This window comes from Lactuca saligna, chromosome 7 (assembly GCF_052625555.1).
Source record: "Lactuca saligna cultivar CGN05327 chromosome 7, ASM5262555v1, whole genome shotgun sequence".
Classification (NCBI taxonomy): Eukaryota; Viridiplantae; Streptophyta; class Magnoliopsida; order Asterales; family Asteraceae; genus Lactuca; species Lactuca saligna.
In genome coordinates, this window is record NC_136423.1 from 131,763,664 (window position 1) to 131,835,752 (window position 72,089).

At 38.2% G+C, this 72,089-nt stretch overlaps 1 protein-coding gene and 1 long non-coding RNA gene across 2 annotated transcripts; both read left to right on the forward strand.

The window, feature by feature from the left end:
- The first annotated feature begins 17,662 nt into the window (after window positions 1-17,662).
- Window positions 17,663-21,687, forward strand: LOC145004661 (sulfate transporter 1.2-like). The gene is made up of 14 exons (XM_078963625.1): window positions 17,663-17,724; window positions 17,835-18,193; window positions 18,290-18,338; window positions 18,418-18,625; window positions 18,721-18,895; window positions 18,983-19,048; window positions 19,130-19,243; window positions 19,326-19,442; window positions 19,556-19,682; window positions 20,161-20,447; window positions 20,523-20,713; window positions 20,865-20,944; window positions 21,041-21,117; window positions 21,283-21,687. Exons 2-14 carry the CDS (start codon window positions 17,858-17,860, stop codon window positions 21,421-21,423), a joined length of 1,968 nt encoding a protein of 655 aa, XP_078819751.1. The 5' UTR covers window positions 17,663-17,724; window positions 17,835-17,857; the 3' UTR covers window positions 21,424-21,687.
- A 617-nt stretch (window positions 21,688-22,304) lies between these two features.
- LOC145004662 (uncharacterized) lies at window positions 22,305-35,718 on the forward strand. The gene is made up of 3 exons (XR_013662421.1): window positions 22,305-22,363; window positions 23,705-23,779; window positions 35,569-35,718. It is a non-coding gene; the product is annotated as an uncharacterized LOC145004662 (long non-coding RNA).
- Window positions 35,719-72,089: the final 36,371 nt, after the last annotated feature.

A 72,089-nucleotide genomic window follows, 5' to 3' on the forward strand; every position in this document is an offset into this window, starting at 1 on the left:
GGTATTTAGAAGATAATGCTCTTTTTGATAATTATCTTAGTCTGGTTATGTGTTGGTTATGAGGTTTATCTAGGTAGTATGTTATGTGTATGGTAGGGATTAGTTTCCCTGAAAGTTGTCCTTAGGACCCAAGGGTAGGTCAGTACCCAGATATGTCTGATTGTATGCTTATATATGTTGATTGTATGCTAGTAGTAGGGGGTGAAATAGTCCCCAGTTACCGGTTGAAAGATACCGATGTTGATTACCGGTTGAAAGATACCGATGATGGTTACCGGTTGAAAGATACCGATGAAGGTTACTGGTTGAAAGATACCGATGAAGGTTACTCGTTGACATATACCAATGAAGGTTACCGGTTGAAAGATAACGACGATATTGTATGGTATGTGGTATGATGGGGGAACTCACTAACCTTTGTGCTTACAGTTTTGGTTTTGGTTTCAGGTACCTCTTTGTCGAAGGGGAAAGAGTCGGCGGTGTAGCATCGCATCACACACACACACATGTTTCCGCAAGAAGTTTTTTTGGGACTGTACTCTAATTTTCAATACTTATGATGTTATGGTTTTAAGTACAACATTATGATTTTGTAATGGATGTTTTATTGGCAATGTTTTGGTAAAATGTTTGTTAAATGCGTTAATTCAAAAATGAAATTTTTGGCCTTGAAAATTGGGTAGTTACAGTCTTCCATCCCATCGATATATATGAGGATAATGGTGGATTCTCAACTTGTGAGTTTAATTAGAGATGGCTAGGTTGAGGGCATGAAACTAGAGAATTAGAAACTAGAGAGAATCAGGGGCAAGAACACCCAGTTTGTGCAGGATAGGCGGCGATTATTGACCCGATGTGGTCGTGTATGGGTTCCGATATCTGGTGGGGTCAGACAGACAATTATGGAGGAGGCTCACAAGTCTCACTTCTCTATTCACCCAAGGGCCACCAAGATGTACCAGGACTTGAGTTTGAGTTATTTGTGGCTGTGCATGAAGCGAGAAATCGGTTGGTACGTCGAGAAGTGCTTGACCTGTAGGATGGTCAAGGCTAAGCATTACAGGCTGCATGGCCAGCTACAGCCTCTAGATATTCACATGTGGAAATGGGAACATATTATGACGAACTTTATTACCAAGCTTCCGAGGACGGTGAAGGGGTTTGATGCTATATGGGTCATCGTGGATCGATTAGCCAAGAGTGTCCATTTCTTGGCCATATGGGAGAGTTCATCGGCCAAGAAGTTGGCCGACGTGTATGTCCACGAGATCTTCACCCGCCATGGAGTTTCGGTCTCTATTGTTTCCGACTGAGATGTAAGATTTACCTCCCAATACTGCTAGAAGTTACACGAGGAACTAGGCACACGACTGTATTTTAGCATAACATTTCATCTATAAACTAACGGTCAGAACGAGCAGACCATTTAGACCCTCGAAAAATTGTTGAGGCCGTGTGTTATTGACTTCGGTGGGAGCTAGGATTCCCACCTACCCCTTGCAGAGTTTGTCTACAACAACATCTATCATTCTAGCATTGGCGCCCCGCCTTTCGAGATGCTGTATAGACGGAGACGTTGCACCCCGGTTTGTTGGGGTGAGGTTGGACACAGGGTGATGGGATAGACGGAGGTAGTCTTGCAGACTACCAAGAAGATTCAGCAGATTAGACAGCAAATACAAACTGCTCAGAGTTGGCAGAAGAGTTATGCCGACAGACGCCGATCTGAGTTAGAGTTCCAAGTCGGTTACATGGTACTCCTGAAGGTCTCGCCATGGAAGGGTGTGATTCGCTTCAGGAAGAGGGGGAAATTGGATCCCTGATACATTGGGCCGTTTAATATCGTTTCCAGGGTTGGCAAGGTGGCATACAGGTTAGAGCTCCCAGAGGAGCTCAGTCGGATCCAGAACACTTTCCACATTTCGCAATTGCGAAAGTGCGTTATGGATCAAGAGGCAGTAGTATCGTTGGTTGATATTCAGGTCGATGAACGCTTGAATTACGTGGAGAGGCTCGTGACCATACTAGAGAGGAAGATGAAGGTTCTACGGAACAAGGAGATACCTTTGTTAAAGGTATAGTGGGAGCATCGGAGGGGATCTGAATGGATGTGGGAGCCCGAGTCCGAGATGCACGAACATTACCCGGATCTATTTACCGTAGCAGACCTCGAGGGCGAAGTCTAGGTCAAGTGGGGGAGAATTGTAACATCCTGAGATTTTTTCAGGTATTTCGAACCCGCCACTATCATTACCTTGTCATTTATAGTCCTTGGGGTTGAAAGTGAAGAGTCAAGATAAGTTTAAGGGCCAAAGTTACAACCTTGGGCGAAGAAGGAGTACTTTGTGAGTACATAAGAGTATGCTAATTGTACTAAGGTATGCCTTAGTATGATGGGCGTAAACTTTTGTATGATGGGCATACTAATGTCAGGATGAAACCTTAATATTTAGGGTTTTGGGGCTATATAAGCAACATTATGAGCAACTAACCTTCCCTTACCCCAGCCTCCACTGCTTAGAGTCGTTTTCCCCAAACCCTAGCCATTTCATTGAGTGTTTGAGCTTATTGAGTGATTCCTGAGGGTTTTAACAAGAACTTGTTGCATCAAGGAGTTGGAGAAGAAGATCAACCTTGTAGATCTGAAGTTGGGTGGTGCCCTAGAAGCTCCAGAAGGTAAAAAGCTTCAAACTTTATGCATATATGTATAGATCTTCCCATTTCTTGTCCCAAAAAGTCCCAAGGTGGTGCATGGTGTGATTTGGATGAAAAGAGTTGTCCTTCTAGACTCTTGAAGGGGATTTAAGTGATAAAAATGAGGTCCCAATAGCTGAATGTGTCCCATGCATGGAGTAAGAAGGTCTTAATGGATTAAGATAAAATATAAGAGTTTTGTGAATGTCCAAAGTGATAAATTTCGTAACTTTATGGGTCCTAGGCACGTTAGGTCACTGTATCTGAAGTATGGTCTTAAGTGCTTAAGCCATTAAGCACTTAATAAGATTTTGACAAAACACTGCGTACGCCCAGCGTAAATCCAATACGCCCAGTGTACTGGGTCAACCACCCCGATGGTGGTCAAACATCTGGACGAGTACGCCACGTGTACCAGAGGAGTACACCCCGCGTACGTCCTCTGTTGGACCTTTGACAATTGGGCTTCGGGTTTGGGCTGTTTATTGACTAATTGGATTTGGTCATTTGCTAGATTTTATGAATAATATATTTTGGGCCAAATTTTGATAATGGATCTTGGGATTAGCCTCAATTAGGGATTTGGGCCTAATTTGGTAAAATTGGGCAAATAATGGGCTTTACATAAGGACTTTCAAGATTTGGGATTTGGCATTGGGCCTTGGCCCAATAGAGAGAAAGGACATGATGGATTGTGTGGACTGTAGTCAAAACTGTTATTTTGTGTATTGACTTAGTATCTGTTGTGTTATAGTTCGGGATTTCCAGTGAGATAGCATTCAAATATTTTCAAAACTTCAACACTACTTGCGAGGGGAGTTATCCTTATTATACTCAAGGGTATAAGGCACCAAGGCCAACCCTTTGGATTTTTATCTGGATTTGTTATGCTAGTATGATCTGCTAGATCGGTATCCTGGTAGATAGGATGGTATTGTGTAGTATGATCCGTTAGATCGGCTTGTTTGTCTATATAATGTTATGTGATTATCTGGTATATGTGCACATGTTGTTTAGCGTTTGAGGCTTATCTACTTTGTGCGAAAGCCAATAGACCTGGGCATTCCAACCTGTTGGTTGTGGGTCATGAGTATTCCATCCCGAGGATGATTGGACTCATAGTATGTGGGCTTTCCAACCTATTGGTTGTGGGCCTGGGGCATTCCATCCCGAGGATGACTGGACCCATAGTATGTTATTTATGATTAAATGTGTATTGTTGTGTGTATGGGTATTTTGGGGGAGAACTCACTAAGGTCTTGGGCTTACAGTTTCAGTTTATTTTTTCAGGTACATCAAGGGACCACGGCAAGGCAAAGGCGTATACCACTCCTCACTTTTTATGACTTTGTTTCTCGGTGACTCTGATATAGACTATTATGAAAACAAATTTGTAATGACTATTGGCTTTTAAATGTTTTAAAATGTTTAAATTCGGCATGATTTTTATGGGCGTTACACCTTAGGTGGGGTGTAACTTACTTTCTACGCATGGCGTAGGAAAGGGTTTGATACGCGAGGGTTCTAAACACTATGTAGGGCGTACCAGACGTATGCAAGGCGTAAGGTCGTAGTGCTCAAACCCTAATTTTTGGGGTTTAGGCCATATTCAATGGACCTTAAGTTCTTGAGATCCTCCCTTGCTCAGCCTCCACCCCCATTCGAGAAGCAATGAAACCCTAGCCACCTTGTGAGGATCTTATGCCTTTTTAGTGTTCTTTTGTGTGTTTGTGAAAAAGGAGATCATTAGAGGAGCTCTTGGGATCCTACTACTTGTAGATCTAGACCTTTCTTTTTCATCTAGCTTCTCCAGGAGGTAAAAAGCACTCACCTTGGTTGTTTATTTTTATGATCTTGTTAGTTGGTGGGTTTTTATGTGTTTTTATCCCTTAACTTTGGTTCTTGTGAGTATGAGCTACTCCAAAAATCTCGAGCACCATTTCTAGCCATTTATAAACTTGTGAAGTCACAAAAATGGGAACTTGGACACTCACATTCTTCCATGCATGATATTTTAGATTTTAGAGAGTATTTTGGATCTAGGGCTTGATTTTATGCTCTATTAAGCAATGCAAAAGCTTAAAGTTGATGACTTTATCAGTTAAGAAATCCCTTAGATAAAGATGTATGAGTTGGACATCTAATACTTAGGTGTTAAGGACTTATTAAGGAAGTGGATGAAGCAGCGAGTTACGGAGGGTGTAAACCTAGCTACATAGCACGTAGCCTGGTCCGGCTCCGTTTTCTGTGGAAACACAATGCGCAAGGCGTAGTGAATGTGTATGCATGATGTAGTCCCAAAGGAGGAAATTTGTGACAATCCGAAAACTTTCCGTCACTGTAATCCGTTTCCGTTAATAAAACCTATTTGTAATTCAATTTTTCCGTTAACTTTTGGATTAAGTTAATTAAATTTAGACCTTTAGTACGACTTCATGAGTGTCCAAACACATTAGAAACACGCGAAAACACCCTTGATGTTCATTTGAAAGATTTTTAGTTATGACCATGTCGGGTTACGACAACCTTATCGGGTACGACCATAAGCCTCATTTAACGTCAGTGTCGGGTATATTTCCATCGGGCCTCAAACTCAAACCCTATATAAGGGTGAGTGGACTTCATTTGAAGCTTTTTCACTCTCTATCTCTCTACTCTCTCTCTCTCTCTCTCTCTCTCTACACGCTAAGTTTTGATCCAAAACCACCCATTTTAAGCTCCAAATTGGTAAGTAATCCATCCTAGCTTATAGATTAGCTTGTTTAACATACAAATCCGTGTTTAAATCATCCAATAGTGCCAAAAACTTGTGTTTACCGCCCAAGAACAGCCCCAAACCGTAAACACCCTAAAATGGGGTTTTGGAGCCCCAATACCCTCCCAAATCACTTCTAATGCTTAGCTATGACTTAGGGGCTTGCATGAATGGACTTAGGACACCAAAATCTTGATATTTGGGGAGTAAACATGAGTTTACGGCCCCAGATCATGCTTGGACCGCAAACCATCCTTCATGGATCGTAAACACCATTTAAGGTGTTCAAATGCCCCTTAAACACCTCCTATGGCTTGGAATAATGTATAGAACCAACTACCATTGCATTAGGGACCTTAAACTTGAAGGAAACCATGACTATAAGAGGATTACGGCCGTAAACTCCTTTAAAGTGGTCAAATGGTGCCCTAACTTCCTTCCATGGCTTGTACATTGGACTAGAATCACTTGTGCTTAACCTAGGACCATCAAAACACATAAGGAAAGGACATGTAAGAGTTTAAGGCTGTAAACTCCTTGTTTATAGCCATAAAATCCTTAAATTGGTCCATTTGATGATTCAATCACTTCCCATGCCCTAGAATTGAACCTAGCCTAGTTCCACAAGTGTTGTAAGACCATTAAGCATCCAAGAACACACCACCCATGAGTTTACGACCATAAACTCATGGGGATATGGTCATTGGGCCGAAAACTCCCTTAGGAGTTTACTCTTGAAGAGAAAACTCCATATCTAAGCCTTACACCTCCTTAGATGCAACCCGGATCACTCCTAACACTTGAAATAAAGTGTTTCCGCATCTCGGAGTGTATTATGTCACAAAATTAGTAGTTCAAAGTCTAATTAGATACAATTATGTATCTCAATATGTTACATAGGAACCTAGCGCGTGTTCAAGCCTTAAACTGGTACTTAGCATCCTAACCGGCACACTTCTCGTCTGGTGAGTTCATACCCCTACACCTTTTTCCGTGTTTTTCATGTTTTCATGGGGTAATACAAGCAAAAGTACAAGGAAATCTTGTACTTAAATTTATTATTTCATATGAAATGTTTCATGTTTAGCATACTTTTAACATTGAAAACCGTATTAACCAACCGTTTGACGTGCAGAGTTAGTTTTCAAACTAATTGCGAAACTCATTATAAAATGTTATATTTTATATTTCACAAATGATTTTCCACATTATTACTGTTAAAATCATTAATCTTAGAACTATTGATACGTCCTATGAAACACTCCACAGAGATACGCGAGTGGAGGACCGCCAATGTAACTAGAATTTAAAACATGATTTTCTGCATTGTTACTTGTAAATTCGTTATTCTTAAGATTTGAGACACGTCCTCTGTAACACTCCACAGAGATACACGAGTGGAGGACCACCCCTGTAACCAGAATCTCTTAGAACGAGAGAGTGACTTGAGTGTATAGATCTATACTGGGCTGACTACCACGCACCTTGCTGCTAGCTACAATGGGACCGACAAGTCTATGGGGGACAAAAGTCATAAAATGATATTGGCCTTCCTTTTGCCATATCTAGTTTATCGTATGGTTATAGAACTCACAACTTAGATAATGGAGATTTACCTTTAAGTAATAAAGAACTTAGTAAATTAATAAGCTTAGGAATTAGTTTACTACCTACTTAATAGTTTTATATACGTGTTAAAAATAACGCACTTTTCAAGGATAACCAGACTTTCAGAAAACTTCACCTAAACGCTACAAGTATGGTAGATACTTGTACACTGCATTCCGAATCGATAACCAACCACCAACTTTTAAGGAAAATAAGGGTTTTTCCTAAGATAACATAACTGTTCTTAACAAAACTGTGTAACAAATGGATAACTAAACTTTTCTTATAAGAAAATATGGGATTTTCTTGGATAACAACTTTTTCAGAAAACCAAAGAAACTTGTTCTTTTACAGAAACAAACCGCTTATGAACTCACCAGCTTTATGCTGATATTTTTAAAACTGCTTGTATTCTCAGGTTCTCGTTAGACAGGTATCCCGCAAACTTTTGGAGAAGACGGAACATAGAAGTCACGTCTTTACTTTTGTTTAAACTAATGTATCTATAAAACATGTATTACTTTGTTTTCAAACAAATGTAAATATTCCTATGTAATGTAATGTTTTGTGTTTACTATGCTTGCTATGTACATTGGTTGTGATACATTACATGACGTACTCCGCCCCAGAACGTTTCCGCCATCGGTTTTGGGGTGTGACAAAATTAGTCATTTCAGGGCTTTGCGCCATGTTTTGAAGGGACTAGCTTTGGAAGGGTAACGTGGTCTTTTACCCTAGAGAGAGAGAGAGAGAGAGAGAGAGAGAGAGAGAGTTAGAGATGCACACAAAAACCGATTTGGCCCATAGGATCCGATCCGATCCGAAAACCTGATTTGGTCAAAACCGGTTTTGACCGAACCGGTTCGGATTAAACCGGTGACCGGATTCAAACCGGATCTTCATTTCGGACGTGAAATCGGATTGGACCCCGGATCGGGAACCGGATTTGATTGAAACCAACTCCAAAACTGGTTTGAAACCGGATCTTTTTGTTACCGTTAAAAAACGGGAAAAATCGCATTTTTTTTTCTAGCCGTTAGAACCCAAAAAAAAAAACGGCTACTTTGAATTTTTGGCCCTTCTAAACACCTATATATACCTTTCATTTGCTACATTTCAATTTTACACAAAAATTCTACTACTTATTTTCATAATACTCCAAAAAACAAGCTCGAGAAATTCAACCGCGGGTCAAGATTCCGATGCAATAGTTGTTAAAATCATACCAACCACTCGGAGTAAAGAAGTGTGGGAACATTACGATTTGTGTTTGTTGTCGAACGGGAAGGAAAAAGCGAGATTCAAGAAGTGCGGAATGTTTTTGGGAAAAGATGGCAATAGCACGTTGAGGAGTCATATAACAAAAACTTGTTCGGCTGTAAAAGGTCAAAACGATCCAAATCAACCAAATATTACTCCCGACGGGTCGATCTTTATTTACAACAATGATTACCTTTGTGAAAGCTTTTGCAAGTTCGTGATTCAAGAGGTCTTGCCTTTCAACCACTTCGACAACCCACGAATAACAAGGATTTTGCGGGACAAAATGCAACCACAATACCAGCAAGTAAGTCGCACTTCTCTTAGACGTGATGCTTTAAAGTATTGGGATATAGCCAAAAAAATATGCAATTGGGATTTTTAAATATAAAAACCGGTGTTTCTTTAACCGATGATGTTTGGTTCTCCACTGGTAGTTGTCCCAAAAGCTATCTTTGTGTCATGGCACATTCGATAGATCCATCTACTTGGGTAATGAGCAAACGAGTTATTGCTTTTGAACTTTTTGCGTATCCTCACACGGGGGCAAGATTATTTTCAATTTTAGTAAGCGTTATAGAGACTTATAATTTACGCGGCAAAATATTCTCTATTTCGTTTGACAATTCAAGTAACAATACCGCCGCGACAAAAAGATTAATAAATATAAACCTATTTTGGATGGTTCGTTTTTTCATACTAGATGTGTTTGTCACATTATTAATTTTGCGGTACAAGATGGTTTAAAAATGATAGATTCGACGATTGAAAAATTCAAATCTGTGTTAACTAGATTTTTTGGAAAAAATAAAGCTACAATGAAAAAATATCGAAAGTTTGCCATTTCCATTAACGTAACTCCATATAGTCCACATTGAGATTTTGACACTAGATGGAGTTCAACATGCATGATGTTTGAAAGTTTAACACGTCAAAGAATCGTTTTGCAATTATTTTACGACACAATTTCAAAAGGAAAAAACTTGGTTTCGGATTATGATTGTCATTTGATGGAAGAGTTTGTGGAAATGTTAAAAGTTTTTAAACAATCAACCACTTTTCTATTGGACGTGTATTACCCTACAAGTCCGTTGTTAATAAATGAATTATGGTTGATGTCCGCAATTGGAACGTTTTGAACAAAGAAGTGAAATATTTGTTTTGGGTACGAGACCAATGAGAGAAAAACTAGTCAAATATTTCAAAGAAATGCCACCACTTTTTACTTGCGCCGCGGCATTAAACTCATGTATCAATGTTATAGGTGTAGAGGTTTTGATTACCAAAATTTCTATGTCTTTAAATTTGCACAAAGGTAACTCAGACTACATCCGTAACCAAATAAACATTTTTAAGGATACTTTTACTAATTCGTTTGACATTTACGCTACAAAATATGGCAATGTGTCAAACACTTTTGCAAGTGTACCCGACTCTACTAGAGGTGCATCGGGTAGTGGTGGGGGTCGAACGGATTTTCATATCGACCTCTATAACTACCTTTTAGAGGAGCAAAACAAAAGAGCACGCACATTAACGCCTAGTATCGAACTTGAAATTTATATGGGTTCAAACTTTTAAAATTCATAAGTGCACCACAACTTAAAAATTTGGATCTTTTGGCTAGGTGGAGAGAAAAGGAAGCACAATTTCCTATTCTCTCCGTCATGGCCCGTGATTTACTAACCGTCTAAGCTTCCACGGTAGCTTCGGAATCCGCCTTTTCTTTTAGTGGAAGAGTTTTATCAAAGTTGAGGACGAATCTTACCCCGGTTGCAGTAGAGGTTTGCATTTGTTTGAAAGATTACTTCGATTCTGTGGAACGTATACAACACTTGGCATCACTAGAAGACCCACTAGCACAAAATGTTGAACCGGAGATCATGGATGAAGAATATGCACAAGGCTTATCAACACCTCCGGAAGATGAAGACGATGACGATGAAGTCGAAGACGAAGACGGAGATGAAGAATATGGTATTGATGAGACCTCTAGTTACTTGCGTGGCGGTTGAAGAATAATTAAATGAAGGCGACACGAAGTGGAAGACCACAAAATCTATTTCCATTTGGCTAAATGTTATAACACCACTTTATTATTATTATTATTATTAGTTAACAAGTTTAAAAAATCTTTCTAATTCGACGTTTGATGTATGTTAACTATTTTAATGAACCCATGTTGCATTTTGTGTTATATATGAGGTCCAAAAATGTTTATTTAAAAAAAAAAAAGGGGGGGAGGGGGGGGGGGGGGAGAAGTCGGATCAGATTTCGGATCGGATTAAACCGAATCGGATGCGGGGCTCAGAAAACCAGTCAAATCCGGTTTGTAACCGGTTTAGATTAAGGGTGAAATCGGATTCGGTGTGACATCATCAAAACGGATCGGATCGGATCGAGTCTTTGTGCATCTCTAGAGAGAGTATGTAGTTGACCCTTGATTATTATTAATATCCTAATTATTAATTATGATTGGTTTGATATGTATAGCGTGCGAAGGTCCTCGTACCAACAGTTCGATGTGTGATTTATCTGTTATCAATTGAGGTGAGTCTCTTAACTGTACTAGCGGGTCGAAGTCAACAATGTTGGGCCATTGGATTATATTTGTAGGATGCTAGCTATCTTTGTGTCTCTTGCATATATTTGTTTGTATGTTGGGCAGGGTCCGTATGTATGTATGGTATGTAGTATTTTGAAGAAATCACTAAACTTTGTGCTTACGGTTTTATGTTTATGTTTCAGGTACTTCCGGTATGAAAGGGAAGAACTCAATGTGATTGCATTGCATCTTCCAGTGTTCCGTATTTATGTTATGATTTGTACTCTGATAATTATTATATATATTTTCACACTTTGATGAATTTTCAAATGAATTAATGATGATTTTGATAGACTTAAAGAAAAAAAAAATTATTTAGTAATTTTTGCGATGTTACACATATAGATTAACGTGGCATGATGCCTACATGATATACATCTTAACTTCCAAATTCAACTCCTACAATCTGGAATGTAAGTGGTAACATTGCCATTTAGGTTTTATTTTCAATAATAATGGTTTTTAGGCATAAAGAATGATTTAAAAAGGGATTTGGTTAAATTTAATATATTAAAAGATTAAAAATGACAACTATGATATTTCGAAATTAGGTAGGATAAATATAAAAATTTTAACATTTAAAAATGATATATGCGATATTTTTCCTTATTTTTTTCTTATAATTCAAATAAAAAGAAATACCATATAAAAATATAAAAGAAAATTAAAAAAGAAAAAAGAAAAAAAAGAAAGAAAGAAAAAATATCATTTTACCTAACAAGAATGAGGAATAAATCAAACCACAAGGACTAAACTAAATTAACATGTTTTTGGCAAACCATACGAACATAGTTTTTTCAATATAAAACTATAGGTCTTCTAGTATTTGGTATAGTATATAAAAATCATAAAAAATAATTTATTATTTGTATATAATAAATAAGTTTGTTGATGATCGTTTTACCAAAAAATTATTATATTTTTGATAAACTCAAAAGATGGTTAAAAAGATTGATTTAAACTAAGGTTTTAAAAAACCGGTAATAACTCCGATACTTGTATTCGACGTCAAACTTTAAAAAAATACCGCCCTATATCATATATGTATAAAAACTGAATAGTAGTAGAAAATAGAGACGAGTTTAAGTAGAATCTAGGTACGTCTTAGGACCTACATAATTTTTAAAACTTAGTTAAAATATTTATAGAAAGATTTTTAAGAACTACCTTAAAAAAAATATAGAAACTACCTTGTGTTGAACAAAATAAATGATTAGATAAGAAAATCTACAATCAAATAATAGAAAATCAGAAATTTTAAGATACCAATCGATTAGTCAACAAAAAGTATATAAGTAAACCTGAAAAGTATTTTAAAGAATAGCTAGTTTGCTCAAGAATCCAAAAACAATTGCTCATGAGAAAAAAACTCCGTCGGACACTTATAGAGAAGATATGAACACCGTCATTGGAAACATACCCTCTCCTCTTCACGTTTGTTGTTTGTTGAACTCATTCCGAAACTTTGAAAAGCAAATAGCAACCTTACTTGTCATCGGTGTGTTTCTTTCTCCTCTTTTCCATGCGTCGATCTTTAAGTTCTTTTTTTCTTCTCTTTTTATCTGTCTTTCTTTCTCTTAGTAAACAATAGAAATAAGTTAATTGGGTTTTGTAGAAAATTAAAAGGTTATAACTCTATTCTAGCCTATAATTTATTTAAATTTTATACCTAGTGCCTTTGACTACTAAAAGGTCGCAATGCAAATGCTAAAAATAATAATTATTATTATTATTAAATAGTAATTGATAAACTTTTATTTTTATAAACAGAACTTCCGAAAGTTATTAGGAGAATAAGAATGTTTTTATTTCATTTTCACACAATTATGTAGAAAAAAAATCGAACTCTAAAGAAAATATAAACACAAGACAAAATGAGCATTGTTTTACTTCTGCTAATGCATTATCTAATCTAACTTTTAATGTCATATATTTAAAAAGAAGTATTATTTTAGAAATATTATTATCAATATATTTATACAATATTTTAATGTATAAGTCTGTGTCGGATATATTAAATATAAATATTGCATATACATTTAAATATTTTAATAATTATTATTATTATTATTTAATAGTAATTGATAAACTTTTATTTTTATAAACAGAACTTCCGAAAGTTATTAGGAAAATAAGAATGTTTTTATTTCATTTTCACACAATTATGTAGGAAAAAAAATCGAACTCTAAAGAAAATATAAACACGAGACAAAATGAGCATTGTTTTACTTCTTCTTAATTTAACTTTTAATGTCATATATTTAAAAATAATTATTATTTTAGAAATTATTATTATCAATATATTTATACAATATTTTAATGTATAAGTCTGTGTCGTATATATTAAATATAAATATTGCATATACATTTAAATATTTCAAAACTATTGTTGACTCTTTTATTTTTAGGGGTTGCATTTAATTAAGAAACCAACTAGTTTTATATTTTAGAGTGGTCACTCTAGAATATATATATATATATATATATATATATATATATATATATATATATATATATATAATTAGTTATTTTGTACAAAATTAGTATCATAAATCACATCTTACAAACGATGTAGGTTGTCATGACTCGTAAAAACTTAAGGTTTAATATTGTTGCAAAGTTACGTCTAATTAACATCGTTTAGAACGTTTATTTAAACACAAAAAATGATTAAAAAGATTGATTTGGATATTTCTCGTCATGTTTATGATTATCAATGCAATATTATGGTTCAAATAATTAGCGAAGTTAACTTATAGCAATATGGTTGATGTTGGATATAGTTTCCAAATAACAAATTTTACACTTTAACTAACAAATAGCGAAAAACACACAAGGAGAAGAAGCTATATTTGGAAGAGCACAAGACCATTTCGTGATCCTTCTCTCCCTTCCGCTATTTTAGGTGGAGATTTCTCAACGCCCAATTTGTAAGTAAAAAATTTAACGAATCTGGACGCAATTTCGTTCTAAGGATTACACTCAAATTTCACAAAAATATTAACACAGATCATCTTTGCCACCCAAGCATATCGCTGTTTGCCCTTCCAGACCTATGAAAGGTAACGTTACACACCCCTAATTGCATTAATATAATCTTAATTGTTCTTTCAGCTACTCTGAGTTTCAATAGTTCTTTTATATGTTATCTTTCATCTCATTCCTGATTATTTAAATGCTTCGAACAGTGTGTGTGTTTGTTTAATTGTGCAATTGTGCGTATAAGCTATATGATTGATAGTGATTGAATTGGAGTTCTATGTTTTTTTATTTTAATAATGTAAACACATGACATGCTCAAATGGATAAAGGAAATAGGGTTGGCTTACTTAATTAATTCACAGACACATCGATCGACACCCAAAAGGTTTCTAAAAGTTTATGGTGGAGCCATGGAAAAGGATAACCTACGAACCTCTGACTTTTTCATTGGTCTATGTGTTTATTAATCTTTGTCATTCCATAATATGAAAGTGACACCACACTCACTTTTAGGGCTACCTCCACTAAATTACAATTTGGATCATTTTAACCTAAAATTACTACCTTCTGCTTAATGAATGATTGCATGAATCAAGTTCACAAGCTTAATTACATAATTTGTCATTATTAAAAACGCTTTTAACTAATGGATAGTTAGTTATCACACTTCTTCACTTACAAATTTTGGTATAAAACTATTGAAGAATATAAAAATAGGTCACTTGCCAATCATATTTTTTCCCAGATTACAAGTTTGAGAGCCTAATTATACCAAAAAAAAATGTCATCTATAGAAACAAAGTTGCCTAAGTTATGTTGGAATGTGAGATCCTAAAGAAGCTTTGTAACTTTGTTAGTGAGAGAGGGTCCCACCTATTTGTTTATTACCACTGGTTTTGATCAATCAAGCATTTGTAAAACCATGTAGATTTGATTTGAGTATCAAATTTTTGTTATTCCCTTTGTATGCTTCTCTCCCTTAAACATTGCAATGTTTCTTTTGGAAAATAGTTGAAGTGCAACATATGGCTATTTGTTATATATTTAAAATACACTAGAATAAAAGCAAATGCAGAAAGTACATGGATAGATTGTAACTTACAAAAAGGTAATTCTAGTTTGGAACTTTCATAAAACGAAATGTTGCAATTAAATGGGAACATGTGATGAACTTATGATGGATCATTATGGAAGAAACTAAGAAACTAAATTCATAAAAAAGATGGTAATTAGACTCATATCTTGAACATGGCAACGTGCAACTTCTGTTTACATCATGGTTTATAAAAAACAAGAAAGTCAACAACATACCCCTACAAAAAATAATTTATCTCCAACATGTATGTAGTTTAATATTCTTGTTCCTTTAATTGCTTAATAAACTTCATCAGTTACACCATTATGGGGCCTCTATGTTTCGGATATATATGATCCATATGTTATCTAGATTCATTTCTGTATAAAAGTTTCTAGTGGGGCCATGGAAAAGGATATATAACTTACGAACCTCTTGACTTTTTCATTGTTCTCTTTGTTTATTACTATTTACCATGTTTGAAAGTGACACCACACACCTTTTTGGGGATAATTCAGCTAAATTACAATATTTTTGGATCGTTTTTAACCTAATATTACTAGTATCTTTCTCATGAAATGAATGCAACAATCAGGTTCACAACATTTTATACATTGTCGTTATTAATATGGTTTTTAACTAATGGACAGTTATCACACTTCTTCACTTACAATTTGTGGTTAAAAATTGTTAAAGATTAAAAAAGATAATTCACTTTAGTCTTTATACTAATTTCTTTCTCATGAAACAAAGTTGAAATCTTAAACAAGATTTGTTAGGACCTACATACCCCACATATACTTGGGAGAAATGGTCCCACATATTTGGTTCATAAGAATTTTGAAATATTCTCTTAAGTTACAATTGGTCCCATTTTGATTCTCCTGGGAGGCTGGGACTTCTTTCTTTATGTTTTTAATGGATAAGAGCGACAAGTTATGTTTTTGTGAGAAGGATAAGGATTTGCATTGCACAGTATTCATCAATCAAGCAACAACATGATCTCTTTCTTTTCTTTTCTTTCTTTCTTTCTTTCTTTCTTTCTTTTTTTTTACCACTTTTTACCATGAAAACGTGCATAAATGTAAATGCTGCTATTATGATTGGACACTCAATTCACTGGAATAAAAGAGCATGTGATGATTATCATTGTGGATATCTTGGTTTTAAAAATCGTAAAGCCTCCTAAAGTGCTAAAGCCTTTGGGGGCCGATGCGTTAAGCGTTAAGCGAAAGCACTCGCGCTAGCTAGATCACACAAAGTGCCAAGGATTTAAAAATATATATTAAAAATATGGAAATACTTATAAATACTTAAAACTAGTTTTAATTACTTAAAAATATCTAAAAATAAGAGTTACATAGTAGTATCATATTAGATCCTAAATATTAATAAATTATAACTAGAGATCGTCTAAACTATCATCATCTTCGTTATTAGGACCAGTCTAGATGATAGGCAACCCGGGCGATCGCGCCTAGGGTTCACATCTCCAGGGATCCAAAATTTCTAGACTAGGTAATATATATATATATATATATATATATATATATATATATATATATATATATTACCTAAATGATTTTTAAGCTCTAAAGTTGATTCAAACTCAAACTAGATTAAAAGATAAACAATTTGACTTATTTGTTATTGCTAATCGAACTAGTTTATAGTGAAGAATAAATAATATCTTTTTTTTATCTTTATTAGATTTGTTTTTTAGGGATCATTTTTTTCTTTTCGCCTCGGACCCTATATACGTTTGGACCTGTCCTATTCGTCGTTAACTTGGATGACACCAACTAATTAGTGTAGTTTGAGGCAGTATACTCCTCCTTTAGTAACTTGTCAGCACTTCACTTCAAATTGTTTTTATTGTTTGTATCTTGTGTACTATATCTCCTATATACCCGGGTCGTCTAAAGTTGAAACCATTCTGTAAAACAATAAAAGTAACAAAAGAGAAGTTAATGAACACTTTAACAACAACATTACACACAAGTAATAAGTTCATAATAGGTAAACACTTAATTACAGTCACAGAGGCAATACAACATTAATTAACAATTAAACGCTTAAATCTTAATTAACAGTTTAACACTTAAACATCAATACAGATTACATAATGAACATTTTGCCAGTTACACAATGATCATGGACAAGTAGACCAGAAGTTAAGATGTACGAAAGAGAATATAGCAGATAGTACTATACTAGTATTACTATTTAATACATTTACAGGGAAAGTTGTATAAAGTAAAACCAAGGTGAGAAAACTACAATATACATATATCATGTAAAAAGTAACAAGATGTTATAACTGACTGATTAACTAAAGCGCTTAATGATCTATTCGCTTTGGTGCCTAGAGCTTAAAGCGTACATAGTCAGTGCTTTTTTAAACCAAGGTGAACATCAAAAACCTAATTTATAGAAATTTCTGTTCACATCAAGGTTTATAAAATCACAAAAGTCAACCCTACAAAAAAAATTATCTCAAATTTTGATTTATTATAAAACAACTTAATTGTTCCAATAATTGCATATTAAACTTCACCAGTTGCACCCTCAGAAACCCTTTGTGAGGTTTTGTATTCAGCCTTTATCTTGTCTAGATTCATTTCTTAATAAACACTATTATATACTTTGCTTATTGTCATAAGTTTGACTTACCAATCTTATAAGTAGGATCACCTTAATCACCACTTATACCACCCCAAGCCTTTCAGAAATATAATTTCATAAGTAAGACTACTATAGCTCATAGTATTATATATATAATTTACATATGCATGTATCTTTATGATCAATATACTAACAATTAGTATGTAATCGTTTTTCTTGAAATTATAAAGGTGAAAACAAGAATCCAACCACAATGAGTGGAAGGGTTGCTGCTGATGCTGAAATGAAGGATTCCGATATCTGGAGTTTACCTTCTGCACGACACAATACCGATGAGTTACCTTACGTTCATAAAGTGGGGAAGCCTCCAAAACAAGATTTGTTGAAAGAGATCAAAACTGCTCTCAAAGAAACTTTTCTTTCAGATGATCCATTGAAACCCTTCAAGGATCAACCAAAAAAGAGAAAGCTTGTTCTAGGGTTTCAAACCCTTTTTCCTATTCTCGAATGGGGTAGAGATTATAGTTTCTCTAAGTTTAAAGGCGACCTCATTGCTGGATGCACCATTGCAAGTCTCTGTATACCTCAGGTAAAATTGAAAATCATATATATATATTAATTAATCACAATCTTGAATCAGAGATGCATAAGTAATTCTTTCTATCTTCTTCTTATTCTTCTTCAGGATATTGGATACGCAAAACTAGCAAACCTGGATGCGCAATATGGATTGTGTAAGATTTCTTGAAATTTCATCTCATTTTTCAAGTCAACAAGCGATTCTTCAAAACTTTGACTAATTTGTAACTACAGATTCGAGCTTCGTTCCACCTCTGATCTACGCATTCATGGGAAGCTCAAGAGATATCGCCATTGGACCTGTTGCAGTCGTCTCTCTTCTACTTGGAACTCTTCTTCGACAAGAACTCGATCCCGTCACACAAAAACACGATTACGAACGTCTCGCATTCACTGCAACTTTCTTTGCTGGCGTCACTCAATTCACACTAGGGTTTTTCAGGTATATCGATATTTATATCTTGAAATCAAAACGCTGTCGTTTTACTCCAAGTGTTTGCTTAATAGTTAATACTACTATTTCTTTCTGATCATCAGATTGGGTTTCCTGGTCGATTTCTTGTCGCATGCTGCCATTGTTGGGTTCATGGGAGGAGCTGCTGTCACCATCGCACTTCAACAGCTGAAAGGGTTGTTTGGAATCAAAGACTTCACCAAAAAGACTGACATCATCTCCGTTATGCGTTCTGTGGTTCAAGCTGCACCCCATGGGGTGAGACTCTGAGAGTTAAAAAGACAAAAATGTCCCTGAAAAACATCGTTTCATTGATTCTTACTCTTTTTTGTTTTTGTATGTTAGTGGAACTGGCAGACTCTAGTCATCGGAGTTTCGTTCTTGACCTTCCTTATTGTTGCAAAATTCATCGTAAGCACCTTTCGGATTCCGATTCCAATTCGGATTTATGGAATTTACATAAATTCAAATTTTGTTTTACAATTTTGTCAGGGGAAAAAGAACAAGAAGCTGTTTTGGGTGCCTGCTATAGCTCCATTGATATCGGTTATTATCGCGACTTTTTTCGTCTTCATCACTCACGCAGACAAAGACGGGGTCCAAATCGTAAGTTAATTGTCTGCATGTATCATTTTTTTATATTTACTAAAATGCCCTTAACGATGTTTCCATATTAATTCCATTCCAGGTGCGTCATATTAAGCAAGGAGTCAACGAATCATCAGCACATGAAATTTTTTTCAATGGCCCCTTCCTTGCTAAAGGTTTCAAGATTGGAGTTATTGCCGGATTGATTGCACTCACGGTATATCCCCCCCCCCCCCCCCCTCCCCCCCCCCCCCCCCCAATAGAGAAACTAAGACTCATGTATTATGTATATATGAGTTATACGCTTAATTATATTTATATATAACACAGGAAGCTGTGGCAATTGGAAGAACGTTTGCTTCAATGAAGGACTATCAGATTGATGGAAACAAAGAAATGGTGGCTTTAGGTTCCATGAACATAGTTGGTTCGTTGACAAGTTGTTATGTCGCCACAGGTACAAAACTATATAAAAATTCACGATTTTAAGTAATTAGAATTTTATTTTCTGAAAATAACAAAAATTTATATTATGATCATAACTTTATGTGGGTTTTATAATGCTTAAATTATGTATTATTGATTATAAGTCAATAATGCAAATGCTAGAGTTGGAAGTAAGGAAAATTATACAAAACCATTATATTTTGTTCCCGTTTAACCATCTATATTATTTTAGTTTTTAACAATGAAACCATTTAAGTTTCATATGTTTTTTGAATTTTACCATTTTGACATGATGTAGTCCAAATATTTAATTTGGAAAATTACTTGTTAAACCTTATATAAAAAATTCATAGATGTAACCTGATATAATAGGTCAAAAAACTTTTATGGTTTGATTGGAAAATATAAATTATTTTTGGTTAAACTGTACTAAATATAATGTTTTTTCCCCTGTAATTGATCCCATTCCTACGGTTTTTGTCTTGAAGGTTCGTTTTCTCGATCGGCAGTGAATTACATGGCGGGATGCAACACCGCAGTGTCCAACATCGTGATGTCTATAATCGTATTGTTGACTCTTTTAGTCATCACCCCATTATTCAAATACACCCCAAATGCAATCCTAGCCTCCATCATTATATCAGCAGTTATAGGTCTCATTGACCTTGATGCAGCAATCCTACTATGGAAGATTGATAAATTTGACTTTGTAGCTTGTATGGGTGCCTTTTTTGGTGTTATTTTCGCTTCTGTTGAAATTGGCCTCTTGATTGCGGTAATTATAGCATCATACTTTGGATTTTGGAATTTTTTGGTGATAAAGAGATTAATTGTTTTTTGATTTTTTTAGGTTGGTATATCTTTTGCCAAAATTTTGCTCCAAGTTACAAGACCCCGCACGGCGGTGCTCGGTAAGATCCCACGGACTAGCGTGTACCGGAACGTAGAACAGTATCCTGGTGCAACTAGGGTTCCCGGTGTTTTGATTATCAGAGTTGATTCTGCAATCTACTTCTCGAATTCTAACTACGTAAAGGAGAGGTATGAAATGAATTTTACCAGCTAGCAGTTACCTGTTACCTGTTACCAGTTATCAGCTTAGCGTACTGGCTATTGAAATAGTCCTAGAAAACTTTTCTTATATATGTTGCTTTGATTATTGATGATTTGATATTACTTGTTATAATTGTAGGATTTTGAGGTGGCTATCAGATGAGGAAGAGATGTTTAAAGGGCAACCGAGAGTCGAATATTTGATAGTTGATATGTCACGTAAGTGGCATTATCGTAATTTAGATTTTTATAAATGATTTGATCCAAAATTTGCATCATTTGTTGACTTTACAATTTTTTCTCTTAATGTTGCAGCTGTTACTGATATTGATACGAGTGGGATTCACGCGTTGGAAGAATTGTATAATAGTCTTCAAAAGAGAGATGTTCAGGTAACTAAGCTAAACTAGCAACCATCATTTTTCCCATTCGATAAATAACGTTTTTAAAATATTTAATAAAATAGATAAATAAAGATATTCTTTTTAAAAGTTAAGATTTTATTTGTAACGAAAACAATATCTGACATGATTTAATTTGTTTTCAAATTGACACAGCTTATTTTAACAAATCCGGGACAAATTGTACTTGACAAACTACACACATCTAATTTGGCGGATTTGATTGGGGAAGACAAGATATTTCTAACTGTAGCTGATGCTGTTCTAACCTTTGCTCCAAAAATGGAACAAGCATAAAAAAATGTTTTATATTTATCTGTGTTTATACATGTTTTGATTATATATTATATGTGAAAGATTCTAACTTGTGGAAAGGGGTAAAAATGTAAATTAACCAAGAGGGGAATGGATGTTGTACATAAGCTGGAATCCGTTTTGCATTTGAGATATGAAGCTCTAAAGATGCAATCGAACGCCGCTACTTCTTCCTTCGATGTGTAATCAAAAGCTTATACTTAAAATGTTTTTCAATTCAGTAATCTATAAAGACTCTTTATGTTCTTTTGGTGTTCATCTTTTATTGATCGTTTGTAAGGAAATTTTTTTTGATGATAGTCGTATTTGACATTTGTTTATCTAATGATTAATATATGAAAAGAATTACTTGTATTATTATTAAAAATCATTTTGGACATCAAATTCCATGTCTTGCTCAAAGTTGAAATGGAAACACAAATGTGGATTTGTATTCACGTCTGTGACACCTTTAATTTTCTATAATGAATGTCCAAAACGCATATTGGATGGATTCTAATAAAATCTTCAAACTATGGTGCTTGAGTGGTTGAAACGAAAATTGTAATAAAATCATCAAACTATGGATTAATTTTTATATGTACAAAAGATGTAAATGTTGTCATAATCATTGAATATCCCTAAAAAACTTGTGTCTATTGTAAGAAGTCTCAGATATGCTATTTTGATTATTGATGATTTGATACATGTTATTGTAGTAGGATATTGAGGTAGCTAACAGAGGAGGAAGAAATGTTTAAAGATCAACCTAGAGTCGAATATTTGATAATTGATATGTCACATAAGGGGCATGATAGTAATTTAGTTTTGTTATAGAATAAAATATTTGATCTAAAATTTAACTAATTTTCTTCATGTTGCAGCTATTATCGATAAGGCATTCATGACTTTGAAGAACTGTATGGTAGTCTCCAATGTTCAGGTACCTAAATTACTAAACTAACGCCCTCAACCTGTTTTACTGTTTCTTTTTCATTTTTTTATTATATATTTTCTAATTAAGTGGGCAAATTTTGTTAAGTATTTGAATAAAGCGGAATTAAGAATGTGAGTAAATTTATAAAAGGTTTAGGAGTGACCTTTTAACTCTTAGCATTTTTTTAAAAACTTGGTTCCAGATACGAATTTAAACTTTTATTTTTAAGAGAAAACATATAATTCAAAAAGCTAAATCAACTATGTCCTTAATTATCTCTATTATTTTTTTCTTTAAATTAAGTTAGTTTAGGGAAAAAAAAAAGAACTTATAATCTATCACTATTCACTAGCTTTGTAGCTAAAAGTTAGTTTTTTATTTAATCGGTCAAACTATACCTTAGATTAATTACATTTCCATTTTTGTTACTTTTTATAATATTCGTAAAATAATGTGTCAACATTTCAATAAAAATGATAATAAACTAGTTTATTGTAGCTAAAACTAGAAAATTAGCTTATTTTACATTTTGAACTAGTTTATACGACTAGCTATTTTGATAAGCTTATTAAGTTTTTTCAAAAATATTTCAAATGTTAGCTTATTAGCTAAACATCTAAATTTCCATATATATATATATATATATATATATATATATATATATATATATATATATATATATATATATATATATATATATATATATATATATATATATATATATATATATATATATGTCAATTTACATTGCAATTTAGATTATAAGCTATTTTATACCAAACAATATTAATTCATAAGTTAGTTTATTACCTATTAGCTAGCATTTCAGCTAAAAACTAATTTTTCAGCTATTCTATCAACCATAGTGTTAAATTATTCCCATCAAGGAGTTTTACACGAGCGCTCACCACTTATTTATTTTAAAATAAATAAAAAAACAGGAAAAATCCAACGATCGTGTAACACTTGTAACCTTGTATGTTCCTTATGGTCATTCTATTTTGAAATTTGTGCATTTAGTCCCTAAAGTAGTACGTGAGGCGTACAACTTGGTACGCTTAGCGTACTGGTTGAAAAGCCAGTATGCGGGGCGTAACATTTGGTACGCTTAGCGTACTGAGTTGATGGCGAGTCGGGACCCATGTTACGTATGTTGGGCGTACGTATGCATATGTTGGGCATACATGGACTTTAATGAAACCCTAATTGGGGTCTTGCACCCTATATGAGAAATGCCTCATTGCCAACCTCTATAGCCCCAAAACCCTTAAAACGAGTCTTGGCCTCAATTGTTGAGTATTTAAGCTTTTGAAGAGATTTTTGATGCTCTTTTTTTGACGGAGTTAGAGGAACTTGAAGTTGCTAAGCTTGGAAAGAAGTTCTTGGATCCAGAATCACTACCCATTTCGCAAAGCTTTTGAGGTATCAAGTTCTCATCTTGGCTTCTAGTTGTTTAGATCTCTTTTTAGGATAAATTCTCATGCTTTTAGCCATGGATTGGGGTGAATAATTGAGTCAAGACGTCCTAAGGACTTATCCTTTACAAACTAGGTTTTCCATGGACTCCTCATGCATAAAGGTGCCAACATTATGGAGTTTAGCGTATTATTTAAGCATTAAGTCATTTATTAAGCCCTTGATGATCTTAAGAGATTCATTTAGCCTTGCTTGGACATAAATTTAGTAACTTTACGTGGTAATCTAGCTCAAGGAGACCAGATCCACATTCTGGAGTGAAGTCTTAATGGGTTAAGAACTAAATCTAGGTTGTGGCCAAATTGGAAGAGTACGTTGGGCATACAAGCTTGTATGCGTAACGTACAAGCCCTCGAGCCAGTACCTTAGTGTATAAGATCGGAACACCCCACGTACTCAGTCTGGTGGCATTTCGATGTTAGGCTTTATGTTTGGGCCATGTTTTGGGCTTAAAAGGTTGGGATTAAGTTGGGCCATCTAAATTTGGGAGCTTTGGGTCAGGAACTATCGTAACTAGCATTTTTAGCTAGGAAATTTTATTCTCATGTAAACATCATCCATTGTAAGGATTGTACTCTAAATGAATATCATACTCTATGCTCACTCAATATAATTCTTATAGTCAATAAGGGGTTGGAAACCCTAGAAATCCCGGTTCAAATTCATTATGGACTAGGATTTTTTTTTATTGGACCTAATGGACCAATAAACCTTCCACTTGACTACTTTGGGTCTAGAAATCCTAATTGGGCCCTAATTGGATCCACATTCATAAAACCTAACCTTTTGAGCCATTTGTAACACCGAAAATTTTCAAACAATTTTTTTCAATTTTTATAAAACATAATTCCATTGATATTCATAAAACAACCATTTTAATTATCCAAACAAGACAATACAAAATCCCAAGATCATGATATCAAGCTCCGAATGTGTGTGTGTACGGATCAAGCCGGTGCCTTCCCGCGGTCGTCACCAGTACCTGAAACAATAACATCAACACTGTAAGCACAAGGCTTAGTGAGTTCCCCAAAATACTACATATAACACATATTAGCCACTCGAGGCTATAACTCTGTGGGTCCGTGCACCCAAACTCTGTGAACCCTCAGGTTCTAACTCTGTGAACCTTCCGGTTCCAACTCTGTAAACATGCACAACATCAAACACATAGAAGTGATGCAGTACAACACATAACATACATAGCATACAAGTACTCTATCACATAACTCTGATTACCTACTCAAGGTAAAGTATAGTGAGAAGACTCACCTCGCGTGTCTCGGTAAATCGTAAACCTGAAATCGCTAATCACTCGACCTGTCGAGCTGTCGTCCCCCTATAGCACAATACACCTCTAATTAACACTTTCCCAACTAGGGTTGACCACACTGTAACGAGTCAATCTAGGTCAACGCTGGTCAACGGTCAACGGTCAACTTTGACCGGACTCGGCGAGTACCCAGGCGACTCGGCGAGTCTGGGCGTATACACCAATTTCCCTGGAATCCTCCCTTGACACGTCGAGCATTCCCTCAACTCGACGAGTTCCACCTGGCACGAGTTGTGGGGCCACCACGACTCAACTCGCTGAGTCTCAAGATCAACTCGGCGAGTCCAGTTAGACTCAGTCCACCTGTCCATTCTGACTCCCCCTTAACTCACTGAGTTCACCTTTCCCAACTCGGCGAGGCCACTCACAGAGTGGTCGGGCAACATTCATGCTACTCGCCGAGTCTGTTCTTTGGACTCGGCGAGTCCATGCCATGCACTGACTCAATCTTGCTCTAAAGGTCAGATCCAGTTCATTAATCCATAGATCCAGTCCCTCCAAGCTCATTTAGCACGTAAAGTTATAATCTTGATGCACATACAACCTCTATATGACCATATATTATGTTTATGACTCAAATACTACAACACAAGGTCAAAGACTCTATTGTCACTCATAAAGCTTGATGAGTGAGGCTCTCTGGACCTCTATGGATCCAGATCCATGGCCTCAACTCAAAGAGGGAACCAATGGGCATCAAATCATCCCATAAATGACCATCACAAGCCCTAAATTGCATCATGCTTCACTAAACAGAAAATGGTCCGAGATAATACCTCTAGAGTGATGATCTAAGCTCCAAATCCATGAAATAGCAACCTCCTTTGCTTTCCCTTGCCTAGGGTCTCCTTCTTCTTGCTAAATAACATACACAAGATCAAGAATGGCTCCTTTCTCTTCACAAATAGCTCAAGAACACAAGGGTCACTCACTGAGGGTTGGGTGAGCACAAATGACGGCCATAAGGCCCTTTAAATAGGCCTCAAACCCGGAGATTTAGGGTTTCATTACACAGCGCAGACTCGCCGAGTCCATATCCTGGACTCGCCGAGTCCCGACGTGCACCATTGTTCAGTTCCGCGTCTCTACTCGGCGAGTCTGAGCTCCAACTCGCCGAGTCCCTCTCTCAATATGACAAAATTTGATTTACAAGATACCTGATAAAATCCGGATGTTACAACTCTCCCCCACTAGAACTAGACTTCACCCTCGAAGTCTCGCGCTAAAATAGCTCCGGATGCTGCTCCCGCATCATACCCTCCGGCTCCCAGGTCATTTCTGATCCCTTCCGATGTTGCCACTATACCAATACCAGAGGTACCTCCTTGTTCCTCAAAATCTTGATCTTCCGATCCCTAATAGCCACTGGTCTCTCAGCATAAGTCAGGCTTGCATCTACCTGAATATCCTCTAATGGAACCACCGCCGACTCGTCGGCTATACATTTCCTCAACTGCGATACATGAAAAGTGCTGTGAATCTGTCCCAACTCTGCTGGTAACTCCAGCCGATAGGCTACCCGGCCCACCCTTTCGATCACACGAAACGGACCTATAAACCGGGGCCCCAATTTGCCCCTCTTCCTGAACCGGATCACTTCTTTCCAAGGAGAAACCTTCAGGAGAACAAAGTCGCCGACCTGAAATTCCAGCTCGGACCGGCGTCTATCTGCGTAACTCTTTTGTCGGCTCTAAGCGGTCAATAACCTCTGTCTGACCAGCTGTATCTGCTCTGTCATCTGATTCACGATCTCTGTACTGCCCATTACTCTTTGCCCAACCTCTCCCCAACATATGGGAGTTCGACACCTCCTACCATACAACAGCTCAAAGGGTGGCATACTGATGCTCGAATGATGGCTGTTATTGTAGGAAAACTCCGCCAAAGGCAAATACGTATCCCAACTACCCCCAAAGTCCAATACACATGCCCGAAGCATGTCCTCAAGTGTCTGAATCGTCCGCTCACTCTGGCTGTCGGTCTGGGGGTGGTATGCGGTACTAAAATGCAGCTTAGTACCCAACTCCTCATGAAATTTCTTCCAGAAGCGGGAAGTGAAACGCACATCGCAGTCTGAAACGATCGAGATCGGCACCCCATGCTCAATCTCCCTCTTCCGAGCATTTTCCTGAAGCTCGGCAAATGTCCAATACGAGGAGTTCGCAGCGAACTCCCGAATATCCCATCTCAGAATGCTCAGGTAACGGCTCATACGTGCCTGCTCGGTGGACACGTGCTCAGGGCAGAACATCGCCCTCTCATGAAACATCCTCGTAATAGCTGTGACTGACTCGGTACCCTGCTTGAGGGTTAGAAACTCCTATGCCAGACGTTCCCTCTCCACCTGAGGAACGTACTCATCTCGGAACATGGTAGTGAACCTCTCCCAGGTCACTGCCGAAAGCTCAGTCGGTGTGAAGTGTGCCGTCACAAACTTCCACCAGTCCTTCGCTCCCAAGCGAAGCTGGTTCAGCGCGAACCGAACCTTCAAATGCTCAGGGGATAAGCAAGTGAAGAAGCATCCCTCCATATCAGATATCCACCTCATAGCTGCCACCGAATCCTGCGTACCATCAAACTTTGGTGGCTTGGTGTTGCTGAACTCCTTAAACAATGTCGCATCACCTCCCTGGGGTCTTGCCGCAGCAATCGCGGCGGTAGCCGCTGCAACCGCAGCCTCAGAAAGAGCGGCATAGCGCTCGTCAAATGTCTCAATCAACGCGGTCTTAATGGACCCGAACATCTCTGGTAACTCAGCTCTGATGACCGCAGCCACCTCCTCATGAATGATCTGTCGAATCTCCTCATCGCTAGTTCCGGCATCCTCCGGCATGTGACGTGTCCTCACCATGATCAACCTCTGAAATACAACATGCGATAATTAGAATTTACTCGAACACTCTTACATTCGACAATCCACCCCTCCTTGATTCTTGGTATCCCAAGATTCTTATTTGGACTGTGTACCGCACCGGTGCTTTCAGTAGTACGGGCCCAATACTACTGTCCGCACCGTCTCAGTACACACCCCAAATCTTCCTCTTCGGATCCCAATCCCCAAGTACTCTATTATACTTAAATCGCTCTGTAACAGGTCTCACACGAGGTCCTAGCTGCTACCTAATTACTCTCAGCATCTCATAGCAGCTCACCCCTCCCTAGGCTAAGGCATCACAAAACAGGCCACTCTAGTCCTATTAGCAATACCTAGCCTACTCTAGCATGCAAATACATCACATTAATAATAATTATCACATAATATAAAGGTATTTTGGGAATTCACCGTTCGGGCGCTGGCTGATCGTACACACGTTTCTTCCTGGAAAATCTTTTACTCTTAGAAAACCTTGGTTTTATTTTGAAATATCTCTTCAATTCCTCAGTTTGAGTTCAAATACCCCCAAAGGTGTACCCGAATCCCTCAAACCAAGGCTCTGATACCAATTTGTAACACCGAAAATTTTCAAACAATTTTTTTCAATTTTTATAAAACATAATTCCATTGATATTCATAAAACAACCATTTTAATTATCCAAACAAGACAATACAAAATCCCAAGATCATGATATCAAGCTCCGAATGTGTGTGTGTACGGATCAAGCCGGTGCCTTCCCGCGGTCGTCACCAGTACCTGAAACAATAACATCAACACTGTAAGCACAAGGCTTAGTGAGTTCCCCAAAATACTACATATAACACATATTAGCCACTCGAGGCCTTAACTCTGTGGGTCCGTGCACCCAAACTCTGTGAACCCTCAGGTTCTAACTCTGTGAACCTTCCGGTTCCAACTCTGTAAACATGCACAGCATCAAACACATAGAAGTGATGCAGTACAGCACATAACATACATAGCATACAAGTACTCTATCACATAACTCTGATTACCTACTCAAGGTAAAGTATAGTGAGAAGACTCACCTCGCGTGTCTCGGTAAATCGTAAACCTGAAATCGCTAATCACTCGACCTGTCGAGCTGTCGTCCCCCTATAGCACAATACACCTCTAATTAACACTTTCCCAACTAGGGTTGACCACACTGTAACGAGTCAATCTAGGTCAACGCTGGTCAACGGTCAACGGTCAACTTTGACCGGACTCGGCGAGTCTGGGCGTATACACCAATTTCCCTGGAATCCTCCCTTGACACGTCGAGCATTCCCTCAACTCGACGAGTTCCACCTGGCACGAGTTGTGGGGCCACCACGACTCAACTCGCTGAGTCTCAAGATCAACTCGGCGAGTCCAGTTAGACTCAGTCCACCTGTCCATTCTGACTCCCCCTTGACTCACTGAGTTCACCTTTCCCAACTCGGCGAGGCCACTCACAGAGTGGTCGGGCAACATTCATGCTACTCGCCGAGTCTGTTCTTCGGACTCGGCGAGTCCATGCCATGCACTGACTCAATCTTGCTCTAAAGGTCAGATCCAGTTCATTAATCCATAGATCCAGTCCCTCCAAGCTCATTTAGCACGTAAAGTTACAATCTTGATGCACATACAACCTCTATATGACCATATATGATGTTTATGACTCAAATACTACAACACAAGGTCAAAGACTCTATTGTCACTCATAAAGCTTGATGAGTGAGGCTCTCTGGACCTCTATGGATCCAGATCCATGGCCTCAACTCAAAGAGGGAACCAATGGGCATCAAATCATCCCATAAATGACCATCACAAGCCCTAAATTGCATCATGCTTCACTAAACAGAAAATGGTCCGAGATAATACCTCTAGATTGATGATCTAAGCTCCAAATCCACGAAATAGCAACCTCCTTTGCTTTCCCTTGCCTAGGGTCTCCTTCTTCTTGCTAAATAACATACACAAGATCAAGAATGGCTCCTTTCTCTTCACAAATAGCTCAAGAACACAAGGGTCACTCACTGAGGGTTGGGTGAGCACAAATGACGGCCATAAGGCCCTTTAAATAGGCCTCAAACCCGGAGATTTAGGGTTTCATTACACAGCGCAGACTCGCCGAGTCCATATCCTGGACTCGCCGAGTCCCGGCGCGCACCATTGTTCAGTTCCGCGTCTCTACTCGGCGAGTCTGAGCTCCAACTCGCCGAGTCCCTCTCTCAATATGACAAAATTTGATTTACAAGATTCCTGATAAAATCCGGATGTTACACCATCATGGGCCTAAAATGAAATGGTGTACCCTAATGGGCCTTATTTGGGTTGTAATGGAATTAAATTAACCCAAAAGGACCATAAATCCATTCTTTTGGTACAATTTGGGCTGTGAACCATCCTATGGACTTAATGGGTATAAAACTTACTTATGGACTTTATGTTTTCGAGCAAGACCAAGAATGAACCCAAACTAGTTCACTTCTTGCTTCTTTGGCCCAAATATCGGCCCATGTGTAAAAGAAAAAAAAAGGTGGGGGGGGGGGGGAGAGATGGAAAATTAAAACATGTCACCTAAATTTTTTTTAATGGTTAACTAAGCTATTTTTCAACATGTAACAAGGCAAGGATCTCATGTCTCCATGCAAGTCACCTCATCCTTCTCTCCCCTCTCTTCTTTATCTTCTCGACTAAGACCTCACAACCTTACCACCCATTTCAAAATTTTCTCTTCAAACTCTCTCTACTCATCCAAAAACATCTTCTCATTTTCTTCAAGAATCTCGAGAACTTGTAGTGATTCGAGAAGATCTTTCACTTGTATCACCATCCTTGGTAAGTTATTATCATACATAAGTTTTGATCTCTATCTTTAGGCTAAGAACACTCTTTCATGTGGCTTCATTTCGTTATCATGCTTTCTAGGACCATCAAAGCTTCAATACTTCTTCTAAGAAAGCATTCAAGCCAAAACAACATCATAATCTTCCATTTTTCCCTCAAAACCGAAGCTACAACCATCAAGGTGAGTTCATACCCCTCTATTTTCAGTTTTACATGTTTTATTGGGGAGAATACAACTGAAATGTATAGATCTATGTGTATTTGTATGATATGTGTGATTTCTTGTGTTTATTTGATGATTATAAAATGTGATCTATTTGAGATTTCTAACTATAATGGGAAAAATATGTGATCTAAGACATCTTATACATATTAATATCAAGACAAAAGTGTTATACAAGTTTGAAATGAGCAAAACAAAACACAAATCTTGTTTATGGGCCATTTTTGACAAATAAGCAAAAAGATGGGTAAAATTATACCATTTTCGGTTTTATAAAGGTTAAAAAGATCAAATTAGTTAAAATATGAGTTTTTATAAAAAAATCATGACTTTTAAACGACTAAAAATGTAAATTTTAGCTTAATGGGCTAAAATTTGGGCTTTTGGGTTTTTAGGCCCATAATTGCGAAGAACGTGATTTTAAGGACTAAAATTGAATATTTATCACAATATGAGTTTTAAAAACACAAATGACAAGTTTCAGGGGCTGAAAATCTAATTATTACAAGAAAGGACTAAAAATGTAAAGTTTGGATTTTTGGATTTAAATTGTAAAAATTTCGAATATATGGACTATCATTGTAAATATTTTTAATTAAAGGGGCTAAAACCATCCAAAACCTTATTTTGGGTTGAAAATACTATTTGAATAAGTGTTTGGGCCGAAAATGTCAAGAAAAATAATCTAAGGGCCTAAAATGTCATTTTTCATAAAATGGGACTAAAATTGTCATTTTTTATTAGAAAAGGGAATGAATTGGTCAAACACTTATTTTTGAGACTTTACGATTGAACAATTCATTTAAAAAAAACTTTCGATTTTTATACTATACAAAACGGGTAAGCACTAAATTTAATTGGCTCAATATTTGTAAATTATGCTTAATGGGCCTTCGTGACCCATTAACATAATTATTGGGCCCAATAATAATAATAATAATAATAATAATAATAATAATAATAATAATAATACATGTTGATTGGGCCTTCGTGACCCATTAACATAATTATCTGGTGACCCAATTGCATGTTTAATGGACCCTCAATGGCTTTAGATGCTATTGGGCCTTAATGGCCCATCTGCATTGCTAGTAAGGTCCAACTTACTTATGTGCTCGATAACCTAAATTAACATACATGATTAATGGACCACAATTGTTCTTATTCATGTTGTTTGGCTTTACTCATACTCATGTAAACAATAAAGGGATTGTGATCAATACTATTCAACCTCTCGGGGTAATAATTGCGATTAGTGAGAAATATACGGTCAGCACCAATAAGTGTGGGTCGTAGCCTGTAGTTATAACCAAAGTCTCCTGGAGGGAGGGTGAGAGTCTATGTATAGATCTATACGAGGGTGACTCCCCCACACCTGAGTTGTTCGCTACAGTTAGACTCGGTCAATCTAGGGTGACAAAATCTTGATCAAAACCGGTGTTTGTAAAAATGCCAAGACAAACGAAATAGTCATTTCCATGCATGGTTATAACGTCTCACATAGAGATCGATTAGCATTTCACTATTATTTAGGAAAATTGACTTCATATATATATATATATATATATATATATATATATATATATATATATATATATATATATATATATATATATATATATATATATATATATATATGGTCGTACTATGAGATTTATACGAATTCACAAAACTATCCCACTGTTTTATATCGGAAAATATCGGATTTTACGGGACTCAACATCATTTCTATATCATTCTTCAACTGCTATATGTAAAATACTAATGTTAATAAGCCATTTATACTAGTTCTAAAATTTCACATATCTATACACTATTGGATCATCACATCGTGTTGCAAACAATTTTACTTACAGAAAATATCGAATTTTTTGGGTCTTACCAACAACATGAAACGTTTTATATCAAACATGCTTATGAACTCATCAACATTTCATATGTTGACCATTTTTAAAATAAATTGTATTCTCAGGTAACAGATAAGCAGAAGATCATTATCATGTGTGCTTAGGACTCCATGTGTTGTAACTTTCAAACAATATACTTATGAATATGTAATATTTGTTCAACGTTTTTGATGTGAACTATGTAAGTTGTACTATGTAATGTTGGTAATGTATGTGTTTGTTTCATTTATATTCATTGTTATGGTATTCAATTGTTAGTCACGCAAGCCCTCGGACGTTTTCACCATCTGGTTCGGGGGTGTGACAGGTTGGTATCAGAGCAGTGTTTATAGTGAACTGGCATATCTTACCATACATTGATATGCAACTATAAACATCAAATAGGGAACTACGCAACTCTGAACACAAATATAAAAACTTTTACCCTTATGTGCAAATGTTAGAATAACGATATAATAACTTATAACGGCTTTTGAGGGATTTGAACATTTCGATGGTACTCGAATTATTATGTGGTGATATTGGGGGTGAATGTAGCATGATCAACTACATTCATCCAAAGTACGACAAGCATGTTTTCGGTTATGATCGAAATGATAGATGAAAAAAAATCTCACCCTTATAGATTCCCGGAAAAATGGAAAAGCATTCAAAAATCCAGTTTACAATAACTAATACACTATAGGAATAATATATACACACATGTGCTTTCATGTAGACGCTATGGTCGGATTTCACCTTCCTGGGGACCGCTACTTTCCTGAGCAAGGGAATAATGGATGGTTGGAAGAGGAACCTAAGGAAGAACTTGAGGAGGAATCTGAAGAAGAACCTGAAGGAGCAGCTGAAGAAGAACCCGAAGTGGAAGAACCAGAGGAGGAATCTGATGAGGAGTCCAATGAAGAGCCCGAAGAAGAAATCAAGGACAGGCCTGCCAAGTGTAACATCCCGAAATATCAAGAGTAGAGTTGAAGGGCTAAAAGAGTAAATTGGGAAAGAGTGACTCGGCGAGTCCATGTGCGGACTCGGCGAGTAGAGTCGCGACTTGGTTGCGTGTTAAGTGGCCGACTCGGCGAGTCAGTGTAATGGACTCGGCGAGTAGGCGCTGAGTGGAGAAAACCCTAATTCTCGGGGTTGAGCCTTATATAAAGATCACTATGTTTTCCTCCCAGCCTCTTTATCACCCCTTGAGCCCCAGAAAACCCTAAATCACGGAGAAGCACCATTGTTGAGTGGATTGGAGCTTGGAGAAGTAATGGTTGAAGAAATTTTGGGAAGATTGAAGGCTTGGAGCAAGGGGCTTTGCTTGGATTCGAATTTCATTGCAGTTGGGGCATCACTTAGAGGTAATATCTCATTATTGACCTGTTGTTATGTTGTTTCTTCATTTTGGGGTTTGTGAGAAATTGTCTATGGATGAAATGGGAAGTCTAGAGGTTAGATCTGAGGTTGCTACCTCAGATCTGGAAGGGAGAAGAATCAGAGAGCATGAAAGTCCCTGTGTTGGAGTGTTTAGTGAAGCTTACATGTCCCAAACCCTATCCCCAATGTGCAAACGGCTTAGATCTCTTTGGATTCACGTAAAGTTTGCCACTTTACGTGATGGATGAGTGGTAGGAGACTAAATCTATGTTTTGGATCAATTGCATGGCCTGAGATGCTTCTGTATGGATTCAGACCGGTGGTACTCGACGAGTCACATGGGGCGACTCGACGAGTTGCTTGAAGATGGCCTGGAACTCGACGAGTTGGAAGAACAACTCGACGAGTAGGTTGAAGATAGCCTTGGACTCGACGAGTCCATTTGGACTCGGCGAGTCTTGTCGAAGAGTCCCAAATATTCTCTGGTTGAGTCGAGAATCGGTGAGTCGAGGGATGACTCGGTGAGTCGTGTGCGAGTGGACTCAGAGTTGTTGGACTCGGCGAGTCTCGGGGTGACTCGGCGAGTTAGGTCGCAGATTGAATAAAGTGCTGATTATGGGAACTCGACGAGTCACAGGGTTGACTCGGCGAGTAGGGTCAGTCAGGGGTTGACTTAGACTGAGGACTTTGATTTCGACCAAGGGTTGGCCGTTGACTTTTAGAGTTTGGTCAGCGATGTGGCCTTTGGGCCAAGAGAAAGGTAAAATAGTCTTTTACCCATAAGAGGGTGTTATGAGAGGATTTATTCTAGTCTCGAGAGTTATATTCATGAGAGTATTTGCCTTACGTGTTAGGCGGTGGCGAGTTCGAGATTCAAGTGTGGGGATATCTGCTTTCTGCTTGCCAGGTGAGTCTTCTTACTATACTTTACCTTGAGTAGGTAACCAGAGTTATGTGATCAGAGTATTTGTATGCTATATGTACGTGATGTGTTGTACTGCATTATTTCTATGTGATTTATGCTGTGCATGTTTATAGAGTTGGAACCGGAAGGTTCCCAGAGTTAGAACCTGAGGGTTCACAGAGTTTGGGTGCACGGACCCATAGAGTTATAGCCTCGAGTGGCTAATATGTGTTATGTGTGGTATTTTGGGGAACTCACTAAGCTTCGTGCTTACAGTGTTTTGTGTGATGTTTTTCAGGTTTCTTTCAGTATCACGGGACAGCACCGGCTTGATTGTACACACCAGAGAAAGAGTCATATTTTGGAGGATCCTGGTTTTCTATGCAAGTGAAAATGGAGTCATGTTTTGTAAATCGACTATGAATGAGATTTTAAACAAGTGTTTCTAAGAATAAAATGGTTATTTTAAATGAAAATTTTGTCTTGAAATTTACGGTGTTACAAGTTGGTATCAGAGCTAGGGCACGGGTCGATGTGTTCGACGGGGACGTCGAACCCTATAATGGGGGGTGAAAGTGGGCTTGATCTGATCCCACATCGGCTAGGAAGGAGAACTAAGCATTCCTTATAAAGGGTGTGGATACCTTCCCTATCACAACGCGTTTTAAAGCCGTGAGGGCAGCAGATCCCATAAGAACTCTGCAGTTAAGCATGCTCGGGCGGGAGTAGTACCAGGATGGGTGACCCCCTGGGAAGTCCTCGTGCCGAGTGGACCAAAGCAGACAATATTGTGATACGTGCCAGAGGGGGATGTTACAAATGGTATCAGAGCCTTGGTTTGAGGGATTCGGATGCGCCTTCGGGTAAATCTGGACTCAAACTGAGGAAGTAAGAAAAGTTTTAAGGAAATAATTTTCTAAAAATGAATAAAAGTTCAAAGAGAAAGCAAGAAGGAGCAGTGTGTACAATCAGCCAGAGCCCGAACGGTGATTTCCCAAAATACCCTTATTTTTGTGTTATGAGATATGCATGATGCACTTTATGAGATATTATTGCATGCTAGAGACAGGCCAGGTATTTCATATGTTAGGACTAGAGTGGCATGATTTGTGATGCCTTAGCCTAGGACTCGTTATAGGTGTTATGCTTTTGAGTATGTGATGAGTGAGAGTATCCAGTTAGAACCCATGAGGGGTAGAGTTACAGAGTTCGGTGGTACTTTCGAGGATGAGCCGAGAAGGTGGAGTTATCACAGAGAGGGAGTCCTATGTATTCTTTGATGCTCGAATGCTGCTTGCTTTGTGCTTTGTGGAACTCTCGATGATGGGAGTCAGCTACCAAGTGAATATGATGATATTCAGGAGGTAGATGGCTGGCATCATTAGGAGCTCTTCAGCAGCTGATAGCAAAGAAGTGGGAGGACAACGGAAGAGCCTAGGGAGTAACCCTATCCAGATGAGTGCGCTTGTAGAATAGAGAATTTCGTTGGGGAGCGAGCACGCACGATGGGATTGGTGAAAGAGTAGGTCGAGCAGCTATTTAGAAGCTCTGGGATGGTCCGTGTGGAAAGTATGGGTAGATGCGGCAGGTAGTATAGGCCCGTACTACTGAAAGCAGAGGACCCATACTTGATACAGGGAGTATTCTGAAGGTTCTAAGGGCAGATTGAGGAGTGATGTTATGGTTTGGGTACTATACATCAGAACAGATTGAGGAGTGATGTTATGGTTTGAGTACCATACATCGGAGCGGGTCGAGGAGTGATGTTATGGTTCGGGTACCATACATCAGGGCAGATTGAGGAGCAATGTTATGGTTCGGGTACCATACATCAGGGCAGATTGAGGAGTGATGTTATGGTTCGGGTACCATACATCAGGGCAGATTGAGGAGTGATGTTATGGTTCGGGTACCATACATCAGAGCAGATTGAGGAGTGATGTTATGGTCCCGGTACCATACATCGGAGCGGATTGGGGAGTGATGGTATGGTTAGGGTACCATACACCGGGGCATATTGAGAAGAGATGTCATGGAATGAGTACCATGGTTCGTAGTGAATGATGTTTGTGGTTCTCCGGTTATTCGGTCACGAGTAAGTTTGAAGAGGCGTCCCTTGAGAGGGAGATCGAGAGCCCCTCAGAGTATTTTAGTAAGGAGTCAGTGAGAAGGGAGAATTTCGATCTGAGTTGGGCGATCAGTCGATAAAGGAGATGTCACCTCCTATGATCTGGGAGGTACTGATTATGCTCGTGTGAAAAATATGAGAAGCATGATGTTTTGGTTTTGGGTTTAGGGGTAAACCCTGCAGGTTGTCATTGATGATGATTTCCCACCAGAGTATAAGGTAGCTTGTGTGCCGCGAGGCAGTGATCTATCATGAGCAGATAGTCAGTTGAGACTGGGATAATCGAGGGTCACGCTATACCTAATTGAGTTTAGTCGGGTGCATGGTAGTGGTATCAGCGGGGAGTTCAGTCGAGTTCAGCGGTGCCGAGAGTTTTCTATCCATGGGGTGTTGAATTTGGGAGTGGGTTCCTGTTCTTGGGATGATCCCGGTGTTGGAGCGTTGGTTAATGAGTTGAGGTGAGGGGTACGATGATTTTATGGTTCAGTCTATGAGCCAGGGATGTTATCGAGCAGTTGATTTGTTTGGTACTAAATTGGTACGAGATTTGGAACGACTAGAGGCAGACGTGACGAGAAGTTCTTGAGGAGTTCATCAGAGGTTCAGAGTATATGAGGTCGATTCATTTCCTTAAGGGGGGATTATCGGGCGTTGTGTAGCACTTTCCAGGGGCAGGTGCGATTTTGCTGGAGAACATAGTTATGGGTTAGTTGCATGCTATTTGGTGATGGTCCGATCCCTAAGTGGGGGAGAACCGGGTGCCGTATGTAAGAAAGCAGAGATTTGTCAAGAGCAGTTATAAGTGGAGTATAGAGATATGAGGTAAGAAATCATGAGACCAGAGATGTCGGTGATCGAGGAAAGGGGTCAGAGTGAGTTAATACGGGAAGTACTTGTTTGAGAAGGATGAATGTCTCCACGACAGGTGTTTATTAGTCAGGAATCTGGTATTGGTCAGTGTTGGGGCAAGTAGATAAAGAATTATTGGGCAGCCAACTCCCGGGTCGGTATGCGTATCCTTGTTTGGATTTTGAGCGGCGGGAAAAAGGGTTTCGGAGAATTATCAGCGTATTTCGTAGCGTTAGCGTTTCTTCGTATTGCAATTGAGAAATTGAATACACCAAAGTTGCAACTTGGGAAAAATGAAGATCTAGTTATGGGGTTCAGAGGGAATGTATTATTGCATCTATATGGTGCTTGGAGCAGGAGATCTGTGGTTGTGGCAGGATCTTGTGATGTTCGGTGGGGGTGTTCCGAGGTATCCGGGTATTGATATCTTTATTTCAAAGTTATTCGTGAATCTTGAGTTGAGACGACTTGTGGTATATCAGGTATCTATGGATCTAGTGAGAGCCTTCGAGTATGGGCATCCAGGGAGATTACTTGGGAGAGTGGATCTTCGCAAGGATGGGCATCTGTTATGACGATTGCCTCCAGAGTCTGTGGTGAATATTCGAGACGAGTATGGGTAGCCGCCTATGATAGTCTGTGGAGCACGAACTAGTGGAGTCAGAGGGTGTTGTGATACTGCGGGGAGTCGTAGTACTCACTAGTCAGAGGGTGTTGTGATATTGCGGGGAGCCGTAGTACTCACTAGTCAGAGGGTGTTGTGATACTGCGGGGAGCCGTAGTACTCACTAGTCAGAGGGTGTTCTGATACTGCAGAGAGCCGTAGTACTCACTAGTCAGAGGGTGTTGTGATACTGCAGGGAGCCGTAGTAATCACTAGTCAGAGGGTGCTATGATACCGCGGGGAGCCGTAGTGCTCACTAGATGGCAAGAGAGTGTGATGATGGAATGTTCTCCGATCAGTGTATGATGTGGAAGAGTTTTGGGCTTGAGTAGCCCTAGTATTGAGTTTTTGGAGCCTGGATGTTGGACCGGGGGCGAGACTGGGGTCCCCGTCTCTGTCGGGGAATGTGGTGAGATGCGCAAGGGATATGCGCAGCAGAAACCAGAGATCAGAGTGGAGACGATCCTCGGTTGGATTGTACTTTCTTGCATAAGGAAAAGAGAATTTCGTGACTTGTGTGTCACGGGGCCGGGATAGTGGTCACGGGGAGGAAGTTAGTGGGATATTTGGATCATGATTTGGGTGACCTTTGGAGGCTCAGCTGTGGAGTCAAAAGCTGACCTGGTGACCAGTCTCGAAGAGGGATATGAGATGAGCTAGAGCCTATCATGATGATGTCTGAGGACACCTCAGAGGGAGTGAACGATTCAGACGCTCAAAGACATGCTTCGGGCATGTGTATTAGATTTCGGAGGGTGTTGCGGCACGTATTTATCCTTGGTTGAGTTATCCTATTTCAACAGCCATCATTAGTGCATTGGTATGCCACCCTTTGTGCTGTTGTATGGGAGGAAGTGTCGGACCCTCATTTGCTGAGGAATGTGTCGATTCGCGAAAGTGGAAGTTGTAGTGAGAATGGATGATTTGGAGTATGATGGTCGAACATTGTGTCTGTGATAGTGGTATGGAATGACATCATGATGGGATGTCTGCTGAGGATGCGGAAGGGATTCCACGGGTGTAGAGCCAAGAGTCTCAGGATGGATGTAGGGATGGAGTCTGGGACTCCCAGCTTGATTCTGATCAAGGGCCGTGTGCGTAGTGGTGGTGTCTCATGGGAATGTTAGAGATGTCATCAGTGCGACGGGTTCTCCTAACCCGAGAGTGCGAAGGTTGGTGCGGCTTGGGGGCTTGATTGCAAGAAGAGGACTCATGAGAGTTGCTCTTGGATTGAGGAGTGGGCCTTTCTGTCGTCACGGAATGGATAGAATGGGATTCGGATCGGGGATCCGATGGTTCATGGCTTCTAACCCTTATGGGTCGAGTGATTGTTGAGATTTGGGTCAATGATGTTTCATGGGTAATTCTTGGATCGTTGAGTGTCGTTATCAGAGGGTACATCCGGTGCGCGGTTCGAGATAGTGGTCAGGACACCGTAAGGAAAGGAAAAGTGTGTTCGAGTTTCAATGGGTATGCCTTGTGAGATCTGGTCCGATTAAGGCCCGGTGGCACGTTGTGGGAGTATTTCTGGAGTTGAGTTGCTATAGGCTTCGAGGGCGAAGCCTAATTTAAGTGGGGGAGAATTGTAACATCCCGAAATATCAAGAGTAGAGTTGAAGGGCTAAAAGAGTAAATTGGGAAAGAGTGACTCGGCGAGTCCATGTGCGGACTCGGCGAGTAGAGTTGCGACTTGGTTGCGTGTTAAGTGGCCGACTCGGCGAGTCAGTGTAATGGACTCGGCGAGTAGGCACTGAGTGGAGAAAACCCTAATTCTCGGGGTTGAGCCTTATATAAAGATCACTATGTTTTCCTCCCAGCCTCTTTATCACCCCTTGAGCCCTAGAAAACCCTAAATCACGGAGAAGCACCATTGTTGAGTGGATTGGAGCTTGGAGAAGTAATGGTTGAAGAAATTTTGGGAAGATTGAAGGCTTGGAGCAAGGGGCTTTGCTTGGATTCGAATTTCATTGCAGTTGGGGCATCACTTAGAGGTAATATCTCGTTATTGACCTGTTGTTATGTTGTTTCTTCATTTTGGGGTTTGTGAGAAATTGTCTATGGATGATATGGGAAGTCTAGAGGTTAGATCTAAGGTTGCTACCTCAGATCTGGAAGGGAGAAGAATCAGAGAGCATGAAAGTCCCTATGTTGGAGTGTTTAGTGAAGCTTACATGTCCCAAACCCTAGCCCCAATGTGCAAACGGCTTAGATCTCTTTGGATTCACGTAAAGTTTGCCACTTTACGTGATGGATGAGTGGTAGGAGACTAGATCTATGTTTTGGATCAATTGCATGGCCTGAGATGCTTCTGTATGGATTCAGACCGGTGGTACTCGACGAGTCACATGGGGCGACTCGACGAGTTGCTTGAAGATGGCCTGGAACTCGACGAGTTGGAAGAACAACTCGGCGAGTAGGTTGAAGATAGCCTTGGACACGACGAGTCCATTTGGACTCGGTGAGTCTTGTCGAAGAGTCCCAAATATTCTCTGGTTGAGTCGAGAATCGGTGAGTCGAGGGATGACTCGGTGAGTCGAGTGCGAGTGGACTCAGAGTTGTTGGACTCGGCGAGTCTCGGGGTGACTCGGCGAGTTAGGTCGCAGATTGAGTGAAGTTCTGATTATGGGAACTCGACGAGTCACAGGGTTGACTCGGCGAGTAGGGTCAGTCAGGGGTTGACTTAGACTGAGGACTTTGATTTCGACCAAGGGTTGGCCGTTGACTTTTAGAGTTTGGTCAGCGATGTGGCCTTTGGGCCAAGAGAAAGGTAAAATAGTCTTTTACCCATAAGAGGGTGTTATGAGAGGATTTATTCTAGTCTCGAGAGTTATATTCATGAGAGTATTTGCCTTACGTGTTAGGCGGTGGCGAGTTCGAGATTCAAGTGTGGGGATATCTGCTTTTTGCTTGCCAAGTGAGTCTTCTCACTATACTTTACCTTGAGTAGGTAACCAGAGTTATGTGATCAGAGTATTTGTATGCTATATGTACGTGATGTGTTGTACTGCATTATTTCTATGTGATTTATGTTGTGCATGTTTATAGAGTTGGAACCGGAAGGTTCCCAGAGTTAGAACCTGAGGGTTCACAGAGTTTGGGTGCACGGACCCATAGAGTTATAGCCTCGAGTGGCTAATATGTGTTATGTGTGGTATTTTGGAGAACTCACTAAGCTTCGTGCTTACAGTGTTTTGTGTGATGTTTTTCAGGTTTCTTTCAGTATCACGGGACGGCACTGGCTTGATTGTACACACCTGAGAAAGAGTCATATTTTGGAGGATCCTGGTTTTCTATGCAAGTGAAAATGGAGTCATGTTTTGTAAATCGACTATGAATGAGATTTTAAACAAGTGTTTCTAAGAATAAAATGATTATTTTAAATGAAAATTTTGTCTTGAAATTTACGGTGTTGCACCGAGCCACTGGTAGATGTTAAAGAAGAGGAAAACGATGCTGATAGAAATGATGGTTCGAACGCGGAGTCCGAGGTCATCAACCCACCTACCCGATTAGGATGCCCACTTACCGGATGGGCCCCAGTGGCCCTACACCACCATGGGGTATGGACATATGGAGATAGAGTAGGAAGCAAGGCAAGCAGCCCCCGTACGGCATGGCCATGGATTTTTATGACCTGAGGGATGTAGGACCTGCAGATAGGGCACTCCTTGTCATTGTAAGACGATTGAGGGACACCAGCAACTTGTTCCAGAACACTACTAATCAGGTACACCAGATGAGAGAGAGAGAGAGAGAGAGAGAGAGAGAGAGAGAGAGAGAGAGAGAGAGAGAGAGAGAGAGAGAGTTGCTAGAGCTAAACCGGAAACACAAGTGGTTATTAGAGAATTTCAAAGGAGACAAGAAATGTGGGAGGCACGGATCCAAGACACCGAGCAACAAGTGGCCCGACTACAGGGAGCGTCCACATCCGCAACACCACGCCGACACATTACGCCACTACTAGGGCCAGCTCTATCATTTCTTCGGGAGTACTATGTTATTTTTTTGTGTATGTGTGTTATGTGATGTATTTCCGGCTCTATGTTTAAGTGATTACACTACTCATAGGGTCGTTATGCTGTCGGATTTTGTATTCTCATGTAGTCTATGTCATTTCGGGCAAAATTTTCATTTATGAAGATCACATATTATTAGTAATAATACCGTGTGTTTTGTCATGATATTGTGATCTACTATGAGACCGATTCCTTCGTTTCATGATTAAAACCTTATTATGTGCACAACCGAACCCCTGAGACCGCTAGATGCTAAAGGATCTCGAAACTTAAACAATCCATGTACTCTAGGGATAGACTTAATATTCGTACAAGATCTACCATTACTCACCACCATATAGACATCATGGGGATGTATGTTGGAACATTTAGAACCATACGACAAAACGCAAAATTTATAGAGTACAATTAGAAATGATCATCGCCGCTGAGTATCTTGCTCATCATCATGCAACAGATAATGGCAACCCGCAGAAATAACAAGCTCACCCGTGCGAAACCAATTCTGCAAATGGGCTCTGCTACATTCCAAGTTTTTGTAACAACCACCGTAACCGCCGCTATGGCACAACTCAATGCAAATAACACCAACAAAGGTGGAGATAGTGTTAACCAATCCAGTCGAAGTGACAAGCCCGAAAGTCAGCAAGTGATAGTTTATCAAAACACGCCAAACCCCAAGCTTAATAGCAAGAAGTGAAGATTTGGGAATAAGAGAAAGGGACAGCCAACTCAAGGGTTCCCGAAAAAGCGATTTGTCATTGCTTTCCATGCAACCATGACACCTACTATATCAAAACCAACGAGATCATATGCTGGAAGTCTTCCAAAATGCAACCAATGCAATTTCCATCATAAGGGAGCCTGCCGGGAGCTGTACTGTGAGAGATGCAACCGAAAGATTCACACCACCAAATTCTGTAGAACTTATCCGCGACAAAATCATCAGCCAAACAAAACAACAACAATCACAACAACCTTAACAACAACACCAATGCTGGGATAAATCACACCTGCTATGGGAGAGGAATAATTGGTCATTTCAAACACAGTTGCTCGAATGCTAACAACCAAGGAACGGGAGGATCAAGAAGGGCTTCAAGCCTAGGTTAAAGCAAAGCAGCTCAAGACCCGACTATTGTCACTGGTACGTTCTTATTTAGCAACTCATATGCATAGATTTTATTTGATAGAGGAATAGAGTAGAGTTTTATGAGTAACAAATTCAAACGTTTGCTAGAACAAAAACCCCCATAAGCTTAATGAAACCTTTACGGTGGAAATGGCGAATGGGAAAAGAGAATTGGCCGGGAAATCCATATAGGAGGTACCCTAAATAGATTTCATACAATAAATATTAGGAGTTTTGATGTGATAATCGGCAGGGATTGGTTAAAGCCCCCACCATGCTGATATTAGGTGTCACGAAAAGGTCGTTCGCCTTCATCTTCCCCAATCACAAAACCCTAATAATATATGGAGATAAACATGGTGTAAATTTTCGTCTTATCTCGTGCATCAAGGCACAAAAGTGCTTGCACAAGAAGAACTATTCATTCCTCGCTCCTGCTTTAGACAAAGCCAAAGAAGAAATCAACATTTAAGACATCTCACTGGCATGCAATTTTCCGGATGTATTTCCTGAATACCTTTCGGGATCACCTCCATAAAGGCAGATCAAATTCTGAATTGACCTATTACCAAGAGCCACACCAATTGCCAATTCACCCTACAGGTTGGCTCCCACCGAAATTCAAGAGTTATCCAGTCAATTAAGGGAATTGTGGAGCAAAGGATTCATCGGACCATGTAACGCCCGCATTTTCAGGCAAGGCATTTTCGTTGATGTAATAGTCAAGGTAAACCCTTGTAACTTTTTTTGAAGTATTAATGATGAAATATTTGAGTATTATGTGAATTATGTGTATTTGTGTGCTTATTACTTAATTATCAAGATATAATTAATAAAGGATAAAAATAAGCATCAAAATTCAAAGGTGAGATAAGCCCGATATTTTTACATAAAGTTGTAGTGATCGAAACAAGGATTCCGGAGATATAAAGAATGCCGAAATCCGAGTTATACCGAAGAAGTTATGACCTGTCGAAGTTTCGCGACAGAACCGAGACGACGCTGAATGACGTAAAATATAAATTTAAGATACAGTAATATCTATCCTTAGTGATCTAAACGAAAGTCTTAGGGTTCATTAAACCAAGAGCGTGCATACAAAGAATGCCCAAATCTGACTTCATATGAGGAAGTTATGATTTTCCGAAGTTTTGACTTAGCAGTATGCAGCCCGAATCCTCGATTTGAGATCGAGTGATTTTTAGCCGAAACAATCTAAATGAGAATCGAAGATCTCATCGATAGTAGTGAAACGATAAAAAGATAGGTGAAAACGGATGTCGGATGAAGAAGTTATTCTAACGGAGTTTTCCTGTCCCGGCCTATTAAAAATAATATATTAAAATTGAAGTCAAAATTTACCAATGGAGTCTAAACGAGAGGGTAAGAGCATAATCTCACCTTCGCGTGGATATAAAGAATGTCAAAAATGGAGCTCGTATGCGAAATTTATGAATTTCTGAAGATCGGGGCGTGATCCCCAAGGCTGTCACAGTTCACGAGGTGAGTATTAGAAACTCACGAGGTGAATAGTTGATGGATGTCTTCCAGGGCAAGTGGCCATGACGAATGCAATGACGTATCGATCTCACGAGGTGAATATTAGAAATTCACGAGGTGAGTCAGTTCACGAGGTGAGTATTAGAAACTCACGAGGTGAACTCAGAAAATTCACCCTATAAATAGAAATCAAGGGTCAGCCGATTTAGGTTACTCGTCTCTTACTCTCCCACTCCCGATACTCTCTCTAAGCCCTATTTTAATCCCCCGAAGCCCCGATATCATTCCCGAGACCCGAAGCAAGTCCCGAAGCCTCGAAGATCCCGAGAAGTAAGATTCCCGAGCCGAAGCTCTGCCCGCGAGGAGCCCGGTTTTTGTGAAGATCTTCCAGATCTACTAAAGAATACTATTTCTACGAGCCGTAGTGCTATCCGATCATCTTCTGATCAAGTGAGTATGTAATTACTTTCTTCTAACGCATAATTATGAAGTATTTTATACGAAATACGTATTATCTGTATATTTTGTTGTTATATGCGTGAATGTATATTCACTTTTTTCTATCTCATAGATATGATTTATTCTCTATGAAATACGTGTTATGTGTATGTGTCTCATCTGTTGTTTGGAATATGTGTTGAATGAGAATGCTATACAGGTTTTAAACTATGTATAAAAATATATATTTTTATCTACTAATATGTCGGGTAGAACATGGGTAGATAGTTGTGTGATAAACAAATGAGAGGCCTCGATGTTGTTTTTGATTCAGTCATCTAGCAGAGTTTAGATGACGACCACAGACTTTTCTAGACAGTACTGTGGAACGCTAGCAGGTTCACCACCTGTAGGTGTTAATGAACTTGGGTGTTCATTCGATGTACTCCATCCCCCTCATGGTTGCCTTATTTGACATATATTGCTGCGAAACCATCGAATGCATGTGTTATCGCCCCGATGAAATATTCTTAGACTAGGTCCCTTGTGTTAGTTATTTTAGGGATGTAAAGTGAGAATAACGGGAATGGGTAATTGGGTTATTGTTGGTTGGTGGAATTAAATATAATTATTTATTGTGGGTTGAAAACCCTATATGCTCACCAGGTAGTGGTGCTAGAGCATAAGTTGGATGATTTGTTAGGATATTTTGGATTATAGACATGTTGTAAGGTCTGTATTGAAATGTTTATGCCTTTGGTCTGTTTATCGGAACATGACATCCCAAGTATTGTAATATAATGAAAAATACATTTCTTTAAGAAATGCTTTGGTAAACCTTATTTTTATCATATTTCATTTTGGGAACAAATTCCGCAATTGTTTTAATCAAAGGATTACTCTGAAATCATTTTAAAAGAATAAATTAAACAGGTCTTTTCTGGCCTTGATTTTGCGGATGTCACAGACCAAGCTTCTCACCCTGGGGAGCTCTAGTCTTGTTCGTCAAGAAGACGGATCCTTCATAATGTGCAGCGATTTTTGGGAATTGAATAAGCTTGCAATTGAAAATCGATACCCACTTCCTCGGACTGACGACCTATTTGACCAGCTTCAAGAAGTTGGTGGCTTCTCCAAAATAGATCTAAGACTCGTTTACCATCAACTCTGAATTCGAGAAGAGAACATTCTAGCAACTACTTTCCGAACTCGTCACGACAATTTCAAATATGTTGTGATACCCTTCAATCTAAAGACTACACCTACGGTATTCATGAACCCTACGGACCGAGTTTTCCCAACCATTCCTAGTTAATCTTTTCATTTTTTTCATCAATAACATACTCGTCTGCTCACGAAGCAAGAACAAAACACTGTCAACACCTACGATCGGCCTCGAGAGCATCAAGGTTGGAGAATATCGCGGAGGAGGTACTGCACGAATAAATAAAACTCTCGAAGTTAAAAGACGAAGCTTATTATTATAAGAGTGGGGTTAGGCACTATCTGGATGATCATCGATGGGTTAATACAAAAACCAAACCAGACGGAAAGATTAACATGAATCTATATAAAAGGGATTGTAAGACTTCACGAAATATTAGTATATATTATCCCAGATCTGGTTAGAAAAATTACTTCGAGATTTTGATAGTCACTTCAGAAGATGGAAAATTAAAACATGCCACCTCAATACTGTTTAATGGTTAACTAAGCTATTGTTCAACATGTAACAAGGCAAGGATCTCATGTCTCCATGCAATTCACCTCATCCGTCACTCCCCTCTCTTCTTTATCTTCTCGGTTGAGACCTCTCAACCACACCACCATCTTCAAAATTTTCTCTTCAAACTCTCTCTACTCATGCAAAAACATCTTCTCATTTTCTTCAAGAATCTCGAGAACTTGTAGTGCTTCAAGAAGATCTTTCACATATCACTATCCTTGGTAAGTGGTTATCATACATAAGTTTTGATCTCTATCTTTAGGCTAAGAACACTCTTTCATGTGGCTTCATTTCGTTATCATGCTTTCTAGGACCATCAAAGCTTCAATACTTCTTCTAAGAAAGCATTCAAGCCAAAACAACATCATAATCTTCCATTTTTCCCTCAAAACCGAAGCTACAACCCTCAAGGTGAGTTAATACCCCTCTATTTTCAGTTTTACCTGTTTTATGGGGGAGAATACAAGTGAAATGTGTAGATCTATGTGTATTTGTATGATATGTGTGATTTCTTGTGTTTATGTGATCATTATAAAATGTGATCTATTCGAGATTTCTAACTATAATGGGAAAAATAGTGATCTAAGACATCTTATAGATATTAATATCATGACAAAAGTGTTATACAAGTTTGAAATGAGCAAAACAAAACACAAATCTTGTTTATGGGCCATTTTTGACAAATAAGCAAAAAGATGGGTAAAATGATTCCATTTTCGGTTGCATAAAGGTTAAAAAGGTCAAATTAGTTAAAATATGATTTTTTATAAAAATTATGACTTTTAAAGGACTAAAAATGTAAATTTTAGCTTAATGGGCTAAAATTTGGGCCTTTGGGTTTTTACGCCCATAATTGCGAAAAACGTGATTTTAAGGACTAAAATTGTGTATTTATCAAAATATGAGTTTTAAAAACGTAAATAGCAAGTTTCAGTGGCTAAAAATCTAATTATTACAAGAAAGGACTAAAAATGTAAAGTTTGGATTTTTGGATTTAAATTGTAAAAATTTTCGAAAATATGGACTACAATTGTAAATCTTTTTAATTAAAGGTGCTGAAATCTTCCAAAACCTTATTTAGGGCTAAAAATACTATTTGGATAAGTGTTTGGGCCGAAAATCTCAAGAAAAATAATCTAAGGGCCTAAAATGTCAATTTTCATAAAAAGGGACTAAAATTGTCATTTTTGTTAGAAAAGGGACTGAATTGGCGAAACAATTATTGTTGAGATTTTACGATTGAACAATTCATTTAAACAAAACTTTCAATTTTTATACTATACAAAACGAGTAAACACTAAATTTAACAGGCTCAATATTTGTAAAATATGCTTATTGGGCCTTCGTGACCCATTAACATAATTATTGGGCCCAACAATAATAATAATACATGTTGATTGGGCTTCTGGTGACCCAATTACGTGCTTAATGGACCTGCAATGGCTTTACATGCTATTGGGCCTTAGTAGCCCATCTCCATTGCTAGTAAGGTCCAACTTACTCATCTGCTCGATAACCTAAATTAACATACATGATTAATGGACCATAGTTGTTCTTATTCATGTTGTTAGGCTTTACTTATACTCATGTAAACAATAAAGGGATTGTGATCAATACTATTCAACTTCTCGGGGTAATAATTGAGATTAGTGAGAAATATGCAGTCGGCATCAATAAGTGTCAGTCGTAGCCTGTAGTTATAACCAAAGTCTCCTAGAGGGATGGTAAGAGTTTGTGTACAGATCTATACGGGGGTGAATCCCCCACACCTGAGTTGTTCGCTACAGTTAGAGTCGGCCAACCTAGGGTAACAAAATCTTGATCAAAACCGGTGTTTGTAAAAATGCCAAGAAAGGCAAAATAGTTATTATCATGCATGGTTATAACGTCTCGCATAGAGATCCATTACCATTTCACTATTATTTGGGAAAACTGACTTCATATATATATATATATATATATATATATATATATATATATATATATATATATGTACACACATATGGTCGTACTATGAGATTTATACGAATTCACAAAACTATCACACTATTTTATATCGGAAAATATCGGATATTCCGAGACTCAACATCATTTCTATATCATTCTTTAACTTCTATATGAGAAATACTAATGTTAATAAGCCATTTATACTATTATGAAATTACACATATCTATACTCTATTGGATCATCACATTGTGGTGCAAACAATTTTACTTACATAAAATATCGGATTTTTTAGGTCTTACCAACAACATGAAACATTTTATATTAAACATGCTTATGAACTCACCAATACTTCATATGTTGACCATTTTTAAAAGTAACTTGTATTCTCAGGTAACAAATAAGCAGAAGATGATTATCATGTGTGCTTAGGACTCCATGTGTTGTAACTTTCAAACAATATACTTAGGAATATGTAATATTTGTTCAATGTTCTTGATGTGAACTATGTAAGTTGTACTATGTAATGTTGGTAATGTATGTGTTTGTTTCATGTATATTCATTGTTATGGTATTCAATTGTTAGTCTCGCAAGCACTGGGAAGTTTCCGCCGTTTGGTTCGGGGGTGTGACAGGAACATTATTAGGCCTTAGGTTAAGGCCCACAAGAAGGTATTCGGCCCAATCGGAAGTTGGGCCATAATTGGGCCTTGGTGGAATATTTGAATTTTGGTCCTTCTAGAATGTGAAATTGGATTTAGTCTTTGACCAAGCTACTATAGGGTTAAATGTTCTTTTCACCCCAAGCTTGGATTTATGGTTATGGATTACAACCTAAATGTTAATTGGAATTTATTTTGGTACTGATAGCTCGCGGAGTCGTAAGGACAACAACTACGGTTCTTTAGTGAGATTCAACATTCGAGGTGAGTTTCCTCACCATGTATAGCGGGTCAAAGGCACCAATGGCATCCCAAGATTTGATATGTTAGACTACTCATTATCTATGTGACACTAGTATACATACGTGTTTGTATGCTTATTGGGCGGCGCCCAATGAATATCCTGTTTGCTATTAGTTGTTATGTCTTATGATGTGTATATATGTGGGGCCCGTTATAAGAGTTAAGGTTATGGCTTGTTATACTCATTAGGCAAGGCCCATTATACTCATTAGGCGGGGGCCGTTATGTGAGTTAAGGTGGGACCCATTATATGCTATGTAAGTATGGTATGTGGTATCTTAGGGAACTCACTAAGCTTTGTGCTTAAGATTTTGAGTTAATGTTTCAGGTACTTCTGGTTCCAAGGGGAAGAGCTTGGGCTGACTGCACCGCATACACCATTTCGATTCCGCTTCTTGGACATAATCTGGTTATTATGATGTTTGATATACTTATTTTTCATTGGGTTGTATGAAAAATGACTTTGGAATATTGTTTTATTTAAAATAAAATTGAAAATTTTGGGTCATGTTTTGGGGATATTTCAAAATTCGCTCACCATCACAACCTGGCTCGTCCATCTGATGACCCATTTTTTTCCTACGTGTCCATCAAATGACGGTATTACATAATATTTAGTAACATTTTATCCTTACTGAACAATACAATAAGTTATATATATAAGTACATGTGAAAAATCCCAAAAATATCGTTTTAAACCATTAGTAAAACCATAAATATACTCATCATATAAAAATCGTAAGTCATGTATCAAAGTCACATGTCAAAATATATCAGAGTATAAACATCGCAAGCTGAACAAATGGTGTGTGAACTTCAATCTTCCCAACCTCCTCTTTTGAAAAATGAGTACCTGAAACCAAAACTAAAAACCGTAAGCACGAAGCTTAGTGAGTCTCCCCAAACTTCCACATACCATACACATATAACATATAACTAGACAATACGGGCCCCGTCCACACTCATGGAGATACGTCACTCTACTAACTAGGAGATATGGGCCCCACCTACACTCCGCTATCTCTGAGATACGAGCCCCACCCACACTCAGCTACTTTGAGATACGGCCCCCGCCCATACTCGGCTACTGTGAGATACGGGCCTCGCTCACACTTAGCTATTGTGAGATATGGGCCTCGCCCACACTTAGCTGCTATGCCAAAACATACAAGTATCACACTAAAAACATGTATAACTAATCTATTATTTAGTCATATATCATAATCAAGTATAGCTATGAGATACAGGCCCCGCCACACTCAGCTACTATGAGATACGGGCCCCGCCCACACTCGCATTCCTACAAACACATACAAGTATCACACATACAACAAGTATATCAATCCACTAATCTGACTGATATCTATACTCGAATAATAATGAGATACGGGTCCCACCCACGCTCAGCTACTAACGTATCACACATATACGGGCCGACCTTGGTGCTTTAGACCCGTTCTTATTGGAAGAGGACTCACCTCGCACTGCTTAAGTCCCGCAGACCCAACCCCAGCAGCTGGATGACAGGTTCCCAAACTGTCAACATTAAAATAACAACCAATTAATAATTGGGTCCCAATATATAACCATAAGTCTGATGGGTTTTATACAAACAATCCTATGTGTGCATGCAACCCTAGATACGGATCTATGTTTTCACTATTAGATACACAACATTATGAACACATGAAGAACCCTATCATGCTTCTATGAATTTCCAAATTCATAAGATGAGATGGATTACATACCTTTTGTTGTTATGTAGTAATACCAACTTAAATCTTGAATCTCCTTATCCTTGAAAGCAAGTACCACAAGTGTAGTACCTCTAATGGCTCACAAACACCAAGAGCAAATGGAGAGACAAGGGAGAGAGGAAGGAGGGTACAACATTAAGCCTTAGGGTTCTTAGAGAAGCAAGTGGTCGATTTTTGTAGCCTAGGGGCCTTATTTATACTATGAGCAGCTAGGGTTTCCTCCAAAAACCATAATGGACAGCTTAGACATTAAGCAACCCATTAAACCATCTAGAATAAGGCCATGGACGAAAATATGATGGGCTCCCATCATAATTTCGTTCATCCCTTTGTCCCATTGGGTTTCCCAACCCAAAATCCAACTATCACACATTTGATAGTTTAAGTCCCTTTATTCAATTATGTTAGGGTCGAAGACATTTTGTAATGAGTCGAAGACTATACCTTTCGTGTACTTATAATGTATTTACTAAGACATCTGTTTGTACGAAACTTAAATGTAATGTCTTAGTATTTTTTGTATACTTTCCTGTTCCCTATAAATAGGAACTTTACTTAGAGTTAGATAAGAAGTCTTAATATAAACTTGTCTTTGTACTCTCTATAAAATTGTGAAAGTATAATAGAGCTGAAACAGGATCATATTTACATCTGGTGTTCATTCATATCATATTCACTCTTATTTGATTCGCGTTTACTTGATTAATGGTTCTTCAATTGGTATCAGAGCAGGATTCAAAACTGCGATTTTATTTTCTGATTGAATCTGTTGTATCTAAATCAAAATTTTTGCTTCAAAAGTTTCCACACAATTAGATTCAAGGATCATAAGTTTTGATTCGATTCTGCATTGAATTTGCTTAATCGAGTGATTGTTCTTGAATTTCTGTACAATTTTTTAAATCAAAATCAAATTTCTTCAATCTTTCTGAAAAGTTCAATCCGAACAACAATGGCGAATTTTAATATGAACACAATGACTTATTTTTCGCATCTCTTAGGATCTTCTACAAAAATTCTGATGCTGATTCTTGAATATTAGAATCAATGGGCTGATAGAATGGAGGATTATCTAAACGGTCTAGATGAAGAATTATGGAGTTGCATCTCTGGAACAACACAACCTCAAGCAAATGTTGAAAACATAGATTCATCAAATTCAACTGCTGCTGTTGATGAACGTGCTGACAAAATGAAGAAGAATGAGAAAAGATGTCTAAGGGAGATGAGAGGTGCATTGCCACCAGTTGTTTACAACTATGTTCTTGGTTGTAAAAGTGCGAAGGAGATATGGAAAACTCTTAAAGAAAAGTATAAAGGAAGTGAAAAGACGAAAATTAACTTAGAGAAGCAATGTTTGGTGGAGTTAAAGGAATTTCGAGAGAAGGAGAATGATTCAATCGAAATCCACTATGATCGCTTCAACGAGTTGATATATCGATGCAATCGATATGGTATCACTCGTTCTACAATGGAATTCAATCTTACGTTTGTCACAGGACTCAGAAAAGAATGGATAAGCGTGAGTATGATGGTTAAAAATCAGCAAAGTTTTGATACATCTTCATTGAATGATTTGTATTATCAACTTAAAACCCACAAAAGTGAGGTCAATGAGATGGATAAGGAGTCGAAGCTTACTATGAGTGGTCCTTTGGCTCTTGTCTCGAAAGTTACTGAGAAAGAAACTGATGAAAGTGTTGATTCTGATACTGAAGAAGGACTTTTGATAAATTTCGACAATGAAGCAATTGCACTTTACTCCAACAACAAAGTCAAAACGTTTTTTAAGAAACCATTTAATTCGAAAACAATGCAGAATGAAGGAAGAGGAAATTTTCTGATCAAGGATGGTGGTGAAGAGAAGAAGAAGATAGAAAAAAAGGAAATGAAATTTGTTGAGGAGAAGAGGTAGATGAAACTGAAAGGAGATTTCTGGAATAGACTGTCACTATTGCAACGGGGCCAATCATCTTGCGAATGATTGTATGCTTCATAAGAAAAAGGAGAAGATGAACAAAGTGAAGGATGAGGCGTATTATTCGGAGAAGTTGGAGGAGGTTAAGGAGAAATCAAAAGGCATATCGTTAGTTGCTAAAGGAGAACAGGAGGAAGAAGGTGTGTGTCAGATCTGCTCTTCAGGATCAGACGATGATGAAATGCGTAATCCGATACATGGTTCTCTGTATGAAAAGTACGAAGATGATTGTGACGAAGAGGTCACAGGAAGATGCTTCGTATCAAAATCCGCTGACAAGTCTCTGATGACTACTAAGGTACGTTCTATTCTCGAATCTTTCAATATTCCTTTAAATGCATATGACTTTGAAATTGTTGCTTTTGATGACACTGTTGTTTATGTTGATTCAATTGTTGTTTCTACTAGTAACCAGGCTAAGAAATCGAGCTGACAATTGTTAGAGACACAAAAGAAGCTTGATTCAAAATATCTCATCAGTTCAACACTCATATGCTCTTTGCCATTTCCTATAATACAAGAAACTGAATGAGCCAAGATTGAGAGCCTGGTGAGCACATAGGGTTTGCAAACCAATATAATTAAGTTTGCTCATTTCATCAAGTCATTCAACCTGATTACCCGTTCCTGTTACGCTTACTTTGTATCCCTAAAGCATCTAATTCAAGGGACCTAGCCTAAGGATCATCATCGGGATCACGATACTGCTTAGGGGATTCCTCATCAACATATGTTATCAAAGCAACCATGAAGGGGATGGACAAAGATGAACACACCGTTCACAAACACCTACAGGTTGCGAGTCTGCCAACGCTCCACTAGACTGTCTCAAGTAGTCTGTGGTCGTCATCTATACTCCTCTAGATGACTGGATCAACTTAAAAATCGAGGCCTCTTATCATTTTATTTTATCTTTCATTATCTATTTCATCTACACATCTCTACCCAACATATTTATAGGTATAAAATACATATACGGTCTATATAAAGTAAAACATGTATAAATCATTCATTCAACATAGATATTAAGAACACAGATAATATACACTTACAACATGTAATTTATATTAAATACTTCATATATATGTGCGAGATGAAAGTAACTATGCCCTTACTTGTTAAAGTGATGAATCCAAACTGGGGCAACATTTTGCTTCTAACAATTTTATTTTCCTTCCACGAAACCAAGTATCATTATGACTAGATCTTAGTCTAATATTTATTGCAACTATTTATTTTACTTCGTCGCTGAATCTTTTAGAAAAGATTCTTGTTGCGCTTTAGCACCCACCTTACTACAGTAAAACTACAAAAATAGAAGTCGAATCACGAGGGACCAAAATGTTGGAGGACAAGAAGAGAAAGTCTCTTGAATCAAGAAAATGGTGCAAGAAATACAAGAGCCTAGAGACTCTTATCTATAGTAATTAAATTTTCAAAAACCACCCTCTAAAGTTACTTAAATGACCAAACACCCATTTATAATACTATCTTAAATAGATTTAACGATATTTGTACTAAACTAATGTTGAAAGTACTTAACACTAGTCTTATAATGACCGCATCATCGATACATTTATATATATATATATATATATATATATATATATATATATATATATATATCTGATTTATAGTTATTTTAATACCTAAATATGCTATTATAAATTATAACTCATTCATGTGAACTCCGTTTTTTACGTTCTCTATATCCACGCATAGTTATCAACGAGATCTACAACGTTTGTTTCGACTCCATCGGCTAATTTTGATTTTAGTTTTTTGTACATATTATTATAAAGTTCAATTAATTTGCTAAAATAATAAGTCTCTCATACGGACTCCGTTTTTGACATTCTTTTTCTCAAAATTTCTATTTTAATGAGTACTGCTATTTTTTTTTTTTGGTGCCATTAGCTAAAAGTCAACTATTCTGTTCGTAGCTTTTTATATCATACATTCCTTTTTTGGGCGAACTTTTATATCTTATAAAATTCATATTAATTCATACGGATTTGGATTGAGACTAAATTTATATATTTGGGATCGAGATGATGTGCACTTTCTATATATATATATATATATATGTGTGTGTGTTTTGATGTACTTAGTTTTAGGATTTATGGACGATTCGACCAATTTTTTCTGTTTTATTATATTATTATAATCATGAAACACATAATATTCACATAATTATTATTTATTACGTCAAATTGGTTACAATTGTCGACCCTAACAATTACATCATAATTTTAATGCTTAGCGAGAATATGGTTGAGAAGAGACTACTTATGTGATACCGTATTAAGCCATGTATTTTCCCCATGAATAATTCTATTAGCACTAAAGCGAATATATATATATATATATATATATATATATATATGTATGTGTGTGTGTTTGTGTGTGTGTCTGTGTGTGTGTGTTGAAATATACGATATAACACTATTAGAAAACAACCCTTTAATGATTCGCGACCTATGACACATATTGATTTAAGATATGCATGTTTTGCGTATCATTAAAAAAGTTAGCCTTCCAAAATTCTAATGATAGATGACACACATTTATGCATGCCCTAAAAGTGGTGTTTAACTGGAAAAAAAAAATTCAAACATGGAGGGCACTTTTTAAAAAACGAGCGTCGTGTAGAAATAGACGTCGCTTTATAATTCTTTTTCAAAATCACAGGGACCATTCTACCTAGGGAATTTTTTCAAGAACTCTCTCTTGGTGTTCTATGGTCTCTGCAACATTCGACGACCTCATTGTTCACCTCGCCTCCTTTATCTCTGCAAACCCTAAACCGCTATTACAACCCCCCCCCCCCCCCCCCCCCCCCCCGGCGGTAGGGTTTCAACAAATACGATCTTGCTTTGTCCGAAAAAGATCCTATTTTTTGTATCCTTGTGAGAGTTCAGGGGTTTAGTGGCTTGATTAATTGGTTGATCAAAGATGTCAACGACAACGATGGAGACAGATAAGAAATTTAGTAAATCTATAAAAAAAAATATTTTACAACACTTAAAATTATGACATGGAAAAATGTTTGTCATCTTTCTTTATTACAGAGCCTTCCTTAACACGCAATGTGTGTCGTAAGGTTACGACATTTAAATGCGTATCGGCTTCCTTTATGACAAGGCTTCATTTACATGCATATGCGTGTCATCTGACCCTTTTATGACACAAAATGCATGTCATTAAATTGTACTTTTCTAGTAGTGTGAGCTAAAAAAATAGGTTTGCGGCCACTTACCGCGTCTCCCTGCTGTTGCAAGGATAGGAGATAAGGCTTGCTCTTTGGACGATATGCTAAGACACCGAAATATGTGGCATACTTTCTTGTGGCTAACTTCTAGTTGAAACCCCAAGGATAATACAAATACATATAGACTAACATGCATGACATGTTTCCAACCCTCGTTAGGGAAGTTCCTTTTCAAAAAAAAAAAAAAAATTTTAAGCATGTGTACATATGTTTGCAAGAATAAATTCATGTCTCTAAAATACTAAAATATCGTTGTGCAAGACACGTGAAACTACTTCACAAGGGGTGTACTTTAAAACCATGCCGAATTGACAAACAATTGCAAGATTAACATTAAAAATTGCAAATTTGGTAGATTAGGTCTCAAATTTGAAAAAATCTATCGAGGGAAGAATCATCCTTGTAATTATTATTATTATTATTTTGGCTACCTGGTAATAGTGAACATGGTTGTCTACCAATTTGCATGGTTTTAGTTTGTTGTGATTATGTCACAAGAGATTTCACCATTTGTGGGTTAACATATTGGACACTGATCCCATGGAGACTTACTTCTTCAACTCTTTTCCCTTGATATTCTTTACTTTATCGTCTCTTATATCTATTTCAACTACTAACGAGGATCTTTCTGGCCCTTAAATAGCAGCTGTTTGTTGATGGATTCAAACTCCATTATTTTTAAGTAGGAGTAGTGATGATTTCCAATTTGTACGTCAAAGTTCAACGAATCTGGACGCAATTCAGTTCAAAGGATCACATACAAATTTCACAAAACATTAACACAGATCGTCTCTGCCACCCAAGCATCGCCGCTTTGCCCTTCCATAGCAATGAAAGGTAATATTAAACGTCTCTAATACTCTTATTTAATCTTAATTGTTCTTTGAGCTGCTTTGAATTTGAATTGTTTTTTTTTTTAAATATATTATCTTAACGCTATTCCTGATTATTTAAATACTTTGCACACAGTATGTGTTTGTTTGTCTGTATAAGATATAAATGATGGTGACTGAATTGAATTTTGAGGATTTTTTAATGGGATTCAAACGGATAAAGGTTAACTTCCTCACGTTGACCTAAAAGGTTCCTAGCCTTTGAATATTTTATTGTTCTCGTTGTTTATTATTATTTGACATTCATCCATTGTAGTGCGAAAGTGACACCAATCTCTTTAAGGGGGGATAAAACTCTGCTAAATTACAATATTTCTTGAACATTTGAATTAATGTTACTTGGTTTTTCTGTCATCAATCAGGTTCACAACATATATTCAGTACTTTGTCTTTATTGTAAAAATGCTTTTAAAAAAGAGTTAAATACCACCCTTAAACTAAGTTTGCTGATTTGAGGTTCTTTTGTGCGAATTGTGCACACTTATCGCACTTTTAGAGAAAGGAATAAGTGTCCATAACTCTCACAAAAACACTCCGATATCACCAAACTTCCTATCTGCCATGAAATATGTAATGTTTTATAACGGGTCACTTAGTTTAAGAATGATATTTAACTTTTTGTTAATCTTTAATAACAACAAACTGAAGAATGTCTTGAACTTCATTGTTGAAAGTAGAAACAAATGATTTTCGATTAAAATGTTCATGAAATATTGTAATTTACCTGAGTTATACCAAAGGGGGATTGGTGTCACTTTCACGTTATAAACCGATGGCAAATATTAATAGACAAAGAGAATTGTTGTTTATGGTGAACACATGAATGACACAAGAAGTTTTGAATGAAAACCAAACAAGCAAACCACAAGACACTCTTTGTTGGATATCCTGTTAAACACTACAAGAAGTGGGGGCATTAGTGGCAACGCGTGTCGCTGCAAATGATTCGGTTTGTCGCTGCTAAAGGTATTAGCGGCGACCTGTCGCTGAAAAAAATACGTCGTCGCTAATACTTCATCGCTAATACCCTATTAGTGGCCACCAATACACACCTGTCGTCGCTATTGCTCATGTCGCTGCTAATGCTTCAGTATCGCCACTAAAGGAGTCGTCGCAAAAGCTTTTTCATTTTTTTTTAGTATGAAAGTTTTAAAAACAATATAACATTTATAAAATCTATTAAATTTAACCCACACACAACCAAAATCAAAATATTTGTCCATACAACATAAAGTATGTTACATTTAACCCAGCCACAATCCAAAATATTAGTCCATACAACTTAAAGTATTATTCTAAACAACATTTTATAGAATACTAAAATTCCAACTCGTCGTCATTACACTCATCATTTGCTTCATTATTTGGTGGTGGCAATGAATGAAACAACTCTTCCAATGTTGCAGAACATGTCGGGTCCTTCAGTATCGTTTGCAGCATTTCCAACTACAAAATTTACCAACATATTATTATAACATTCTACTTTCCAAAAATTACCAAACTACAAAATGCCAACATATCAAACCATAACCGACATATCAGTATAGCATTCTACTTTCCAAAATTTACCAAACTACAAAATATCAACATAGCAAACCATAACCAACATATTATTATATAGCATTTTACTTTCTAAAAATTACCAAACTACAAAATATCAACATATCAAACCATGACCGACATATCATTATAGCATTCTACTATGCAAAAATTACCCAACTATAAAATATCAACATATCAAACCATAACCGACATATCATTATGTAGCATTCTACCTTCCCAAAATTACCAAATTTCAAAATATCAATATATCAAACCATAACCAACATATCATTATAGCATTCTACTTTTCAATTTAAACAAACAATTACCTGTGATTGTGGTGGTTCTTTTGTCGATGGTTGTTCCTAATCATACATGGACATAATGGTAGGAGGTTTATACCCAATGCCTCTGATATGTCCACGTCGAACACCCAATATTTTTTCAAAATTTTCTTATATCACTTGGTGTTAGACTGCTTGTTGAAGAAGAAGCTTGGGTTTGTTGATTGATCTCCTGAAGTAAAGCATTCTCTATTAATTTAATTTTATTCTATAATTAAATTAAAATTACTAAAAGTATGTTGCTATTAATAACCTAACTAAGGTATAGTTGTAATGACCAACATTTAGTCACTAACAAAATTAAACACTTTGAAACTCTAACATCCCGAGTTTAGGGGTGCAAAGTTCAAGGTTCAAAGTGAAAATGTGAATGATCAACTCGGCGAGGCCATGGGTAGACTCGGCGAGTAGGGTCGCAATTATGGTCGCGTGTCTATTGGCCAACTCGGCGAGTCAGTGGTTGGACTCGGCGAGTTGGTGTTGTGTGGAGAAAACCCTAATCCTAGGGATTTGGCCCTATATAAAGAACATAATACCCTCTCCCTAGCCTCTTTGCTCTCCCTTGAAGTCCGGAAACCCTAATATTCAATGTGAGAGAATTAGAGAACATTTGGATCTTGAAGGGGTGTTTGTTGAAGAGATATTTCAAGATTAAGAGGCTTGGAGCAAGGGGCTTTTCAAGGTTTTGACTTATTCTTCTGTTGGAGCCTTCTTTTGAGGTAATGATTCTTTGCTTGAGCTTTTATCCATCTAGATCTATCATTTGTGGGATTTTTGGGTGTATATCTAGTGCTATCTTGAATTTAGAGGTTAGATCTGAGGTTGCTACCTCAGATCTAGAATAGTGATGATCCGAAAGAGCATAAAGTACCTGTTCAAGAGTTGTTGATGAAGTCTTTTAGCCCCAAACCTTGGCCCAAGAGTGTATTATGCTTAGATCTCCTTGGATTCACGTAAAGTTTTCCACTTTACGTGATGGATGGCTAGTATAAGAGTAGATCAATGGATTGGAGACCATGCATGGCTTCGAAAGCCTCTGTATGGGTTAAGAGCTAGTGGTACTCGACGAGTCACATGGGTGTACTCGGCGAGTTGCGTGAAGATAGGAAGAAACTCGGCGAGTTTGAAGAACAACTCGGCGAGTTGGTTGAAGATAGCCTTGGACTCAGCGAGTCTGTTCTTGGATTCGGCGAGTCTGGTCTTGAGGACCTAACCTTTTCTGGTAAAGTTGAGAATCAGTGAGTCAAGGGATGACTCAGTGAGTTGAGTACGGTTTGACTCAGAGTTGTGGGACTCGGCAAGTCTTAGGGTGACTCGGCGAGTTGAGTCATGTTATGGGAGTTTCAGAGCATGGTGACTCGATGAGTCAGCGGGTTGACTCGGCGAGTAGAGTCAGTCAGGAGGGTTGGCTTTGATTGAGGACTTTGACTTTGACCAAGAGTTGACCAGTGGACTTCCAGGGGTATTTTGGTTGTTATTGGTATTTATTCGTTTCGGTGATTCAGTGGTGGAGTTCGTGACGGTGGTCGGAGCAACGTGATCTTGTTCTTCAGTCGGCAGTAGCAGGTGGGTCTTCTCACTATACTTTACCTAGAGTGGTAATAGAGTTATGTGACAGAGTTATTGTATGTTATCTATGTTATGTGTGGCACTGCATTATTTCTATGTGATTTATGTTGTGTGTATATCAGAGTTAGGACCGGAAGGTGCACAGAGCTAGGACCATAGGATCCACAGAGTTAGGTTTAGAGTTATGTGCCAGTGTAATTGTACGCTATTTATTTTCTAAGATTCATTGTGATATGCGATATGCATGCTTCCGAGTTATTAGAGTTAGGACCTTCGGGTCCATAGAGTTAGGACCAGAGGGTCCACAGAGAGTTGGGACTGGAGGGTCCCACTGAGACACAAAGACCAGGGGGTCAATAGGGTTATAGCCTTAAGTGTCTAATATGTGTTAGAGTGGTATTTTGAGGAACTCACTAAGATTCGTGCTTACAGTGTTTTGTGTTATGTGTTTCAAGTTTCTCAGGTTCACGGGATGGCAGCGGCTCGATTGTACACACCGGGGGAAGCGTTTGTTTGAGGATCCTGGTTTATTAATTGATTGAACAAAAGAGTTATGTATTCCAAATTAAACAAATGGGATTTTTATGAAAAGCGTTAAAGAGATAAACTAATTTAATTATCAAAAAACTTTGTTTGTAAAATTACGGTGTTACAAGTTGGTATCAGAGCTTTGGTTTGAGGGATTCGGATGCACCTTCGGGTAAATCTGGACTCAAACTGAGGAAGTAAGAAAATTTTTCAAGAAATGATTTTCTAAAAGATGAATAAGAGTTCAAAGAGAAAGCGAAAAAGAGTAGTGTGTACAATCAGCCAGAGCCCGAACGGTGATTTCCCAAAATACCCTTACTTTTGTGTTATGAGATATTTATGATACATTTTATAAGATATTATGCATGCTAGAGATAGGCTAGGTATTTCATATCTTAGGACTAGAGTGACCTGATTTATGATGCCTTAGCCTAGGAGTTGTTGTTATATGTAATGTGCTTTTGAGTATGAGTGAGAGTATTCAGTTGGAATCCTTTTAGGGGATTTGAGTAGAGGAGTAATCTAGGAGAGACGCCTAGATCAGTATTGTGGTGTTTATCGAAGAATAGTTAGAACTCGCGAGGGGCAGAGTTGCAAAGTTTGGTGGTACCTTGAGAATGAGTAGAGCAAGCGGAGTTATCATCCAGAGTGAGCTCTATGTATTCTTCGATGCCTGAATGTTGCTTGCTTCGTGCTTTGTGGAACTCTCGATAATGGGAGGCAACTACCAAGTGAATATGATGATATTCAGGAGGTAGATGACTAGCATCATTAGGAGCTCTTCAACAGCTGATGGAGGAGAAGTGGGGGTAACCTTAGCTGGCGGAGTAGAGCAATTCGCTAAGGAGCGAGTATGCGTGGCGGAATTAGTGAACGAGAAGGTTGAGCAGCTATTTAGGAGCTCTGGAATGGTCCGGTGGAAAGTATGGGTAGATGTGGCAGGTAGTATGGGCCCGTACTACCGAGAGCAGAGGACACATACTTGATACAGGGAGTATTCTGAAGGGTCTAAGTAGCAAATTGAGGAGTGATGTTATGGTTCGAGTACCATACATCGTAGCAAATTGAGAAGTGATGTCATGGTTCGAGTACCATACATCGTAGCAGATTGAGAAGTGATGTCATGGTTCAAGTACCATACATCATAGCAGATTGAGGGGTGATGTCATGGTTCAAGTACCATACATCGTAGCAGATTGAGGAGTGATGTCATGGTTCAAGTACCATACATTGTAGTAGATTACGAAGAGATGTCAGGGGCTGAGTACCATGGTTCTTAGCAATTGATGCTTGTGATTCTCCGGTTTTCCGAATAGGATTGATTTGTGGAGTTTGGATGTGATAGGGTTTTAGGCCTAAGGGCCATGATCGAGTCCGAAGAGGAATCCATTGAGAGGGAGGCCGAAAGCATTTCAGAGTATTATTGGTAAGATGTCAGATGTAGTCGCAAGACTCGGGGATTTGTAGAGAAGGAATTTATGGGGGATTGCGGCCTGAGTGGGTGACCAGTCAATGGAGGAGATGTCACCTTCTGTGACCTGATGGGTGTTATTTATGTTTCTGTGGGAAACAGGAGAAACGTGAGATTTCGGTTTTGGGGTTTAGGAGTAAAACCCTGCGGATTGGCATTTATGAAGATTTTCCACCAGAGTATCAGGCAGCATATATGCCGCGAGGTAAAGATATATAATGAGCAGGTAGTCGGTTGGGACTGAGGTGGTCAAGGACCACGTTGCACCCTATTTGAGTATAGTAGGGTCTGTGGTAGCGGTATCAGTGGGTAATCCAGACGAGTATATCAGGGCGGCGGCTCTTCTATCTATGATGGATATTGAGTATGGGAGTGGAGTCCCTGTTCTTGTGATGATTCGGGTGTTGGAACTGATGGGTTTTAGCCATAAGAACTTTCCTATGTGCGCATGCAAAACCCTAATGCTCGGATCTAGGCTTTCTAATCAAACATGCTTTGATTCCAAGACTTCTAATGACTATTTAGGTGTAATAACAATATTGAAACAGATCTAGAAACATACCTTTGAATTCCTTGTTGATCTTGTTGTCTTGGAGCTTTTAGAGTCACAATTGTCACTCCTCTAATGGCTTACAAACACCAACTAGCAAGGAGGATGATTTGAGAGAGAATAGAGGGAAGGAATTCGGCCAGAGTATCTTTACTTAAGATGTGTCCCGAATTCTCTATCCCATAGGGTCTATTTATACTTGTAGACTCCTTAAGGGTTACAGCTTAAACCCTAATTGGATAACTTAGACTTTAAGTGATCCTAATCCTTACTTTGATAACCCTTGGATGAATTTGAGGCTATCCCAAGCCCTATAATTCGTCCATACTCTATCCAATAAGGATTTACAGTCTAAAGTGTAACTATCAAACAATTGACAGTTTATACCCTCTTATTTAATTAATATCCTTAAGTCACCAAATTAATTCTAATTAATTCTATGACTTCTATTAATATATTATTCTTTATATTATTCTCATAATATGCTAATAATATTTACTCTCTCTTAATAAATCATCTTATCAAGTTGCTATGGTGAAGGCAACCTAAAAGGACCACGCACAATCGGGTCAAATACTTGCCTAATATAGTTGCAGCCTTAGACTATATTCCAACAGTCTCCCACTTGGATAAGTCTAGTAACTATATGTGCAGGTACATTCCAATTTGCAATCGTAGCTCTCAAAGACGCTATCAAACTCTGATCTAATCAATCTTGTCCTTTAGATAAGGAATCGTACAGTCCTCTATTAGATATCATGCATTTGGTTTCTCGATCTCCGATTTATTTGACATAGAACTTAATCGAACACATCAATTCAGTTCTGATTGGGCCCGGCACATAAGTCAAATCAAATCATCGAGCGGCCAAGATATCGCTTTTACCTTCTTAGATAAAAGTTATAGATGAACTTCGACTTATATGCATTTACTTACTCATTAATCAACTATACACAACAATGCATTTTATAACACCGAGTTACTAATGCGTTTTCGCATTATCAATGTACAATCAATTAATAAATAACAAACGATATATCTAGGTTTTAATACTATATGATATTATCGTCTCGCGATCACCCATTTATTATCACATTCCATAAGGTGATTCTAGCAAGCGCGGGTTTGTTCCAATGCTCAAACCTAGTTCAAAAGCACTCATGAACGTTGCAGCAATCTTTTGCTATGTCTAACACCATTTAGACACTCTACACACCTATTCATGACAATCTTCATTCATATCTACTTCCGACATATGAACGATTGTGGACTATTTGAACAATTCGATTATTCTTAATAAACTCAATTATTCTGGAAGTCAAAACATGCAAAGTGAAACAATAGTTAAACAATTAACATAAGACAGTAACATTACTTATAAATAAAACTCCTTTATTTAATCATCAAATGTTAATTACATTTATCTATTACACGTTTCTAATACTATCTAATCTATACTAATATCATCCTTCAGCCCAATACTCCTAGCATGCTGCAAATGCTTAACCATACTCAGTTCCTTCGTAAGCGGATCTGCTGGGTTACCTTCCGATGATATTCTCTTCACTACGAGTTGTCCTTCTTCTACACGATGTCTAATAAAGTGATATTTTATGTCGATATGTCGTGATCTACCATGATCTCTCGGTTCCTTGGTCAAGGCAACCACTCCCTCATTATCACAGAAAATCTCCATGGGCTCCTTTATGGCAGGTACAACTCCAAGATCACCAATGAAGTTCTTTAGCCATATTTCCTCCTTCGACGCTTCGCTCGCTGCGATGTACTCTGATTCGCACGTTGAATCAGCTACGGTTTTCTGCTTGGAACTCTTCCATGTTACTGCTCCTCCATTCAGGGTAAAGACCCAGCCCGACTGCGAACGGTAGTTGTCCCTATCGGTCTGAAAACTGGCATCACTATACCCTCGCACCTTCAAGTCATCACTCCCTCCAAGGACTAAGAATCATTCCTTCGTCCTTCGAAGGTACTTAAGGATATTCTTCACCGCAACCCAATGGGCTCTGCCTGGATTCCCTTGATATCTACTAACCATGCTCAAAGCAAAGGCTACATCAGGGCGAGTACAAGTCATAACATACATGATTGAGCCAACTGCGGAAGTGTATGGAACTCGGCTCATTTCATCTATCTCGTCTTCGGTACTCGGACTTTGAGTCTTACTCTACTTGGCATTGCTTTGTATCGGTAATTCTCCCTTTTTCGAGTTTTCCATACTAAAACGTTTTAGTACCTTCTCTAAGTAAGTGTTCTAACTAAGTCCTATTAGTCTCTTACTTCTTTCTCTTACTATCCTTATTCCCAAAATGTAGGAAGCCTCTCCGAGGTCCTTCATAGCGATGCACTTCCCGAGCCAGGACTTAACCTCCTGCAGAGTCGAGACGTCGTTTTCTATGAGTAATATGTCATCGACATATAAAACGAGAAAGCTTACTACACTCCCACTGGCTTTGACATATACACACGACTCATCTTCGCTTCGTACAAATCCAAACTCTTTAACCTTCTCATCGAACCAAAGATTCCATCTGTGAGATGCTTGCTTAAGTCCATAAATGGACTTCTCAAGCTTACACACTCTATTCGGATGCTTCGGATCCACAAACCCTTCTGGCTGAGCTATGTAAACATCCTCAGCCAACTTCCCGTAAAGGAAAGCGGTCTTGACATCCATTTGCCAAATCTCATAATCATGAAATGCAGCAATAGCCAGCATCACTCTAATAGATTTTATCTTTGCAACTGGTGAGAAGGTCTCTTCATAGTCAACTCCGGGAGTTTGAGTAAAGCCTTCGCAACTAGTCGCGCTTTAAACGTGTGTACTTTTCCATCCACGTCGGTCTTCTTCTTGAAGATCCATTTGCACCCAACGGTCTTACGTCCAGGTACATTATCCACCAAATTCCAAACTCGGTTATCATACATGGATTGGATCTCGCTATTCATTGCCTCTTTCCATTTCGCAGACTATGGTCCTGCCATGGCTTCCTTATAGCTGTTAGGTTCATCAAGGTTTATTAGTGTACTATCACTAATATACGTGTCCCCTTCGGTAGTAATATGAAGACCATATAACTGGGGTTAAAGCCTAACTCTCTCGGAACGTCTAAGAGGTAATGATACGTCAATTGGTTCAACCGGAGTTTCCTCCTCGGGTTGAGTGCCAGCGGTTGAGGTTCCTTCATCTATCGACTCTTGAATCTCTTCAAGATCGATTTGCCTCCCACTGTCTCCTTGGCCTATGAGTTCTCGCTCTCGGAAAACTCCTCTCCTCGCAACAAAGACAACATTGTCCTTCGGTCTATAGAAGAGATATCCAAAGGATTTCTGCGGGTAGCCGATGAAAATACATCGCTCACTACGAGGTTCGAGCTTGTCGTAAGTATCTCGTCTTACGAAAGCCTCGCAACCCCAAACCTTGATATGTGCCATCGAAGGAGCTTTCCCCGTCCACATCTCGTGAGGTGTTTTGGCAACCTTCTTAGTAGGGACTCGATTAAGGATATGGGCGGCAGTCTCTAAGGCATACCCCCAAAAAGAGATAGATAGCGAAGCACGACTCATCATAGAGTGAACCATGTCCAACAAGGTTCGATTACGCCTTTCTACCACACCATTCAATTGTGGTGTCCTAGGTGGCGTCAATTGTGAAACTATTCCACACTCCTTGAGATAATCGTGGAATTCAAGACTTAGGTACTCTCCTCCTCGATTGGATTGAAGCATCTTGATCTACCTGCCCAATTGATTCTCCACTTCATTCTTAAATTCTTTCAACTTTTCAAAAGTTTCTGACTTTTGCTTGATTAAGTAGATATACCCATATCTACTATATGTTGGAATAGTGTCTAAGGCTATAACTATATTCGGTTGTGCATGGTCCTTTTGGGTTGCCTTCACCATAGCAACTTGAAGGATGATTTATTAAGAGAGAGTAAATATTGTAACGAATAATATTTGGCTATTTGATTAATATAAGTAATAAATTAATTGGTATTAATTTGGTGACTTAAAGAGATTAATTAAATAAGAGGGTATAAACTGTCAATTGTTTGATAGTTAGACTTTAGACTGTAAATCCATTAGGATATACCTTGGACGGATTCTAAGGGCTTTGGGATAGCTCAAATCGTCCATAGGGTTATCTATGGAATGGATTTGGATAGCCTTAAGAGAAGATTATCCAATTAGGGTTTAGGGTGAAACCCTTAAGGAGTCTACAAGTATAAATAGACCCTATGGGTGAGGGAATTCGACACACAACCTTAAGCAAGGAACCTCTGGCCGAATTCCTCCCCTCTCCTCTCTCCTAAATCATCTTGCTTGCTAGTGGTGTTTGTAAGCCATTAGAGGAGTGACAATTGTGACTCTAGAAGCTCCAAGACAAACAAGGTCAACAAGGAATTCAAAGGTATGATTCTAGATCTGTTTCAATATTGTTGTTTAAACTAATTAGCCATTAGAAGTCTTGGATTCAAAAGCATGTTTATTAGAAAGCCTAGATCCAAGCATTAGGGTTTTGCATGCGCACATAGGAAAGTTCTTATGGCTAAAACCCATCACTGGTATCAGAGCCTAGCTTGGTTTTCTTTAAATTGTTGCTTGATTAACTGAAACAAACCTGCAAAATTCGATTTTTTGGGTTTTGAGTCACTGACTCGTCGAGTTCCAAGGTGGACTCGTCGAGTAGGCCTGACTCGGCGAGTCCCCTTGTGACTCGGCGAGTCCAGGCGTCAGGAATGGCCAGATTCGGGATTTTTTCATAATTATCTTATGGAAACTTGCCTTAATCATATTAGATCAATATAAATCCGATTTTTTGATAAATATGACTATTATCTTGATCTAATTAAAGATATTTATCATCTAATAAAATATTTAATTTCCTTATATGATAATGATTAATTATTTTGGTAATTATCTTCAAAGAAATCAAGATAAATCAAATAAAGATAATTAGAATATTAATTGTTAATTGGAATTATTTGTTATTTGATCCTCTATGTTTTTAAGTGTTTAAAACCTACCCTAAAGTTTTGAAATGTATATTTGTGATTAAAAGTTTTAATTTAGACAACTTAAATTTCAAACCCTAGATTTTGAAAAGTTTAAAATGCAACCCTATACTTATATGATATTACTAGATTAATATATATATGTATAACTAAATGCTAGTCTTACCGCTAGTAGGCCTCATTCACGAAGCTGATCTATAAGGTGGGTATAAGGTTGCGGCCTATAAAATGGCGCTTAATGGGTGTACACTCACACCCACCGCTTGCTTGATTGGTGGAGGGTCGTTAGCCGAACGGGTAGGATAGGGCAACCTCATCCTCTCATTAAAAGTATAATAAGAAATACGAAGTAACTAATTTTTTTTTTTTTTTAAATTTCCAATCTTAGTTACTTTAGGAAAAGTGAATTGATGCAATCCCATGAAATTACACTTTGCACCTTGCTAAGATGTTAGTGGAGCGTGTGTGGTTTACTGGCACACTAATTGGTTCTAAGCGAAGGTGGCAAAGGGTGATTCATTGTTCATCATAGTTCGATGGAGCGTGTGTGGTTTACCGGCACATCGAATAGGTGATCGTTACAATGAAGGCACCATGTGAATTTGCATGGTAATTCACACCCGCTTTGTGATCCTCGGCATCCCAGTCACAAACAAGAGGGGAATATCGAGATTTAAACATGCCATTGAATAGTTCAATGAATCTCATCCGAATCTAGGAATTCTCAAAAACACTTAGGACTAATAGTTTAAGTTTTGTAATGGAGAATTAGTGAATCGTCATTCACTTACCTTCAATTTATTTGCATATTGGATTACGGCATCCCTTTTCTAGTATGTAAATGTTATTGTTGGATCCTAGCCCTAATTTTCTTATTGGGTGATAATTAGGGATTCTTATTCTAATCTATCTTTGTCCTTTCTATAGATGTCAAACGCAAACAATGCTGCTGCTAGTTCTTTCACGTTGATGAGCCTTTGCCAAAAGGTCAACTTCGATGGAACGAACTTTAGCGAATGGATAAGATACATTCGCACCATTGCTCGCTATGAGGATAAAGAGTATGTCCTCGATGAAAAGCTCGAGAAAATCAACCCCGAAGTTGCTACTCCAGAAGAAATCACCGCCTTTGAAACTCATGAGCGAGATGGAATGAAGGTACATTGCATCATGATCGCCACCATGAACTCTGAATTCCAAAAGTCCTACAAGGACATGTATCCATACGAGATGCATCAAGACTTGTTGGAGAGGTACCACCAAAACGCGAGACAAGAGCGTTACGAGATTTTCACTAACATGATTTCCGCTAAGATGGGTCATGGAGAATCTCTTACCGTGCACTTGCAAAAGATGCAAAGGTATGTCGACCGCCTTCGCAAGTTAAATGTTACTTCGGCGAAGACTTGGCGATCGACATGGTGCTTCACTCTTTGCCTCCGATGTACAATCAATTTAGGATGACCTACCACATGAACAAAGAGGAGGTCACTCTAAGTAAACTCCAAGGTCTCTTGAGGGTTGCTGAGAGCAATTTCAAGGACAAGTCTGTTGCACCAACTCCCAATCCATCCGCTGCTCCTGTCTTGGCTATTGGTCAAGGGAAGGGAAAGAAGAGGAAAGCTTCTTCGAACAACTATCGCAAGGTGAAAGCCCGAGATGGTTCCTCTTCTATTGGGACCAAAGTTGATCCCTCTAAGCCCTGCTCTAACCCGAAGGAGGCAGAGTGCCACCACTGTCACAAGATAGGACATTGGAAGAGAAGTTGCCCGGATTACCTGCAAGCCATCAAGGAAGGAAAGATCAAGCCATCTTTCGCAGGTATATATGCAATCAAATCTAACGATTCTAATCATGCTATTTCTTGGGTTCTTGACACCGGTTGTGGTTATCACATTTGTTCTAATGTGCAGGGACTAAGAAGAAGTAGGGATGTGGAGCAAGGAAGGATCAATCTAATCATGGGGAATAGAAGATCGTCGCCTGTGACCAAGATTGGAGTGTATTCTTTAGTGCTTAAGAATAGTTTAGTTTTGGATTTGAACAATTGTTGCTATTCGCCAGAAATGGCTAGAAACATCATTTCATTTCATGGTTTATATAGACAAGGATTTAGATTTTATTTTAATAATGAGAATGGTTCTATTTTGGCTTATCTAAATGGTGTCTTTTACTTTGAAGCTATACCATGTAATGGAATATATGAAACTGTTATGATTGTTGATAACTTAGGAAATGATGTTTTGAATATTGATTCTTCCACTAGTATGGATAAAGCATCCCTGTGGCATTGTCGTCTTGGACATGTCAACAAGAAACGCATAGCCCAACTCCAAAAGGATGGAGTGTTGGAGTCATTCGACCTTAGGGAAGATGACACATGCGAGTCTTGTTTACTTGGAAAGATGACTAAGTCACCCTTCACGAGTACTTGTGAAAGGGGTGAGGGGCTATTGGACCTAATACATACCGATTTATGTAGACCCTTTAGATCAACCACGAAGGATGGGAACCGCT

Excerpts from the sequence above, each read along its gene's own strand:
- LOC145004661 (XM_078963625.1), top strand. The coding sequence starts at position 17,858 with ATGAGTGGAAGGGTTGCTGCTGATGCTGAAATGAAGGATTCCGATATC. Across the intron at positions 19,244-19,325 it reads ACAAAGACGGGGTCCAAATC|GTGCGTCATATTAAGCAAGG; the intron begins GTAAGTTAATTG and ends ATTCCATTCCAG. Across the intron at positions 20,714-20,864 it reads TCTAACTACGTAAAGGAGAG|GATTTTGAGGTGGCTATCAG; the intron begins GTATGAAATGAA and ends TTATAATTGTAG.